The 71045-nt window shown below is 48.9% G+C and overlaps 4 protein-coding genes and 2 long non-coding RNA genes across 8 annotated transcripts; 1 reads left to right on the top strand and 5 right to left on the bottom strand.

Moving 5' to 3' along the window:
- Positions 1-6453: 6453 nt before the first annotated feature.
- LOC136471165 (uncharacterized) lies at positions 6454-7782 on the bottom strand. Its single transcript, XR_010761956.1, has 2 exons — positions 7466-7782; positions 6454-6928 (listed from the first exon to the last, which is right to left on the bottom strand). It is a non-coding gene; the product is annotated as an uncharacterized lncRNA (long non-coding RNA).
- A 13916-nt stretch (positions 7783-21698) lies between these two features.
- LOC136468597 (glutathione S-transferase T3-like) lies at positions 21699-25366 on the bottom strand. Its single transcript, XM_066467108.1, has 4 exons — positions 25032-25366; positions 24557-24830; positions 23749-24475; positions 21699-21764 (listed from the first exon to the last, which is right to left on the bottom strand). The coding sequence occupies exons 1-3, from the start codon at positions 25364-25366 to the stop codon at positions 23750-23752; spliced, it is 1335 nt and encodes a 444-aa protein (XP_066323205.1). The 3' UTR covers positions 21699-21764; position 23749.
- Positions 21874-23223, bottom strand: LOC136468598 (protein ALP1-like). Its single transcript, XM_066467109.1, has one exon. It carries the CDS (start codon positions 23221-23223, stop codon positions 21874-21876), a length of 1350 nt encoding a protein of 449 aa, XP_066323206.1.
- A 1266-nt stretch (positions 25367-26632) lies between the features above and the next one.
- Positions 26633-31257, top strand: LOC136475792 (uncharacterized). Of its 3 annotated transcripts, none has more exons than XR_010763284.1 (3): positions 26633-27322; positions 28061-31016; positions 31126-31257. It is a non-coding gene; the product is annotated as an uncharacterized lncRNA (long non-coding RNA). The 3 variants fall into 3 exon arrangements; XR_010763283.1 differs by having other exon boundaries at positions 28061-31042; positions 31126-31213; XR_010763285.1 differs by lacking the exon at positions 31126-31257 and having other exon boundaries at positions 26633-27161; positions 27247-27322; positions 28061-28557.
- A 12721-nt stretch (positions 31258-43978) lies between these two features.
- On the bottom strand, positions 43979-49462 carry LOC136475790 (uncharacterized). Its single transcript, XM_066473388.1, has 2 exons — positions 48951-49462; positions 43979-48484 (listed from the first exon to the last, which is right to left on the bottom strand). The coding sequence occupies exon 2, from the start codon at positions 47874-47876 to the stop codon at positions 47541-47543; it is 336 nt and encodes a 111-aa protein (XP_066329485.1). The 5' UTR covers positions 47877-48484; positions 48951-49462; the 3' UTR covers positions 43979-47540.
- A 6769-nt stretch (positions 49463-56231) lies between these two features.
- On the bottom strand, positions 56232-58022 carry LOC136471164 (uncharacterized). The gene has a single exon (XM_066468895.1). The coding sequence runs from the start codon at positions 57934-57936 to the stop codon at positions 56602-56604; it is 1335 nt and encodes a 444-aa protein (XP_066324992.1). The 5' UTR covers positions 57937-58022; the 3' UTR covers positions 56232-56601.
- Between the last annotated feature and the right edge of the window lie 13023 nt (positions 58023-71045).

Here is a 71045-nt window from a genome sequence, read left to right as displayed (position 1 = left end):
CATGACCTCACACAGGCAATCAATATAAAAACAAAAATGAGCTTCAGAACTTAGTTTAACAACCATGCTGCAAATTAAGGGCTTAATGACATTGTTCATCATCACAACCTCGCACATAAAAGACATAGTTCATATAGGACTAATGATCTGCACACACAAAAGACATAGTTCATCATGCCAACTACAATCACATATAGGTGAAATGCATGGATAGATGGTTCTAGTTTCCGACCCCAGCATAGTGCTTAATGACTTTAGGCCTTGCTTCCACAGGTGTTTCGAGGAAGACATTCCTGGCATCGTAATCTTTGCAGATATTGATCACACCAACCCATAGCCCGTGTATCTTGTGCGCCCCAACCTCTCTTGCTGTAGCCGCAACCAATTTATGTTCTTCTTTCTTGATGTTCTTCTCCTCATCAAGAGCCGCAACCTGTTGCTGCCTCTTCTTCCAGCAGTTTTGCATCATTGCGGTCCTGTTCTCATAACTGAAGTTGAACCTGCTCATGTTGGCATCCATGGACTGAACAGCTGCGCTCTTGGACTTCTTGCTGGGAGATGATGCATCACTGCGAGTGCTGCTGCTCCTCTTGCTTCTAGAGCTGACTGGGGTCGCACAACTCAGAGGGGTGACTGGTCATGATCTTCTTCTTCTTCGCCGCTGCTAACGTAGTGAAGGCGGTAGCTCACCCCAGGAACAAATGAGGTTTCTCCGTTCACGGCAACTCCAGCGAACATGCGGTCTAGTTCATCAATGTATTCTGGCCATCCATCTTTGAGTTCCATCCAGTCTTGCTTCCCCTGTAGTGCAAACAACAACCCACGTACTGTCAGAATCAACAATAGATGGGAACCACAGAGCAACAATAGATGAGTACAAAGCTCATGAACCTTGCAATGGTCTTCCCACCACTTGTCAGAAGCAACCACAGAGCTATCTTCTCTTCTTCCCAAGCCTGTGGCCTTGTGCCGAAGGTCCTCGATGAAAAGCCAAAGCTGTTTCAACTGTCTGTACTTATGCCCAAACTGCTCACTGTCATGAAGCTTACCAGTCGCAGCTCAAAACCTGTCCTGGACATCTTTCCACCCCATTTGGTCATGTTGCCATTCTTGCAGTTACCCAAATCAATTTGGGTGCAGTAAATCTCACAAAACTTCTTAGTATCATCTTTGTTCCACTTTGCCCTGGTTATCCCATTCTATGGACATTGTAATGGACAAGCAATGCATGAACAATACCTCGTATGAAACTAAGCATTACAAATCGAGCCATGGAACACGACAGGGAATAATGTAAACACAAAGGCAAAACTTCGATTCGAAACGTGCAAATGGGAAGCGAGATGTACCGAGACGGGAGGGTTGTTGTCGTCGGCCACTGCATGACCTGCGCCACGACGACGGGCACTGCGCGACCTAGATGCAGCTCGGCGCTGACGATGCACAGGAGCCGTGTGCACCCCACCGCTGCTGGCAGGCACGCGGACGGGAGGGGGGGCCCGGCTGCTGCCGATTCCGCCCGCTTGGTCGCCGGAGCGAAGGATGCCTTCGTAGGCGTTGATATTTGGCCAACCTTCGCTTGCGTTGACGTTGAGCCCAGACATACGTAGCTGACCTAGGGACGGGATGGTCGACGATGAGAGCGAATGCGGCACGGAGGTGTACGAGTTGTAGGCACCGGATTCGGAGCCCGGCGGCGCTAGGGAGAAGAGGTTCCTTGTGCGGCGGGCGTCGTAGTAGTCGAAGACGTTGTCGTATCCGGTGAGGTCGAACTCAGAGCCGTTGCCGGATGCGTCGACGTTGAACTCCGAGCCGTTCCCTTTGCCGTTGAAGCCGTCCATCGCTGACGACGGGGTCAAGCACGGTCGATCCGGTACCGGACGCGGTGGATCCGACCGATAATGGGGTGGATCTGGCGGTGGAACGGTGGATTCGAGCGGAGGCGGCGAGAGGAGCGGCGGGGGAGATGGAGAGCGGCGCTGCGGGAGAGGGAGCCGGCGCTAGGGTTTGGGAGTGTGGCTGAGGAGTGTGAATGAGCGAGAGAGGATGGGGGCGGTCGTCGGCGGGGGCATTACGTCCACGGCCGAATTTGGGCGGTCCAAAGTTTGTAGGCCTGTTTAGTTAAGAAGGCCGAAACACTGTGCAATTCTGGACTCCTCGCCCGAATTCGGGCGAACTAAACGGGCCCGAAAAAAGAAAACCTGAGCAGTAACGCATATATCCCATGGCTTATAATTCCAGTTTTAGTTTTGTCACGCGCGCGTTGAAAATATGGGGGCGTTTGTTGGCAGTGTCACAGTGACCTGTGAAGGAATGAGTTGTAATAAGCTTGCTTTACGGCGAAGAAAAGAACAATTTAAAACATAGTAGTACTGAGCATATATATAGGAGTACAAATTTTAAAAACATTAATAATATTAGAAATGCTGATAATATCTTTGTAAATTTAGTTACTTTTGGGAAAAAATGTATAGTTAATTTTAGAACGCCTTCCCATGGATTGAAGCGAAAGCGGAGTACCGGACACGGCACCAGGCCAACGGTCGCTGTGAATGGCCCCGTTCGCTTGGAGAAATTTTGGAAGAATCTAGAAGAATCTGAAGAAATTTGTGAGAGAAAAATACTATTTTGGATTTAAAAAACAGATTAAACCGAATTTAAGAACACGACAACGGGGGCCTATGTGTCGGTAGTTGCGTCATGCATCGTGCCTGCCTGCCTCTGGCCTCTGCGGCTCTGCCGTGTCCGGTTCCGGCGTCAGGTTCTGCAAGTGGATGTGGATCATCATCAGGTAATCTAGAAGCCGTACGACACGAGATGAGGCGTGGCGTCCAAGCCATCGAGCTACTACTGCTAGTAGGCCTCTCCATCTCCCTGTCACCGTGGTCTGTCGCGCACAAAACAGATTGAAGGCGGGAAAGCGGCCAAAACCCAAAAGCCCAATGTCAGAAGCTGCCGGGAAGCTTCCTTTCCTTGCAGTGCAACGACGCCAGTAGCCGGGCTGTCGGGTGGGCTGCCTCTCCATCGTCCGTCGCCCCGTCTGAACGGAAAATAAACGCGTGAGGGCCTGTTTAGTTCCTCTCCAAAACGTCAAATTTTTCAAGATTCTTTGTGACATCAAATCTTTGAACACATGCATGAAATATTAAATATAAATAAAAAATAAAACTAATTACACAGTTTAGACGAAATCCACGAGACGAATCTTTTAAGCCTAATTAGACTATAATTGGACACTAATTACTAAATAATAACGAAAACGCTATAGTAGCATTTTGCCAAAAATTTTGTCAACTAAACTGGGCCTGAGATTGTTCTTACCTGGACTTCAATCTAAATAAACTAGTACTAGCAAGCAAGTACTTTACTCCGTAGTCTGCTAGGTTTGTGAACCAAGCACCTATTAGCAGGTACTCGTCTGTCCACAAAAGAAGCCAACTCTTATTTTTAAAAAGTCAAACCATTTGAAATCTGACTAAAATTATATAAACAAAGTAAAATTATTAATGATACAGAATAAGTACTATTAGATTAGGTATAGAATATAATTTTATAATAATTTTTTTGGAGGCACAGATGTTAATGTTATTTAGTATAAACTTATCAAACACGGACCAGATTGACCGACAAAAGCAACATAGTTGTATTCTTTCAGTTTCATGGACAGAGCGAGTAGGATATTATCCATCCATTGCCGGCCTGAGCTTTTCATATCGCATCAGCTTAACGTACACCGTACCAGGGATTGCAGAAGCGAAGCTGTACACCAGCGCCCTTGGGTGATTTTCGTCTGCTTCAACAACGTTACTACTCGGATTGCACAGTACGTGCCTTCGGAAAAAAAAAAAAGAAAAAGAAAGATGGGCCATGCCGCGCCATCTTCAACAAATGTTGATTGCATTGCATGCCTGTCGAAATTCCAGGTGCACACACCATGACGTCAGGCCAGCAGTCAGCTCGATTGTGACCGAAGCAGATTAATCAAATGAATAAATACTAAAAAGAAAACAAAATGTAAACTTTGATTGCATTGCATGCCTGTCGAAATTCCAGGTGGTTAGTATGAATATCCCTCGTGCAATATTTTTCTCTCGCGTGCATTTCCTGTCTTCTTTTTTTCCCATTCGTCCTTCTCCCTGCGAGCTGTGCGCTGCATGTGCCCGTCGACCGCACGCAACTGTGCTTCTCGATCCCCCCGAACTACAGCTACAGCCGCGCGCACATCTTGGGTCGTTGGTCCCATCGCGTACGCGGCCCCGCCCGGCGACAACAGCCGGCTTTGAAAAAAAAAGTACTTTCTGTAATAAATTGAACCTAGCTACATCAATTTTAATTTGTGCTAAAGTCAACTTAGTAAGATAAACCTAGCTACATCAATTTTTATTTGTGCTAAAGTCCACTTAGTAAGATAAACCTAATACCTAGATAAATCACTAAACTATGGCAGAACGTAGTTCACATCCAGGCCCTATTCGCTGGTCTTAAACTTGACTGAAATTGACTAAAAAAACACTGTTCCAGCTGAATTGGTGTGAGAGAAAAACACTGTTTCGATAGAAAAAAGAAACCAAATAAACCAAATATAGCCATATTATGACATTCCTATGTACGACATGCTGGTAGCTTCTGCAAAAGGCCTTCTGTGTTGTCGTGTCCAACACAAACAAGACCAAGGCCTTATTTAGATTGCAAGTTTTTTCATTCTCTTTTCATCACATCAAATCTTTGGACAGATGCATGGAGTATTAAATGTAGATAAAAAAATAATTAATTACACAGTTTTATTGTAAATTACGAGACGAATCTTTTGAGCCTAGTTAGGCCATGATTAGACAATAATTATCAAATACAAACGAAAGTGCTACAGTGCCAAATACTGATTCCTAACCTCAATCTAAACAAGGCTCAAATGCTTGAACGTATTGTTTTTTCTCGTATTCTAAGCAACACCAGTACAGGCATGGAGCAGAGGGACCTATTCATGTTTTCTTAAGCGCCGTTTAGTTCCCACCCCAAAATCCAAAAAAGTGCTATAGTACTCATCACATCGAATCTTACGATACATGCATGGAGCATTAAATATAGACGAAAAAAAAACTAATTGCACAGTTTGGTTGGAAATTGCGAGACGAACGTTTTGAGCCTAATTAGTCCACGATTGAACACTATTTGCCAAATAAAAACGAAAATGCTACAGTAGCCAAAAAATCCCAAATTTGGGCAACTAAACACGGACTTACTACCACTAGGTGCTGTTTAGTTCCCTTCCATTTTGCAAAATTTTTCAAGATTCCCCATCACATCGAATCTTTGGACGCATACATGAAGCATTAAATTAAAATAAAAAATAAAACAAATTACACAGTTTAGACGAAATTCACGAGACGAATCTTTTAAGCCTAATTAGACTATGATTGGACAATAATTGCCAAATAACAACGAAATTGCTACAGTGTATATATAAAAGAAGAGTTGACTTTTATTGCCTATTGACGAGGAATCCTTGCTGCTCGCTTCAATTAAAAAAATCGACATTTTTTTAAGGACACAAGCAAAGGTCAACAAATATATGTTTTTTTTAAAGACAGTACACAGCTGGTTTGATTTCCATTTTAAACTAAATGCTTGAAAAGTTATTAATAATCAAAGTTTGACCAAACCCTTCTTCAAACACTAGAAGTATTCACAACCACCGGAGGGAGTGTTGACTTTACCTTCATTGATTGACTTTTATCACCTCATCCTACTGAGCAGACTCATCGAAAAAAGAAAACCTGAGCAGTAACGCATATATCCCACATGGCTTATAATTCCAATTTTAGTTTTGCCACGCGCGCGTTGAAAATGTGGGGGCGGTTGTTGGCACTGTCACAGTGACTTGTGAAGGAATGAGTTGTAATAAGCTTGCTTTCCGGCGAAGAAAAGAACATTTTGACGACAAATTCTCCTGTCAATAATCATCAGGTTTATGTACAGATTATCTCTGGCTCTAGTAGCATGCCCAGTAGGCACGCACCATGTGAACGTGCTACCACCTACTACCAAAGACCATGGCTTTGACACCCCATTATTAAATTAGTTAATGACAACGTTAAAGTGTTGACAACGACCACTGATCTATGTATCTCTCCTTTTTTTTTTGTTGAACAAAAAAGAAGCTCGTGTTTTTATTTTGCTCGACATGCAGTTTTCCTTGACTCTTCCGATGTGATGCACCGACCGATCCATCGATCGCATTGGACTATGGATCGATGATGCGGCCCACTTAATTTGTTCCGCTCCCGCTATACTTTATTATTTAATGGAAAATCAATAGTTGTTGCTGGTTCGTTAAAATGACAGGTATCCTCCAAACTGTCCTCCACTAGCTCTTCTAGCGACTGGCATGCAAGAATATTGTCAGGGACAGAAGTAAGTGGATGCATATATTTCTTTTTGAAAACTAATCGACCATTATTTCCAAACGAACTTTTATTATTGTATATATTCCACAACACATGAAGATGAATACAAAGTCTATCACAGCACTTTTTTCTTCTAAGCAAATGAACGATACAAACAAAGCAAATGGATGCATATGGATAATTTGTTTCCAGAGCTGGGACAAACAAAGCAGCAGCTACCTCCAGCTCCAGCTCCATCAGGACGACTCGACGATCCGACAACCAGTATGTTCGCTTATTGGTTTCGGTCAGGGCTTATCAGCCAGTTAATAGTGTTTTTCTCTCATAATAGTTAAGCTTAACAGCCCAGAAACCAACCAGCGAACAGGCCGAACAACTAAAGCACTACTATTCTCTGACGGCTGCCATACACCGTAACTACAGGTAATCATCGCTGGTGCAGTACGCCAGTACCTTGACTAGACCGAACCGAACTGAACTCGACTCCAGCTCCGGCGTGGAATCCGGCGCCCCACAGTCCTCACCTGCAGGGGAAGAGTTGTTAGCCATTTGATCGATCGAAAACACGGGCGGTGGGCAGATAGAGTTGGAGCGAAGACGATCGTGGACGATCTGTTCATGACAATCCCAGCCTCCGAGAAGGGGGCAGAGTACCACGCATGCAGCAACGTTAACGAGAGCCGTTTTAAATACCCTGGACAGCGATTGGCAGGCGCTAAGCAAACATGTCTACTACTCCAACCGTCGGATCCTCATCCGACGGTTTACGAATCGTCTTCAACCTCTAGCAGCCGCTCGCTCACCGCACCCGCACGGCCGCAGCAGGCAGCTTCCTCTCGCCCCCGCAACGTCGTTCCCACCACCCCACCGCCCGTCGCTCTCCGCTGCGCTAAGCGCACTCCGGTCCGCCAGCTTACGTCGTCCCATGCCAAGCCGGCGTACCCCGCTCCCCGGAGGCCGGAGCCTCTTGTAAGCCGGAAGCCATGACCCCCCGGACCCACCCAAATAGTTGTCGTGATTCGTGAAAAGCTAGAGAGCACTGGTGAAAGGAAAGCCCTTACGTGCGCAGTCGTCGCAGGGCTTGGGGGGCGCGGGGACGGCATGCAGCCGTCGCCCGCCGGAGCCGCGCGACTTCTTTCACTGCGCGCCGACGCGGCGGCGCGGGAGGCGCACGGCGACCGCCGTGGACGCGGCGACCCAGGCGCAGAAGGCGGCGAGAGCGACGGGCCATGGCGCGCGCTCTCCGGTGCCGACGACGGTGGCGTTGATACAGCTGGCGGCGGCGACGGCGAGGAGGAGCGGAAGGGCCCGGTCCATAGCTCGTGTCGTGATCAATACTACTCGTCTACTCCTAGATTTTTGCTCTTGGTCGAGAGGTGCGGGGGTGTACCTGCCTTCTTATTCGCTTGGTTGGTACCTTGGTTTGGCGGTATACCACGCGGCACGCCGCACGCACGTCGCCGTCGATGCTGACGTGGTGTCCCAGACGTCACGCTAGCGTCCTCACTGTTCTTTCTTTTCCGGATGGAACGAGCCGGTGAGGAGACGATCTGCCGACGCGGCGGCGCCTCACCAGGCCTGCAGCGAATTTTCCTCCGGCCATTTTGACAATTTTTTAATAGAACCATCTGACAATTTTTGCGTGGACTGACGAGTGGAGCTAGGGCAATCCGCAATCGGTCTCTTCAGAAGCTTCCCCGGAGATTGGATTTTGACGAGATAGGTGGACTTCCTAGAATGAGCGAGCTCCGTTAGGGCATGTTTAGATGGGAAATTTTTTTTTGCAAAAATGCACTGTAGCATTTTCGTTGTTATTTAGTAATTAGTGTCCAATCATAGTTTAATTAGGCTTAAAAGATTTGTCTCGTGAATTTCATCTAAACTGTGTAATTAGTTTTATTTTTTATTTATATTTAATGCTTCATGCATGCGTCCAAAGATTCGATGTGACGGGAAATCTTAAAAACTTTTGCAAAATTTTTTGTAACTAAACCAGACCTTAGTCAACATGCTACAGTACCCACGTCGTCACTCATCGTCATCGGTCGAGACTCGAGACACGAGAGTGGAGACTTTCCTGCCCGCTGCCCATCCCGAATTCCCGATGGATCGGAGTCGGAGGCCAACAAACAAATGATTCTCCGCGCCGCCACCAACAAACAAATCGGACACGCTGCGGGTCTGGCGGGCTGGGCTGCTGGAGTGAAAACTTTGGATTTGCACTTGTCAACGCAGGCGATGCTTCAGGCGTGTTTGGCTTCTCTCCTCAAGTTTAGTCTAGGTCATATCGGATATTTGACGTTAATTTATAGTATTAAATATAAACTAATTATATAGATAGAGATTAATTTATGAGACGAATCTATTAAGTCTAATTAGTTCATATTTTGACAATGTAGTGCTACAATAAATATTTACTAACGATGGATTAATTAGACTTAATAAATTCGTATCGCAAATTGATCTCCATCTAAATAATTAATTTTATAATTAACTCATATTTAATTTTCTTAATTAACATCTGAACGTCCGCGGTGACGAAGACTAAACTTACATTTTTAGCGCACCACATGGGTCAAAAGGTGCTACAGTAACAGGCCGAGGAAATGTCAAAAAGGCTACCGTGACAAGACATTGTTGGAGGATCACGAAAGCCATCAACAAGTTTACTAGAGAGTTCGTACATGGTTCTCTCTACTCGTAATTGGGGTGGGAAATTGAGAGTTCTATGAGCATTTTCGTCCGTTTTTTTTCTTGCATGCAAACGTCATTGTTGGATTTTTGTCCTATAATAAAATTTCTTGCGCACCGACCTTATCTGCATTACTAGTCCTTGTTGGATTTTTGTCCTATAATAAAATTTCTTTCATCCGAGATTGCTTGAATCTTTGGAGTTTTTCACTATCCTACTACTACAAAATGCAAATAGAAACAAATGCTTGTTTTCTAAGCCGTAGATATGAACCTCGACAGCTTAATAAAATCTTGCACAAATTATTTAACCATTTAATAATGCCACCGTACTGGTTAATGAAAAAGAATGTGTTTTTTTAACCAGCTGTACGAATAATGGTTATGTAGTAGTAACGATTTTCACTTTTGAGTCGCCTTGTGTCCTTCGGTTGATGAAGTGTAACACCCTAAAATTTGCCTATTTTGGAAAATATGTTTAAAATGATTTAATTCTGTATTTTGTGCTCATAAAATATAGAAAAAAAAATAATTTTCTCATGAATTTAAAATTTATTGTAAAGTATTAACATGTATGTGCATACATGCTGCTGCACTTTTATTTTTGTAATGAGTGGTTTTGATTTAAACTCAAAAGGATTCAAAAAAAAATATTATTTGAAAACGAATTTGAAAATTTGATTCAGAAAAATAAAAAGGAATTCATTTCCTCTCTCCTTCACTTTCTTTCAATTTGGCCTGCTGGTCATTCCTGCCCCGCCGGCCTGGCCTGGCCTGCTGGCCCATTTCTTTCCCCGCCAGGCCAGCTTCGCTCTCCCTTGCGCACCGCGCCAGCCCAGCAAGGCGCCGGCCTAGCTTGGGCCAGGCAACCACAGCCGCGCTGCCCGCCTCAACTGTCGTCGCGCCTCTGCCGCTGACAGCTCGGGGCCACGAGTCAGCAACATCCCCCACCTCTGCCCCACGCCCGGTCAAGCCAGTCATGGCCGCAACCGCTGCGCCCACGTCCCGCGGCGTGGGAGCGCACCTACCTCTACAAAAAAGGAAGCCCCGCCCGAGCCGCTTCCCCTGCTGCCTTCCCCGCTCCCTCTCGCGTTCCCCTGTGCACGAGGAAGCCGCACGCACATCACCGGGATCCGCCATCCGCCCCTCCGCGCGAACAGCCGTCCCCGAGCCGCCTCCGTCTCCATTTTTCCCGTGGTGAGATTCGTCGTGCCCTCCTCTCCTTCCCCGACCGTTTCCTTTGGCAATTGGTGCCTTGTATGGCCGTTTTCGGGTGCGCCGGCGAGCTCCTCCTTGCTGCCGGTCATGGCGGGCGCCGTGCGAGCCATCCTTCGCCCGTGTTTTGTCCTGGGGTGAACTTGCCATCTTCCCCACATCTTCCTCGTGGCCTCGGTTGAGCACACCGTGGCCCATAGGCCGAGTTTCCCGCACACCGGTGAGCTCCATGTCGCCGGCAATGGCAGCCCCGCCGCGGAAGCTACTGTTCTGGTCGTCATCTCCTTCTCTCTCATTTCCGTGATCTAATCTGAGCCGATCGTCCTTGATCCAACGGCTCTCAGTGGCCGATACGCCTTCACGGGTAAATTTGCTAAAGAGCCCCCCTGGTTTCGCCTTATTGAACCCGTCGTCCCTAGCGTAGTTTCCAGAGTACGCTTTCTCGTTTTGAAAACGTAAAGTATACTGTTTTAGTCCAAAATACGTTTTCAGTATTTACAGAAATGCCACTAGATATGTTTTGCTCATAAAAACTTCGTTTTAGCTCCGAATTGATTTGTTCAAATTGCGTTAGCTTCGTAATTTCATAATCTACGTGTTAGTACCACTGTTAATCAATTTTGCAATTTTTAAATTTCATGGTTAGGTTTAATTAAATAAAGAGCTATAGGAAACCCCGTTTAATTCATAACTTTCGCGTTTTAGCTCCGAATTTCGTGTACTTCGCGTTGACGTGATCGTAGCGAGACGTAGATTCTTTTCATAAACATTTTATCTTATTTTCTATATTGTTGGTGTACTATTCTAATTGTAGGATTATTTGCTTTGCATGAATGTTCCTAGAATGTTGTGTGTTGCTGTGTTGGTCGTGTTCAGACGATGAGGAGAACGTTGGAGATCAAGAGTTCTTCGACGACCAGCAGGACCAGTAGGAGTTTATGAACCAAGGCAAGTATAGCTTGGGCCTACCTTGGTGTCCTATTCACTTTAATCACTTACTCATGTGTATGTGTCTAACTTTGATAACCATAAGGATATTCTAGTCATTTGATGACTTGTTCCCTTGACTCCTATGGGTTAATTGCATATGGGTAGATTGCTAGTGCTCTAACTGAACATGATCTATATGATGGTTAATGGTTCTATGGAACTAAAAGTATAACGTGATTTATAACAACTGATCCATAGGGCGAAGGTGCAAATGACTTTTGATCATGTTGCTCCTGACCCTCCATAAGGACTTATCTGTCGGCAAAAGCTAGGACTGACAGTGCAACCGTGAGAGTCATATGGCTCTAACTTTAGCTCAGTAATAGGACCTTTTTTAGCTTGTTACAGGTTACCTTTATGGCGCAAGAGGGGCTTACCACGTTGGGTATAGGGCTACCTCTATTCCTATATGTATAGCCACGATGGATATGTGCCATAGAAAAAGGGGTTCCTACATCTACCTGCCGAGGAAACCTAGCGGCCCTAACTTGTTAGAGAAACCTATAAAATGGCTTTATAGTGTACCCTGCCCGCTCACCTTGGCAGTGACATGGGAGTAATTAACCCGGGCATATGAGAATCATGACTCGCGGTGAATGTGCACCACCTCTGCAGTGTGGTTCATTTATGATGGTATACGATGATAATATGATGCAAATGATTTTGATATCTGCTTATGAGGGTTTAAATGGGAGCTTAAGTATAACTTGAAAATAATTGGTAATAAAATCGTGACTTACTAAAAGTGCTAACTGCAGTAAATCAGTGTCGTCCTTTTTGAGCTACATAACCCCATGTTATCTTCTTAAGTACGGGAAGTACTTACGCTTGTTTATTTTCTTTATTTGGATAAAAATCCCGGATGGGTAACAGATGACAACGGGTATGAGGAATTTCCTGAAAATTATTAGGCTTGTGGTCAACCAGTTGACCTTCCCTATGATGGTGTTCCACGAGAGAGAGTTATCTTTTATTTTCCGTTGTAATGTATAAGACTAAGTTATGTTATTATCGTGATGTAAGATACACTGTGATGATACTCTTTTATAATTTGTCAGCTTGTGTGTGTGATTGATCTCTGGGCACACATGAGTTAGTGCATTCAATTTTATCCTTAAAATTGGGTGTGACATGAAGTATTGTGGTCAATAACATGCATGATATGATGGAAATCATGCAAAAGCAGTGATGCCAAAAAGATGCATATAGTTTGTGGCTTGTAGTAATATCTTTCCACTAAAGTTCACTTGGTGACCTACCGAGTCGGTAGAGCTTGTACATGGGCTGGAGTCCTTTTTTTTCCTCGAATACGCACAAGCAAACATATCATTATATTAAGGAGATAGATAGTTTAAATTACAAGGATTCCGATCTCCGGCCACGTTAATAGATTTGAAATCCTCGTTTGACTTTTTCAATGTAAAGAGGACCTAACCTTTGCAGTTGCAGGAGATAAGATAACTGGCATGAAGTACGTACATCTTGTTTAATCACTTGTAAAGTCGTAATCAAAAGCGATGGTCAACAGTGATAAATTTATTATCACACGCGCGCGCGCATATATATATATATATATATATATATATATAAATAATAGGACGTGAGAACAAATACAAGCTCTGTTGCTGAGCAAACACCAATACACAAGCAGCCTATGAAAAAAAATACCAATACAAACTTTTGTACGTAGATGGACTGTGGAGACGATGACTAGTTCTCTGCTACCTCTTGACGAAAGAACTTTTGAACCGGCCTGCTCTTGACCTGTCGTCTTGTTGGAAGAACTTTTAGTTGGTGCAAAAATGTGGCGATGTGATTAACACACAATAAGCCAGATGATCTGAATGGAATGAGATCGGAGATCTGTTCGGCTTCAACACATGACTAGTTGATTCTGAAAATCCAACGACGTGCCAGTCAATTTGATCTGCAATTGACAAGGAGAGAAAGTCTTATCAGTAGTTTAAGGCGGAACATGTCGGTGTCGCTACAGACAGTTCCAAATATACGGCTAAACACCTGATTCGATGGGCTATCGACTAAATAGTCGATATCCAACATATCAGTAAAACAAAGATCGCTGAATTGAAGATTATCGGCTAATATCAATGATGATGGTATGAATTCAAAATAACCGATACTCATGGGTCATAGCGATTTTATTATGATTGATTAATCCAGACAGAACAAGTACATTACATCCAAATATAAGTAATATAAAGAAACTTCATCATCTAGATGGATATAACCAATGTAAAGCATTGAGCCGATAAGTTTAGCGAGAAAAGATATAACATACGAACAAATTAACTGTCTAGTACAAATGAATCTACAAACGCTCTGAATCTAATTTATTACCATCAACAGTGAGGTTCGATCGGATCGATAATAATAACAAACTAAGCCAACGAATCTATAAAACTATCTATATGTCAACAGGCTTATGAAAAACATGCTATATGTGTGAAAGTACAGGCGAATCGGCTAAAATAGCCTATGCATGCATAGCAAACAAACAGAGTACATGTTTCGATCATGAACAAAACCACCAATCTATAATCTCTAATCCAAAGTCTTACCAGTGAGGTTTGACCGAATCGGTACAGCTATGATAGTATCATTAGATTATATCTTATTAACTAGTGAGTTTATTCAAGATTGGAACATGTCTTTGGATGCATACTATGTTTGATTGGAATATAGATAAAACGACCGATCTAGCGGAGTTAAGTCGTCAATTATAAGATTCAAAGTATGACCAGACTAGAAGACGACCAATTAAGATGATGTGATACCGATTCTATCTCTATCTCAATCAGGTGATTTGTTATAATTAATAAAATATTAATTATAACAAGATCGATAACTGATGAACCAACCAAAAACAGCAGAAAAAACCTTACTAATCTTAGCAGATTCAATAACTGGTGATATTGTATTAAACACCAAGTTATTTAACATAAGACCGATAACTTTGATCTATATTATGATTCGTAAGAGATCAATCAGCTGATGCAACCTTACAGACTACGAAATAGATCGATAACTAGGTTTTGGCTCATAAAAGATCAATCAACTGATGCAGGTTTACAAGCATAATACAAGTCGTGACGGTACTCACAGACAAGCCGGAGGTCGATCAGTCGATGCAGTCCTGCTTGTTGAAGAACTCGCCGAGTTTCTACAGTACCCCTACTCCTAAGGGTTGGCGTGAAGTCAGAAAAGTAATTGTATTGACTGATTGTTCGTCCTTTGTATAATAACCGGGGTCCAATATTTATACCCAGAACCTAAACATGAATCATACTCAAATACGTCTCATTACAATTCTTAAAATAAAAGAAAATATTCCTAACTTAAAAATAACTTGGACCCTAATCTTTTTCTTTTTGTAGAGTCCGACATATTTTTCTCCGACACCATCCGTATGTAGTTTATTGACGTTATCTGCTGATGTCATCAAAAAGAGCCGATCCCATCACCGCACTTGAATCTGCTAATATCGAACTTTACGCAATCAATTCCTTAATGACAAAATCTTGTAAGCTTCAAGTTTTCGCGTTGTCCTTCGTAAATTTAAATTTCTGTGTAAACACTTTTGAACCGGCCTGTCCTCCACCAGCTCGTGTAATAGTATTACTATTCACTGATTATGACTATCACTCACGCAGATTGGCATTCGGCAGCCAGGGTTGAGGAGTGGATAGAAGTTGCATTGGCAGTTAAAAAGTGAAGAGGAAGTGCTTGCTTGGCTGACTTCTAAAATTTACCGTGTTAAAGATTTGACAAGTAAAAAGTTAGATAAAAAAATAGATTTAGCAAGTCAAATGGAAGAGTTTAGTAAGTTTTGGTAGCCAGCCAAATGCTAACTAAAATCATGGCTTAACAAATATTTGACATGACAACCCGTAACGTGTGGAGTTGGTGTTGGTAACCAACATGCATCATGACGAGGGTACGGTACCGTAGTTTTGGTGAGACGGAGCGTGTGGATGGAAAAATCAACAGGGAGGCGACTCCTCCGGCATGCTTTCCTGCAACGGTACAACAGAAATGATTCGACATCATGTAAGGCCGCGTTTAGTTCGCCCGGCTCTGCGCCGCCTGAAACACTGTAGCGGCACTGTAGCTACAGTGTCGCTTTGTTTTTATTTGATAATAATTGTCCAAATGTTGACTAATTAGGCTCAAAACGTTCGTCTCGCAAAGTACAACAAAACTGTGCAATTAGTTTTTTATTTCGTCAATGTTTAGTACTCCATGCATGTACCGTAAATTTGATGTGACGAGGAATCTTCTTTTTGCATAGTGTTAAAATTTGGAATTGGGAGAAACTAAACATGGCCTAATTGTAATAAAAAAAGAAAGCTGCTACGAGTAGAGTGAGTATTCCATCCAAATCCAAAGGGGATCGGAGAAAAAAATAAGGCCTCGTTCGTTTGCTTGGTTCTGTTCCTAGCCCTGAAACTTTCCAGGGCTGGATACGGTGGATCCAGGTGTCTCTCATTCTAGACCCGGATACACAACCAGGAATTAATTATCACGGAGCTGATGCAACTGCCGTTCGTTTCAGCCAGGAATGATTACAGGGTTTCGTTCCTGTTTAGCTACCCTTTACAGCCACTGCCACTGCAGGCTGTGGCTATTTTTCTTCCCCATAGATTAAAAGCAGCATTGTGGTTGTAAAGAGTAGCTCAACAGGGTCAACAATTATAACTTGACATAACACTTGTTTGACAGCAACTTGACAGTATACATGAACAGCTTGTTTGACAACAACTTGACAGTAAACATTTATCTACATGTATGAAAAGCAAGGGACTGAAATGATGGAGAAGTAGCAGACAAGTAGCAAACAAAAATAGAGTCTTGATCAATAAGCATCATCCTTTCCGTCTTGATCAAGACAAAATAGAGTTTGAACTGACAGAAGCACATATCTCTCATAGAAGTTACAAGAACTCTAGGTTATCTAGTGATGTTGATATATGTGAAGACCATACACCTTAGACCTCCTGCACACTCAAGCCTGATAGACAAAAAGTTCAACATCAGTTCCAGTGGCATGACAATAGTATTTGGATTCATAATCAAGAACAGTGACAAATCAAATTAGCCCTAGCTCCTAACTGAAATTCTACTAGAGAACTGCAATTCCTCCAAAATATAAAATCCCAAGATGATTAGCCCTAGCTCCTAACCAAAATAGGATTAGTCCTGCTGATAATAGTATAGATTATACTATAAGATCTCGCAAAAAAAATCCAAAATATAGAACTGCAATTAAAATTGGTTGACATGCAGTAACAAGATCAGCATATTGCATATTGGTTGAGAAGTGAAAAAATGGCATATTGGTTGAGAAGTGAAAAAAATGAAATTTCTTGACAGTGAATGGAAATGTCACAGCTAAATTTTCTGCAATAGACAATTAAGATTCAGTAACAATACAAGATGGATTAGCGTAAGCGAATCCAATAATTTCTATATTCAGAGAAAATACTAAAATCCCAAGACAAGCTATAAAAGAGCATGAACAGAGCCTAAAATTGCTTCCATTATTCTGCTCTCCTATTTAGTGCTTCAGATTAGTCCTGACCAAACAAAGTATACTTTTTTTCTCAAACATATGTCAGCACACTACCCACACTACCAACAGGGACTCCATGAGTGAAGGGACCTTGTGCAGAGACAACCATTAATAGTGTGCTATTTCAAAAGTTCTTGCATCTGCAAAGTAGAGGAGGCAACAGGATAAGAGATAAAAATGCTGCAAAGCTTCTTGTGATTTTTGTTTTGGTTTCATCAGTACACTGCCCACTTTCCTTTCTCCTCCATCTTTCTATCTCTGTAATTGCTTTGCTTGTCTAGAAGAGAATAAAGCAAGCCCAGATCCCAAGAATCTCCTAACTGCGGTCTGTTTGTTTCGTCGTAAACGATCGTGGATTATTTAGTGCTGGCTGGTTTGGTGTGAGAGAAAAATACCGTTCTAGTTTATAATCCACGATTGTATATGATCGTATAAACCCAGCCGAACAGGCTGCTAGTCCACTCAACTACTCCCAAGTTACAAAGAAAAAGTAGTGATCAAAAGTGTATGCATAACACGAGGAATTTATACTAGTATAGCAGTAGATACATATGTACATGTATTTAAGTCTGAAAGTAGCAGGCATGTACTGTTATTTAGAACTAACAACTATAGTAGTACTCGATGCCAAATTGAAGAGCTCACTTGAGGAGCGACGGAAAGGAACTTAAACAGTTCCAGGCAGATAGGTGAAGTATAAATAATTACACTAGTACTAGTACTTGGGGTAATTACAGAGGAGAGAGGATACGTAGAAAACAAAGCAGATAGCCGTACGAGCATTCTCATGTCAAAGTGTCACCTAGGCAAGTGCCCACTTCTAAACCCTATGAACCGATCATCATCACCATCATACTACCTACTCTCGACTAGAATTAGAACTAGAGACAAGATCCAAGAACCCTAGAGGAGGAAGAGAAGACAAGGAGAGAGGACGAGGACAAAGGGGAGAGCGAGGGAATCACCGGCGAGAAAGACGAGGAAGGGGGAGGATGTAGGGTCGCGGTCAACTCGTGTCGCCCTGTGGTCGCCCCACGCCGCCCTGTAGTAACCTCTGCTGTGTCGTCGTGTGCTCACGTCGTGGAGACAGGGAGCCGGCGCCGATTCGGAGGGTAGGAGGTCCGTTTTCGTTCCGGGCCGTGGAGACAGAGAAAAGAGAAGGCAGTTTTGGTTCCAGTCCGACCCAAAACGAACGCACGTTCTAGTTCCATCCGAATTGGAAGCGGGCAGCAGCGATCCACACGAAACAGGCCCCGGAACGGACCAATCCGGAAAAAACGAAGGAGGCCTAAAAGGAATCTGGGATTGGTGGGTGGGTGGGTGGGTGAGGTAGCCCCGCGTATCCACCTGACGTACGGCAGCCCCGCCCGCCCCGAAGGCCGAAGCCTCGATGGATTTCACGTTCATGGCGGCCGGGCCGCAGGCGGCGGCGTCGACGACGGCGGCCTTCATAATTAACCAACTGGCGGTGGGGGCTGGACAAGCGACCGTCCGGTCGCGCAGCGGCGACCTGCGGGAGCAGAAGAAAAACTACGGCGAGCGAGGAGGAAAGCACTGACGGTGATCGATCGCGGGGCGGGGACGGGGACGTGGACGGCGGCCGGAGAAGACGGTGGTGTTGCGGATCACTCGGGGCGGTGGCGCGGGAGGAGCACACCCACACCCAGCGCGACGGCGGCGACGAGCCACAGCGAGTAGGCGGCCAGCGCCACGGCGGGCCATGGCGCTCCTCCGGCCACGCCGACGTTGACGCAGGACGCGCCCGCGAGGAGCACGAGGAGGAACAGCCGCTGGTCCATGACGCTCGCTCGCTCGATCGGTTATAGCGGGAGTTGGATGGAGGACGGCGGACCGCCCTGTTTCTTATACCCAAAGCTTCCGAAGCTTCGCGGAAGGAGATACCGAGATAGCCGCCTTGGTGGGCCAATTTTTCAGCCGTCCAAGCGGTGGTCGGTGCTGTGAACTGTGCAAAACAAAACCGTGATCAGTTCATCGGATAAGCTCTCTGCTGATTCATCAACATCACAAAAGTCGTGATGCTGAACCTTGAGATTCTGCATGTCGTCATATCCATCGTCCTGCCACATTTCATCTGACCTCTGGGTTGTAACGTAACCAATTCAATCAAGCACAGTATAAGCTATGACAGGTACGTGACAACATACAGAGCCGTCAGCGACAAAACAAAATATGCACTCCGGTTGTTGAGATCGGTGAACCGAACGACCGTGCGGCATGGATTTCGCCACGTCGCCACGCCGCAGCCCTTGCCTACACGGAACCGACACCATGGCGCCATGCCGTGTCTGAGAATGAAAGTCGTCGTCTACCCTGCCATGCATGACACGGCAGAAGGACGTACGTGCGCAGCTCCAACACAGCTGGCCGGGGAAGATGACCGACTGACCAAGAGTGCGTAGTTGACATGGCTCCCGCGCGTCTCCCGCGCCCATGCCAAATTTTGGCTGAGGATATATGCTTGTCCTCTTGTTTTAGATAATGATGATGAAGGCAATCTCATGTTAACATCATATCAGTAGTATCAGCATCTGAAGCCTGGTGCACCAACAATAATGCACATCCACCACCACCACAGAAAGATGTTAACATCAGTAGTATCAGCATCTGAACCCAGCCTGGTGCACCAACAATAAGGCACATCCACCACCACCACAGAAAGATTTTTTTTGTTTGTGTGGCCTGGTCCCAAACATATGCTAATTGATCCAACTAAGCTGAATCCTCATAACATAATAATATCCATTTTTTGAAAAAAGGGAAACGAATTCATGGACATTTTCATTTGCTGGACACATATCTTTTGACTACAGAACATGGATTTTTAGCTATATGAAAAATGGATATAGGGGGTTTAGATTTTCCTAATTAAAAACTACACTAGCATCTTCCATCTACATGATGGAATTGTAAACATTAACTATTTTTTTAAAAAGTAATTGGCAAAGAGAAGTGTAGTTCAGTCGGCTAGATTCCTTGGTGGGTTCAAATCATTGAATTGGCACCTGACCTTGCATTTTTTAGATTTAGTTATTCCAAAATTTAGTGTCGATATAATTTTGACAGCAAGATGCTGAGGTCCGTGGGTGTATATGAGTATCTTTGTCTATATTAAGGCCTTGTTCACTTTGCAAATTTTTTTGAACTCGATGAATAGTACCACTTTCGTCTTATTTGGCAAATATTGTCCAATCGTGGACCAACTAGGCTCAAAAGATTCATCTCGTGATTTCCAACTAAACTGTGTAATTAGTTATTTTTTTACCTACATTTAACACTCCATGCAAGCGGCTAAAAATTGATGTGATGGAGAGAGAGTGAAAAAACTTGAAATTTGGATGGCATCAAAACAAGGCGTAAGATTAACGAAAGAAAGAAGTACATACTTGACAAATGAGAAAAAAATTATTCTTAGACCTTCACAAAAAAATGAGAGGGGAAAGGAAGTTAAAGAAACTGACAGAAAGTTCAAGCCTGATTCAACTTTGCTACAGGGCCGCCCAGCTACAATTTCCTTCATTCCCATTTTATTAGGCCAGTCTCAATGGGGAGTTTCATTTCACTGTTTCCAAGATTGCCACGTCAGCTTTGTGGACTAGGACTAAGAAATGAAACTGGCTCTCTCAATGGAAGGTTTCATTTCACTGTTTCATAGACAACCTACATCATTTAATGTATGTATGGTGTTGTGATCAAATGTACCAATCAAATATGTAGTCATTTATCTAAACTGAACGTCGTCATTGTGGACAATAGATTTTGCACTGTTGTTGTTCAAAACAAAACAAGCTTTCAGATTACAGATCAAAAGCATCGGGTGCACACATGCAGTAGCTATGTAAAGTAAGAAAGAGAGGAGGAAACATGCACAGATTGCTACGGCAATTGTTGCCACCGCCGAACTGAACATAGGTTTACAAATGAGATAATACTCAAGTACAGATCAGATTTTAGGAACCGAGACAAATACAGATCAGGTTTCATGGCAAATACAGATGAAGGCATCAGGACAAATACAGATCAGTAATCAGGACAAATACAGTTCAGGTTTCAGGACAAGTTTCAGATAAGGACCATAACTAAGTTGCAGATGACAAGTTTCAGGTAACTAAGTTTCTAATAACAGAGAGGACACAATGCACTTCATAGATTTCAGTTAACTAAGTTTGTCATAACTAAGTTTCAGATCAGGACCTTCATAGGGTTCATCTCAGAAACCATACAAGCATCAGGTGCACACATGAGCTTTCGGTTCAGATAAGAGAAAAACCATACAAGTCTGGCATTGTATAACTCTGGGAGATTTCTGGACAGTCACATTCACACATGAGAAAATATAGATAACACTCAACTATATTTTCATTCACATAAAATGCAGATAGATTTTCATTTTAGAGATAAAAAATTCAGATAGCCTCTCTCTCTCAATTCACTTCTTAAACATTCAGGCCAATAGCAGCAACCATCACTGTAACAGAAGTTAACCATATGAGCTACAGAGCTAAGCTTCGAGCAACCTTAGTCAGCAAATAACTTTTCCACAAAAACTAAAATACGTGCACTACAAATACAGAACTTCAGTTTCAACCAACAGAACAGCAAGTACGAACTGCATAATTTAGATAACTGCATAAGTTCATATAACTTCAGAACTGCACTACAAACTGCAGTATGAACTGCATAAGTTCAGATAACTGGAACAACAAGATAACTAAGACGAATTGTAACAGCAAGATAACTGGAACAGCAAGTTTTCCAATGGCAAAAGATGACAGATAACTGGCGGTAAATTGATGATGACCATTCAACCAACAATGTCGAGATGCACCCCATAGATTCATATAGATGCTTTCACCCTGCACAAATAAACATAGTTCAGCATGAGATCTCAGATACAAATGCACTTGCACATATATATAAACAAACGTTACAGATATATAAAATTATTATTACATGTATTCTATCTCAAACTCCAGGTATATGTGTACGACCACCAAATTTACTCCAGATATGTTCCACCAAATCATTCTTAAGTCGGTGATGAGCCGATCGATCTCGAATATTAGTATCTTTTTCTAAAGCTCTCTCGAGCGGAACATACTGTTCTGGAGAGCTTTCCGGTTCTTGAACGGTTGCTGAACTAGGAGCCACATTTAGATCTAGATTTTCTTCAATGTCCTCTTCCTTTTTCTCATCTTCAACTATCATATTGTGAAGTATGATGCAAGCTAGGACAACATCACGGAGTACATCTCGGTCATATAGACGAGCTGGTCGTTTTAGGATGCACCATCGACGCTGCAATACACCAAAGGCTCTCTCAATATCCTTTCTTGCCCCTTCTTGTTCCTGTGCATACAACTTGTCCTTGTCGGTGATAGGGAGTCGTATTGACTTAACAAATACTGCCCACTCAGGGTATATTCCATCAGCAAGATAATACCCAGTGTTGTGTTGATTCCCATTGACCATGTACTGGACTCTAGGAGCTAGTCCTTTTAGCTCATTGATAAATAGAGTAGATTGGTTCAAAACATTAATATCATTGTTAGAACCCGCTACTCCAAAGAACGCATGCCAAATCCAAAGATCATGTGATGCCACGGCCTCAAGAATCAGCGTCGGCACTTTCTGATCACCACGAGTGAACTGACCCTTCCATGCATTTGGGCATCTTTCCCATTGCCAATGCATGCAGTCAATGCTGCCGAACATACCAGGAAAACCTCGTTTCTCACCAATTTTGAGTAGACGCTCAGTATCTTCCATATTGGGGCGCCTCAAATACTGTCCACCAAATACATCTCTAACACCTTTGACAAAATTCTTCATCGACTCCATTGCAGTAGTCTCTCCAATCTTCAAGTACTCATCTAGTTCATCTGCAGCACTACCACTAGCCAATTGGCGAATAGCTACAGTACACTTCTGTAGTGGACTGAGCCCTTGCCTATTAACGGCATCCACCCTTAGAGTAAAATAATCAGAATTTTGGCCTAAGGCCTCGACGATGCGTAGGAAAAGAGGCCTAGACATACGAAATCTTCGGCGAAAAATATTGGAAGGATAAAGAGGATTTTCTGAGAAATAATCATTCACTAGTTTTTGATGTGCTTCCTCTCGTGGTCTCTTGATGTGCTTCCTCGGATGCAGTCGATGGTCAGCTGCCTGTTTCTGCAGAGCTTCGACAGTAGACTGAATGACCACCATGGCTTCATTGATAACATCATCTAGGATCTCATCCTCAGCAATGAACTCATCCAACGAGTATAGAGGATTTTGACTTTCATCAGGATTGTCATGTTCCTCAGACATCTTTGCAGATGAGAAAAAGGAAAGGTGAGAGAGTACAGTAATAAGAAAAATAAGATAGAAAGTTTAAAGATATTAAGATCACCTCAAAACTGTAGAACAAGATGGAAGAAGAATGAGGAAGAGAGAAGACCTTCGTGTGTGTTAAGGAAAAGAGAGGATGGTGTATATATAGGTGCACAGGGCAGCCATAAAAGAGAGGATGGTGTATATATAGGTGCACACTGAGCAGTTTTCACACCTAATGTGAAATTGAGCAGTTTTCACACCTAAAGTGAAACTGCCATAGTAGATAATGCAACATTCACACTACAAACTGCCAAAGTATATAGTGCAGCATTTACACATGATATGAGCAGTTTTCACACCTAAAGTGAAACTGCCATAGTAGATAATGCAACATTCACACTACAAATTGCCATAGTATATAGTGCAGCATTTACACATGATATGAGTAGTTTTCACATCTAATTAATATAGTGCACATGATGCAGCATTTACACATGATGTGAGCAGTTCAGAACTAACCTTAGTTTGCAAACAACTTTTCTTCTATCTTGCGTATTGCCCTGTCTCGGCTAGCCTTTTGATCTTCAGACATGTGACTTATGTCTTGATTAAGCAGGGAATTATAGACCTCAAACATCTTTGCTTCTTTTTGCTCCTTTGCTGCCCTCAAATTTGCATTTGATATCTGAATCTGTGCTTCTGTGACCTTTTCCCGCTCCACCTTCCGATCTTGCTGCACCTTGATAATTTTCTCAATATTGTCCCCAAGGATGACAATTCCTTCCATAACATTGTCCTTCTTGCGCCTTCCACTACGCTCAGCCTTTGCTGCTTCTCTACCAATGGGACGTGATTGTTCATCTAGAACATCAACTATCTCACTCTTGTTTTTCTCTGTCTCCTCAATCAGTGCACACCATTTGGGCTCGTTTTTTAGTATCTTCCACCAATGCACCAACGAAAAAGGCTTTCCAAACCTGTTTGCATACATCTTTTGTGCCTCATCTTCCAGCATGTCGTTGGAGTATCCGCTTGTATGCATTTGAGTTACCTTACTCCAATAGTCATTGAAATCAGTGATCGATGACTTGAGGCGTGACCAGTGAACCTTCAGTTGGTTTATTTCCCTTCTACGCTTCCCATTCCCTTTCTTGTTAAAATCATCAGTGACTTCCTTCCAAAATGTGTCACCTCTCTTGTCATTTCCCTTAATTGGGTCTTTAGAAGCATTCAACCAAGCACTGGCCTACAAAATACAAAATATTGATATAAGATGAACAAATCAAGTATTATCGACAACACTGGCCTACAAAATTAAGTATTGTACCAGTCTCTCTTCCTCTTCATGACTCCAGTATCTCTTCTTTACTTGCCTATTTGCCTCATTGTTGTCATCTTCATCAATGTCAATGTTCACCGTCTCCTTTGTTGAAGTACCTTGTTTCACAGTTTGGGGTGCTCCACAGGCACTTGGTGGTGGTGATATCGGGTTGAAGCCCATAGGCTGTCCAACCAAATGAAAAATTTCACCTTGAATTTGTGGCTGCTGCGGATAGTGTGGTTGTTGAAGAAAATTCATAAAACCACCTGGTGGATAGACCCTGAAGTTTTCACACTATCATTAACACTATCCATAATAGAGCTGAACCTTTCTATGCTAAGATCAACTATAAAACCAACTGTATTAAACAATCTTCAATATCATTATGAACAATCTTGCAGGCTATCAACTTCCAACGAGTACAAATCAACTACTGGCAGCCATGAATTTGGGAATACACAGATCGAAATCAAGTGCTTACCATGAATTTGGGGATTGTTGGTTTCCAGGTTCAGAGGAAAAAATTGGGGGTACGGCCCCCCATCCTACTCGCGCTGGCTGCGACATCACAGACGAAGACAGGAGAGCAGGGGAAGAACTCAGCACAGCAGGGGAGGAAACCACAGTGGCCGGCGTGGGAACTGGTGGCGGCACCGGCACCTCGAGGGAAGGCAGCGGCGGCGGCGGTACCGGTGACGAAGTTGGAGGCCGCGACGGCGCAGTCGAGGACGACTTCTTCAGTCCCAGACGGCTACCCGCTCGCCCTTTCCCCCCACTCGTGGAGGTGCGCCGCCCGGATCTCTCCGCTGGTGCCATCGGAGCAGCGTTGCTCGTTGATTTGAAACCCTAGCGCAGGCGATGTGCGGGGGGCGAACCTATCCACGGAGGAGGAGGAGAGGGGCGGGAACAACTGGAGGGTGGCGGGAGGGGGCGGGAAGATTGGGGAAAGGGCGGAAGGGGGAGAGAAGGGCGTGCCGTCGGGAGCCCGGCCGCACGGGATGAGGATGAAACGCCGGACGCCCCTCAACGCGAGTTTCATTCAGTTACCGAGGACTTGGTAACGGTGCCTAAACGTGTCGTGGCCATGAAACGTATTCCCTCTCTCTCCTCCTAAAATCATGCAAAGATTCGTTTTCTTGCTGATGTGTCATCTAATTAATGTGCATGATACACCCACGAAACCCCCATTGAGACTGGCCTTAGGCCCATCCTGGCTTTCTCGGCACGGGTAACACGAGTCACCACTCACCAGGTGTGTGTTGCGCTACAGGATACAGCTCATCGGGCAGCCCTTGGGCGTCCAGCAGGGCGAGGACCGTGCCGGTCGATGCCACGAACAGCGCCGCCGCGGAAGCCATCAAGAGGACCCGCCGGCGCGCTGCGGAGACGACGACCGTGGTATGGAGAACGAGCACGAGGCCGGCGGCGGACAGGAGAGCCGCGAACGCGAACAGCACGGAGATTCCTCCGGTCCAGCCCCAGCGCCGCTGCCGCTCGGTGGCGGTGTCGGTGTCGCCGCGGAGGAGGAAAAACAGGTTGGTCAGATCGACGGCGGCTGTAGCGGCCACGGCCAGCGCCGTCTTCTCCGTGGAATCCCTCTGCATGGCTGCGGTGCTGCTGATCTGCAGCTGTGTGTGTGTGTGTGTGTGTGTGTGTGTGTGTGTGTGTGTGTGTGTGTATATATATATATATATATATATATATATATATATATATATATATAAAAAAAATAACCGGAGTCTGGCTACTAACTACTAAGCTACCTCATCGAAAGGCAACGAACGTGCAGGTGCAGCTTCACTAGTTTGCCTACCTCGAAGTCGACGGTGTCTGACGCCTGGCTCGTTTCTTCGACCACGACGACGACCTGCAACGTCGTCGCCATGGGAACGCCTCCACTGTCACTTCCTCGGAACTCCATGGCTTCCAGGTCATCAATGGCGCCCAAGAGTGGCATTGGGGGATCGAATCATCAGACTATTACAAGCTGAGGGACCGAGGAGGAGCGAGAAATGCAGGGCGTGCAGCTAATACTCCTAAAGGGCGTCCCAACGAAGACTCAAATCTCCTGCAGCTAAAAAAGAAAGTAAGAGCAGCCTTTGTTCCGCCCCTGCCCCTGCGATACCGCGTGTCGTAATCCTGTATCCTCTCCTACGACTACGACGGAAGCGTCTCCACGGTTCTCGCGACTCCTCTTTCTCCCTTCTGTATTCCACGCCACCAGCTCACGCCGCCGCCGCCCCCGCCCCTAATCGGAGAGGCGGAGATCGTCGTCGGCGCCGAGGGCGTCCCCATGTTGGCCGCCGGCGCCGCCGCTGACAAGGTCCCGCTCACCTCCCGCCACCCGCAGGCGCTTCTTCATCGCCGAAACCCTAGGTGCAGCAAAGCCGCATGATCCGCCTCGCCTTCGATCGTTGCCGCAGCCTCGCCGTCCGTGTCGGAGCAGCCAGTGCGGGTCGCCAGTATCTGTCGGCCGCGCCACGGCCCTTAGGGCGCTGCTGCGCCGCACCGCTGCGCCGCCGCCGAAGCGCGCCGGCCCGGCACCCCCGCCGGTCGCCGCACCTGCCTCCGCGCTGCCTCCGGTCGGCGGCGTACTGTTGCAGCCAGCAAGGTCGTCTCTCCTTCTCCCGCTCCCCTTCCCTGAAATCCCTCTCCTTACTGTGGGGATCCGCCCTCCTCCCTCCTCTTCCTTGCAGCGACGGAGGCCAGGCGACCACCACGAAGCAAGGGATGCTTCCCACATGGATGACGAACTGAGGAGACACTTCTCAGGTAACCCCCTCTCTCTGCCTCCTCCCTCTCTTACCGATAAGCAGGTGAATAAAAACTCATTGACAGTGCAGTTTTTCTGTCTACCAAATTAGTTTGGGAACTACCTCCAGATCTACTGTGTAGTATATAGATAAGAGTATGCTCTACTGAGTGGATGCATTGACAGGCTTATTTAAGGCACTCCTGGAATGGTAGGGATTCCTGATGTTTACATGGATTATAATATTACACCTGCTTCTCACTTAGGATGTCAATGTTAACACTTCAGTGACATGCTCCATCATGTTCATGGCTCAGCCTTATTTTCCCATACAGATTTGACCTACAAGTTGTTTATTTTGCCTAGGTTTCTTCAGTCAGTTCCATGTCAGTGTTAACAGCGTACCATTGTTCAACAAAAACTTATTAGGAAACGCCATAGCGTTACTGAATGGTGTTTTGAAATTAAATGGAAATTCTATGTCAGTCTCTCTGAAGTACAAATGCCTCTCCTGTTCAGTGTCTTTTCATTTCATTTCTGGTGTGTTTGCTATGGCTTAGTTTAGTTAAGCCTGAATTGAACCAACCTACAGTGATTGATACACCTCTCGCTCATGATACAAAAACAACTCTTACATCACAGGTGCAGTTCGTGGGTGATTGGAACACATATTAGAAACTTCCTTATCAGTGGAATTCTTTTGCCACCTGTTTCAAAGGTAAACCTATAGTAACTCCTATTTTTTTGTTCTTACTCAGGCTAATCGGATGCAAACTTCATTAATGACTACATGTGAGTGTATAACCCAACAGCCACAAGCATCACTATATGCTCTTCAATTGGGAAATAAATTTCTAGGTACCTACTGTTATTTTTTTTAATCTACTCCCGTTTCCATGTCAATGAAAGATGCAGATATCCAAAAATATTGTGCTCAAATATTGAGTGCCTTCCATATGTTAGTTGCAGGCACATGTGTTACCTTTCATTATCGTGGAATTAGCCCATTTAGATTCCACACAATTTTCGCATTACTTTGCTCCATATGCTTTCGATTTTTCTCAGGCTACCAAACTCATGTTGGAACTGCTACCGCTAATATTTGACAACAGTATGATCTGCTGGATAGATCTATTGAGAAGCTTAATAGCATATTATGGAATGTAAGGACTCCTCATATTTAAATCAATGTACTCCAGCTTCGTTGTTTTGTTTACTAATCGTAGTGAAATGCTCCATGATTTTCGTGCCTCCACCTTTTTGTACCATACAAATTCATGTTTAAATCAAGGAGTGGCTAGATCTAGGGTTAATACCAAGCCCACCGCAGTGCGTATGGGGGTGAGGGCACCATCGCCCAGACCACTCGACGGCGGCGCACTCAGCCTATGGCAAGCGCATGCGCCGGGTCGAGGGGACCGGCGGCGGCGCCGCTGCGTAGCAGAGTCCATGGGGTTCAAGTTCAATAATCACAAATGCAAGTTAAGCAGCAGAAGAAACAGTATCACAGTATTCGTGGCATGCGCATTCACAACACATTAGAACTGATCACAAGATTAAACAACGGGGCAGGTAGCTTACACAAAATCGACAGCAATTCCAGAGATTACAAATATAATGTTCTTAGTAGCATACACGTACACTACATGATACACACAACACTACACGACGTATACATATGCATACACGTACACAACACAAGTAATTAAGGCATTTCTCGAACAAGCACAACAAGCAGCGCGATGCGTGATCACTTTTTTTTTTGAACCAAGGGTGTTTCTCGGCTTGGGATTGTGCGGGTGCCCTCATCCTAGAAGTCGATCTGGATCATGCGCGCGAGAATGCCCTCGAGTCGAGCCGCCGCTGGCTCCATCCAGGGCATATCGTCCGCAGCCATGGACAACAGAAGCAGGCTCACGCCAGCCGTGACGAAGAGAATGTTTAACATGAGGTGGTCTGGGTTCACTGAGATGCTTGGCACGTTAGAGGACATGATGATCCCAGCGCCCCCCCAGAACACGTAGTACAAGGCGGTTCTGAACCGGCGGTTGCGGAGGTCGGGAAAGCCGCCGCGGCCGCCGCCACCGCCACCGCGACCAACGGCGGCCGCGCGGTAGCCGTCTGCGACGGCGACGCCGTCGACGGCGGCGGGGACGTCGTGGTTGCTCATAGCTGCGTTCGAAATTTCAGTTGATTAAGCTCGGGATCGATCGGTCCATAGGCGGGGAGGTACCGAGGTAGATCAGGTGAAGACTGGAGTGCGTGGGAGGGGGAGGAGATGGGGAGAGCATGTGGTGGTGCTGTGAACCAGAAGGTGGAAGAAGTGAAGGGTTCTTACCGGCGATGGGGATCGGAATACCGGCCGCGCCGCGTGTAGGGTTCTGAGTTTCTGGTCGCCGAGTTGGATCGGAAGCCTGTTAGCGCGGCCGATCCGGGATTTGGAAAGAGGAGGAGGCGCAGGAGGACGGCAGTGGTGGTGGAGGAGGAGGGGAGGAGGTTCGTGGTGCCAGGAAATGAGGAAAGCGAGAGGAAATGCAAGGAACGAGGGATCGAACGAGCTCACGAAAAAAGGCAAGAAACCCCGATTCCCAAACACAAGGAGAAGATTCGTCGGCCCATGGGAGATGCTGGGGAAATGACGTCTGGGCCCAAAGGAGCTTACGAGCAAATGCTTTCAAAATGGGCTAAGGGCCCAGATTTTCGTAATGGGCCAGGCCTGTGGGAAAAAAACCAGTGACCAATCTGCAGGTCAAGTGGTCAACCGGGCTTTTCCTCTCTTTGGGCAAGAAAAAAAAAAAAAAAAAAGGACTTAGAACATACGACTGGTTGCGCTGTTCCGAAACCGGTTTGGAGTCGGCTCGTTTAGGAGAACAACGCTTTCTTTTTTTGAAACAAAAAATAAATCATTCGAGTAATTAGAATTTGAATCCAAATTCGAGAATTCATGTCCCAAAGCAGGTCCGTCCCGACCACGACGGCAAGCTTGTTTTCGTTATGGAAGCTCGAGCTGAGGGACAGAAAATTACTACAGCACTTTAGAGAATCTTCTTGCGAGAAGAGAAGAACGTGCACAAATACAATAGCGTGAAGGTGAAAAACTTTTTGTACAAGAAAAGAAAGGAAAACTTGTCTTGGCAATCCATGGTCCAAAGATGAACCAGAGAGCTACTCTCTCCGTTTCCGATTTATAAGTCGTTTTGACCTTTCAGGATGTACTAAAAATGTCAAATCGACTTATAATTTGGAACGGAGGGAGTAACTCGCTAGATCTCATAAACCTTTTTTTTCATTTTTCGTACCCTAAACGACCTCACAAAGCAAGATTCAGAATATAGCTCGCAAAAATATCTATCACAGAAGAACGGCCGACAATCAAGAACACCGCCGAGAGATGAAGAGAGAGGTTTACCCGTCTACATAGACACTGGGCAAGCTTCCCATGCCATGGCCGCTTGGGCCAGAAGCCCTGATGAAGGCCGGAAGCATGCATGACAGCCGGTCTGCTCGTCGATATGATGAAAGGGCAAAAGGCAACGAGCCAACGGCGGCGACGCCGCCAGCTGGCCATCCGGATCCGGGGCTGCATCTCACCAGTCACCTCTCACCACTGCAGGCTGCAGCGCGATGAAGATGGAATGGAATGGAATGAAGAAGCACCGAGAGCTGCTACCCGAGAGACGACTATGCTTGCTTGGTCTCCAATGGCTTGTCTGGGTACCTACCGGCTACTGCTGAGCAATGTTAGCTGGCCTGTCTGTCTCTTTCTGTATTTAATCGTCAGAAATGACAACGAGGGGCTTGCTGGTCTTGTTGTTTGTTTCAGCATTGCTGTGCTTGGATTAGCTCAGGGAGACGTGACTCTCAGCCAATGGGAGAGGAGGGTCCAGCACTCCAGCTGGATTGACTTAGACAATAACGCAAGTTGCTGTTCGTCGTCTTCCATGCGGCACGCGGCGCGCAATGAAGAACCAAGAGCGAATTCTGAAATGGAAGAAACCGATTAAAATTCTACTCTAGCTTGCTTCAGTCGGTTTTGTGGCTGGGATTCGCACTTTTTTCCCTTCTCTGTTCATGTTGTGGGCCGAGTCATATATTGTCTGTGTATTTTCTCCACTTCGGACCACTAGTCTATCCCTGAATTAGGGATTAGTAGTCTGGCACTGGGCCATCTTTCAATTCAGTAACCCAAGGAGGACGTAAGGCGAAATGGAGCACATATAATTGAAGCCCACAACATAGCATTTCTCTTCTTCTTTTTTCTTTATTTAGGGGGGCTCTAGATATTTCCCAACTGATTATTTACCATGTTTTCATTCGCTCCTTTTTTATGGTTGTGATTGTATCAACGTTCATGCTATTTTCAAATTTCTAGTTGAATGTTGAACATGTGGGAAAATATGAGTGAATTTCTTGTTGTTTCCCTTCACCTTTTATTAGCATCAATATAAAGCTAAATTGCATGTTGGAGTTCCCCACGGCATAAGTCTCGTAGAGACGATCAGAATGTATATATGGATCGAGACACCCAGAACGGATATCTGGATCGCTTAATTCGTAGTCCTAATGAAGACGCTATGATGCTCGGAAGATCACATATATAGGCTGGTAAAACCGGACCATATTGTAGGTCATTTGATATGCATAGTTGCATATCTGGTCATTCGATTTTCCATTACCGGACCATCTGGTTTTGGCGAGTCCGAGAACAGGGTAATAGATATATTCGGAGTCAATTTTATTACGCGTTTTTAGGCAAAGATTTTGGACTTCCCACACGATAAGACCTCCCCACCCTATAAATATAAAGCAACAAAGCAAATTGAGGGATATATCTAATTGATAAAAAAGCCTACAAACCTTACTACTTTTATTCCTCCGAACTGAACACTTCTCCAATCCTAATTTTTGTCCTCTCTCCGTCTCCATGGTGACTTGAGGTGTTCGAAGTAGTCTTACAGACCTTTGAACAACCCTAGATGCTGCAACCCCAACGGGGTCCCTCCTATGCCGGTGTTCGCAGGTTTTCCACCAATTCTGGACGGTCTGGTATTACATACCGGGCGATCCAGTTTTCATGAGTTTGCAGCAAGTTCACATCTGTTGTCCACGCGTTCTAGCACTTTGGTGTGTGGTCATGTTTTGTACCGACAGATCTCGGTTCCCATTTCCCACGTGAGCTTTAAAACCTACAACACCCGCCATTGAAAGGGAAGGAAAAGAAAAGGTGCATGTTATAAGGTGTTGCACATGACACAATTTATATATGTAGCTTTCCTTTTAGGCCCCGTTCGCTTCGCTGAAAAAACAGCCGAAACACTGTTCCGATTGATTTGTTATGAGAAAAATACTGTTCCGACTGAAAAAAAAACAAACTGAAAAAGACGGATTATAAGATAAGCGAACAGGCCTTACTTGTCATTTTTTTTAACAATCTCTTCTAGGAGAATATAAATTAACTAGTATGAATTACTATAATCTCCCTTTCGATTCTAACATACTGGAATAGTTAACATGCACCTATTAATTCAACCTCTATCTAGAAATAAACTACACGATGCGTTCTTTGTGCCTGGTATTTGTTTTTCTGATATATGTATTGCATGGATGCAGCTTAAACATGTTGCAATCGCTTGTTTTTTTTTTTTCAAAAAGGTATACACACTTATCCCTGCCTAGTTAGTACTTATACTAGCTTTTGCTAGTATATTTTTCTTCTATTGATTCTTATTACTGACAAAAAATAAATAAACTAGATCTAAACTGTGAGAATGAATGCATTAATTCATCAAGCTATGCAAGTGCATCCAGAACCAAATAAAATGTGCATTTTTTTACTCACGTGTATCTATTGAAACTGATTTATACATGCACACATGCTAGTGCAACTGAATACCGAGCCATGCATGAAAACGACATGAGTTAGGGCAGATGTCAGATGTGCTGCCGATATCAAATGCACATGCTACTTGCTCGATATATATACAACCAATTGAAACCCTGCCCCAAGTTTTCTCTTCATGTCCATGTGATATGTGAAGTCAGCAATTGGATGTTCGGTACAAAATTTTCTATGTATACCTCCACAAGAAACTGAAACAAAAATTTAAAAGGAATTCAAGCAGAAGAATCTTGGGCGTTAAATGCACATATTAATTAAGCAAACAATATGCATAACTGTAGTATTCGGTACATAGTATCAGTACAACTGAAATAGATGAAATCGCATAGCTTGACTACATCCAAGTCCACAGGTAAAGGAACAGCTTGAGAAGAATACACAAACAGAAACGTGATTATCTAAATATGAAATGGTCATAGCATAATATGAAATGTTCATAGCATTAGCAGCAGCAGGGGTATCAATTGCAATAGATAAATGGTCATGTTCAAGTTCAAGATCAAGCAAGTAAGCAACTCATGCACGAGGTGTACAATAATCAAGCAAATCAACGGAATGAAAAGACGGATCGGGCGACGAGAAGCTGGGAAATTAAGTTGAATATAATGAAGCATGCATAGCACCGATCGCGCGTACGCTCTTCCCCTTCTAGGGCACGGCCATAATCAATCCCTCAAGACGAGCAGCCGCCCTCTCGGCGACGGGCAGGTCCGGGGCGGCGATGCTGAGAAGCAGGAGCAGGACCCCAGCCATGAGGAAGACGAAATAGAGCATGACGTGGTCGCGGTTCGCGGCGAGGCCTGGGACGGTGGTGTAGAGGAGCCCCGCCACGCCCCACGCCGCGAGGTAGACGGCCGCGTTGAAGCGGCGGCCGCGGAGGCGGAGCGGAGGGAGGAAGGCGCCGACCAGCTGGCGCTGGCGCTGGCGCGGCTCGCCGTCGCCGTCGAGGAGGGCAGGCTCGTCGTAGACGTTCTCCATGACCTCCTCGCGCGCCTTTGACCAGCTAGAGTAGGGGAGAGGGCGCGGGCGGTGGGGATCGGAGACAGGAAGAGGCTGGGATCGGAGTTGGGGGAAGAAGAAGAAAACAGCACTAAGAAACCTCGAATGGACTATAGGCCCGGTTCGCGGGTCTTTAAACCTGGCTATCTGTTTATTTTTTTTTATTTGAAATAGTGTTTTTCTCTCATAAATTTTTTTAGTTTCATCTAAATTTCTTTAAGCGAACGGGGTCATAGAGTGGGATGGAAGTGATTCTGTATCAGTACCGGCCCTTGGGTAGGGCACGAGGTGCGACGACCGAGCACCCAAATGAAGGAGGGGCCGCCTAGATATACAAATCCTCATGTGCTTTAGTTCATTAGATATTAGTAAATTAATGAGAAGAGAGACATAGAACTAGTCACGTGGCCCAAAAAGACAACATTGGTATTTCTTTTCTAGTTTTATTTTCTTACGACCCTCGGGTAGAGAGGAGGCGAGGAGTCACGCTGTACATAGCACATTCTGATCGTGAGTTCGCGACGTGCGCCTTACACACGCGGAGCTGACGAGCCGCGTCGCCGCGAGGAGCTAGACTACCGGAGACACGGACACGGCGCACGAGGATGGCGACCAGGCAGGGCTCCACGATGATGACATCTTGATTCTTGGCTTCTTATAAATTGCGATCACCGATCAGTTGTTTAGACCCAAGATATTTTTTTTTTATTTTTAATCCAAATTAATTATTTGTATAGTATTCTAGACTTATAGTGCTTTGAACCTATATAGTCATTTTTTTTTCTAATTTAGGTGTTAGAATTTTAGAATGTTACCTAAGAAACATTTGTCATAGGTGAGAAAAGAAAATGAATATATTACTTTTTTTAATCTACATTGATACTCGATAATTATCATATATCTACAAATATATTGCTTAATCTACATTGTTCCTCGATAATTATCAGACATGATAAATTAAAAATATGTTATTAAATTTATTTTCATTTTGCAAGTAAAATTAACACCTATATATTATAAAATTTTATATATGATCAAGAGGGGCCGATGCAATAAGATCATGGCCCTTGGAATCCTAGGACCGGCACTGTCTATATCAGTAGTGACCCCCGGTGAGGCTAACCAGTGTGTGGCATACCATTTCGAACAAAAAGCGATTTACTTTTCCAATATTCTCGTTGTTTTTTAATCTCCAAGCCGGTGAGCAGCAGCAATACAACAACAACAAAGCATTTAAGTCTCAAATAAATTAGGGTAGGCTAAAATTAAAAACCCAGCAGAAGCAATCGAGGTCCAGACACGTGGATAGCTGTCTTCTAAGCACTCCTATCTAAAACTAAGTCTTTAGATATATTCCATCATTTTCAAGTCTCCTTTTATTGCCTCTACCCAAGTCAACTTCGGTCTTAATATGCCTCTCTTCACGTTACTATCCTGGCTTAGGATTCCATTACGCACCGGTGCCTCTGTAGGTCTTCGTTGGACATGTCCAAATCATCTAAACCGGTGTTGGACAATCTTTTCTACAATTGGTGCTACCCCTAATCTATCATGTATATTATCGTTCTGAACTCGATCTCTTCTTGTATGACCGCAAATTCAACACAACATACGCATTTTCGCGACACTTATCTGTTGAACATATCGTCTTTTCGTAGGTCAATATTCTGCACCATACAACATATCAGATCTAATCGCCATCCTATAAAACTTGCCTTTTAGCTTTTGTGGTACCCTTTTGTCACATAGGACACCAGATACTTGTCGCCACTTCATCCACCATGTTTTGATTCTATGACTAACGTCTTCGTCAATATCCTCGTCTATGTAGCATTGATTCTAAATAGACGATAATTATGGCCGACGACAATTATGATGGGGAAAGAGCAAAGAGGCCGCCAAGATGATGAGGTTTGGGCTTTGGGCCGAGAGCTAATGATAAAGCCATCTACACTTGCTCCAGAATGGGCCAACTGTTTCATACAAAATGAGCCTGGTCAAGTTGCAGCCTATGCACGCGGTTTGCAGGTCAAACGGGCCTTCTTCTATTCTACGTACGTATCTGCGTAGAAAAGGTCACACCGGCTTCTGCATCTCTTCCTCTTCTTCGTTCCTGCCACAACCACCAAACACAAACTATAGTCTCGATTTTCTGCTATAGAAAGAGAGACGTGTCTATGACAAGTAAAGAAAGAAAAAACTAGCTACAAGATTTTCAAAACCAAATTTGAGCCCCACTTAAAAAGATGTACAAAACAAAATGATGTGAAAAGCATATACCGGTTATGAATCCTCGCACTAAGAAAATTTAGTACCTAGAGACACCTAAGCATATATAGATCTAGTTATAGAAATATGGAACTTGTAATCGTGTATGGTAAACTAAAGATAATAACTTTGGCTAATAAAAGAAAGCAGAGTTATTAGATCTCACAAAGCCAGATTGAAATAACATCGTCCAAGTCTTGCTCCAAAAAAAAACACATCGTCCAAGTCCAAGAACAAGAGGAAGACAGAGACACAGAGAAGACGCGCGCGAGCGAGGTGTACTTACTTTTACGGTCCTTGTTAAGCTTCGCGGCCGGCCAGGAGAGAGCTGCCACACTGCCTACTAGACGAGCATGCCATGCGGAACTCTCTTATCGGAGGCAGAGCAGTGCGGCAATCAAGCCGCGCGCGGCGGCGGCGTACGGCCGCCGGTGTGCCGGCACACAGGACTAGCCGTAAAGACGACATTACCAGAAGTAGCAGAACCTCTACCGTTAACCGAAGCCGCGATTTGTGAAGCGAAAAAGAGCTAGCTTGGTGCTTGGAGAGGGTTGGAGCCTGGAGATGCTGTGCTGATAAGCAAGCCGATCCAATGCCAGCGCCCAGCGGCCAGACGACTGATCGACAAGCAACTCTAGAATGGCTGGCTGGGGTATCGTGTATCCATGTTTTGTGAGTCTGGTAGCGTAGTAATCAACGATGGCAAGCGAGGTGGCTGCTAGATAGAAATAAGCAGTAGTCTTGACTGGTTCTCCAATCCGATCCAATGGATGCCGCAGCACGACGTGTCACGGCCAATACAAGAACCGGGCCAGGAGCAATTGGGCAAGTAATTAAGATCGTCAGGCCAGGGCTAACTCCGTCCACGTACGACAAAGCTTTCAATTGCGTAATAGCCACTGGCTCCTGCAACTGCAAGCGACGGGAAAGAAATACAGCCACTTGCGATAAGAAATATGTGGGGTGAAGACGACGACTTTGGACGTTTGGGATGGCAATCACATCGAAAAGTCGTTTGTTTGGTATTGGTCTGGATGAGCCTCCACGGGCTTCACCATTTCCTAGTATCATGTAATTCATGTAAAGTTGTAAACTATAGTGCTATCATAAATAATTTCAACCTCTGTTATTAACTCATAACCCTTACTTCACACCTTCACCTATAAAACAACATATTGTGTCCCTTGAAGTATTAAGATCGTCTAGATAACCCCTGAGATGGTCTGAAGGTTGTTTTGCTTACAATATTACATATACTATAGTCCTTATTAAAACATCTAATAATATTCAAATACATGACCTCCTCATTTTGTAGGGTTATTTTGACACTGTATCGTGTCATACTGAGCTGAGTATTCATGCTTACATGCAGGCTCATTTGTTCCATCCCTCTCCCTATTTTTTCTAGGTTCACCCACTACCACATGAGCAGCACACGAGCTTGTTTCACCTGTTGCCCCCACACCGTGTGAAAAGAGATCCTCGTGGTATCCGCCCCAAACTCACGGATCACGACACCTCAACAGGACCTTGATCATCCTTCAAGAGTACACTTTGCAGGTTTTGGTCACGGTGATCAGGGGCGGAACTAGCATAAAATTTCAGTGACGGTCTGTTACTGATAGAACCTCTGTGGCTACACGAAAGAGGTATATTTTTTTTAGAAACCCACAATTTGAGTGTGCCCCCACTCCTTGTGTATTGGGTTCAACCTTGACGGTGACATCGTAACATAAGTGCAAGTGGTCATGACATTTTTCACCTAGACACGTAGGTCTCTGGTCCCAAGTTGATAGTCATTAGAGTCATAGACTCCTTTCTTTTATATTGGTTGCGTGGTTCTATAGAAAGATTGGAAGTGGCTCCATAATTATTACTATTATATCAATTATTGCTTAGGAAAAAAGTTTACAACGAACACTAAACTAGAGCCATATTGGACGGTCAACTTTAAGGAGGTATTTTTTTTTAAAAAAATGAAGCCGACAGGAGAGTTGTATGTTATATTAACAAGAAGGAACTTTGCAGAGGATTTGAAAGCGCAATATGGGTGCTATAATGTAACAGGTTAAGTTTACTGTTGTCGGTGTTTCGAGTAAACACCAACGAGTAAATTTATATTTGTTGCGCGTTGGGTCTAGATGGTGTGCTAAAAGACACAAAGTTTATACTGGTTCGAGCAGAATATCCCTACGTCCAGTTTACGGCTGCTGCTCGTGTTATTAGCACTGAAAGGTTCGTAGTAGGGGTACAAACAGACGAGAGAGTGACATGTCCCAAGTCTCTGATGGAAAGGTTGAAAGGACATTGAGAGCTTGGTTGCTGCTCAGCTATGTGTTATGTGATGTGTGGTGTGTTGAATTCGATCCGTCCCTTTAGTGGGGTGCCCTGCCTTCCCTTTTATAGATCAAGGGGGAGCAGGGGTTACAGATAGGAGAAAGAAGAAAAACCATAAGTCAGGAAGGTCCTTCGAAGGTGCCAGGTCTTCCTTTTCCTCCAAGCCAGTCCCACTGATACGGCGGACGGTGCCAGGGATAGCACGTTCGCTAATCCTGATAGGGCCGTGCTCTGGCTTCGTTCAGCAAGTGGTCATGTCCCATCCTGCCCTGGCGGGCTGCGCGACGCACCAGGGTGCCGAGCCATGACCCTACGGAGAGCAGACAGCGTAGAGGCCCCTCGTTTGTTATTGTAGATGACATGAGTTTCCTCCTAGACCGTAGTGGTTGTCGTATGTTTCCGTCAGGATTCGTGTCCGAGGGCAAATTTCGACGCCCATAACATTGTAGGACAAATATCGGCACCAACAACACTGTTTGGGCTCTGACATGACTGGAAGAGCTTAAAGCGTTCGTCTGGTCATATCCTGATGGTACTTTCCTATAGGCGTGTAGGGTATGGTCCTTGGTATTGCGGTTGACTTGAGTGCCCCGCCTTATCTGCTCATGTAGTTGTGAAGGAGCAGCGCAAAGACGTCAGGCGAGGCGGAGCCAGCCCTCGGACGTCGGGCGAGGCGGAATCCGTCCTCAGATGTCGGGCGAGGCAGAGACTGCTCCCAGACGTTGGGGGAGGCAGAGTCTGCCCCTAGATGTCAGGCGAGGCGGAGTCTGCCCCTAGACGTCGGGCGAGGCGGAGTCTGCTCCTAGACGTCGAGCAAGGCAGAGCCAGCCCCCATGGGTCGGGCGAGGCGGAGTCTACTCCCAGACGTCGGGCGAGGCGGAGTCTACCCTTAGACATCGGACGAGGTGGAGCCAGCCCCTGGGGTCGGGCGAGGCAGAGTCTGCTCCCAGACGTCGGGTGAGGCGGAGTCTTCCCCCAGACGTCGGGCGAGGCGGAGTCTTCCCCCGGACGTCGGGCGAGGCAGAGCCTACCCCTGGTCATTAGGAAAATAGGTGTAGTAGCGCTCTTGTCTGTTCGGAAGCGTCAATGTTTGATGGTTATTAGCTCTTCCTCTTTGGGTACCCCAATATTTGGTCCCCGATAGTAGCCCCCGAGCCCCCGGGTGATTTGGATAGAATCGCTCAAGGGTTGATTTGACCTGCCTGAGGGTGCCTGCGAGCGCACCTGACGGGTGTAGCCTCGAGCCGCTGGGTGATTCAGATAGAATCGCTCGGGGATTGATTTGACTTGCCAGAGGGTACGTGCGAGCGCACCCATCGGGTGTGCCCCCAGGTGATTCGGACCCGTCGTGGGTATGGCTGTGAGATTCAGTGGTTGTTTAGCTGGATAGCCCAATTTGGGTCCTGGTATCCCGTCCGTGGGGATCCGTCCAAGGTTAGCCCGGCTGAGACTCGATCGTGGACCGAGACTCTCGTGAGACTTGTGCGTTTGAGTTTTGGGTGATCACGGGCTCATCCTTTGTCGTAAGGGTGCCTTGGGACAGTTCGTCGAAATTGTTGATGGGCCAGCCCTCAAACTCTTGGGCCCAGCCGGGCCTAGAGGAATGCTTTTTGACCTATATCATTTTGCTGGTAAAGAGTCCAGGTCTGCCCGAGAAGGCGAAATGTCCGGCGCATCTTCGAAGGGAAAGGATAGGGATTGCAGGCGCATATCCCGCATGGTGACGTGGTGGTGAATCGTGGCAGGCACGAAGATCCAGGCGGACGGTTGTCTTCCTCACATCCGTCGCCCCTATAAAACCAAAGGGTTCGCCCCTATAAAACCAAAGGGTTCGCCCCTAGGGTTTCGTACATTGGCTCCTTGCCTTTGCATCTACAACCTCCATCGCCAATCGCCTAACCCTCCCGCATCTACATCTCAACCACTGTCAAGTTTGCATCCATCCACCCTAATCGTTTAATGGAGCCGTGGTGTAGATCCAATGTCACCTGCTAGTGCCTAGAGGGCCTTGTCCGCCACGGCCTTCTTTACGCGTGGACCGCCGCTGAGGAGTGGCGGCTGCTCAGCAATGAGGACACGCCATCGCTGTCCGAAGGCTACGTTGTGTCCTTCGCTCACTTCCATGAGCGGGGATTCATCACCCCCACCCACAAGTTCCTTCAGGGGTTGTTGCATTACAAGGTGGAGCTGTAGCACCTTACTCCTAATGGGATCCAGCACATTGCGACGTTCGTCGCCCTGTGTGAGGGGTTCTTGGGGATTAGTCCCCACTTTGACCTATGGCGGTATTTCTTCGCCGTCACCCTCCTGAAGAAGCAGGAGAAGAGGCAAGAGCTGAACGTGCCGATGGGATGTGCCGACATCTAGCTCCGCAACAATCGGGTCAACGAGTACCTGCCAATGCGTCTATCAACCTCCAACAAGGGGTGGCATTCGCATTGGTTCTACGTGAGGAACGACGTAGCTGCTCCCTTGCCAGAGTTACCGGGCGCCTCATCGAAGAGGTTCCAGACTCGGGGAGGAAGTGGGGGGTGCCAGAGAACGATAAGAAGAGGATCTAGGACCACCTCGCTGCCCTTCGCATCCTAAAGGTGAGGGGCGTGAAGGGGTCGGGGATCATCGGCATCTACCACATGTGGAGAGTGGCACCACCGATGAGGCACGCGCTTCCCCTGCACATGATGGTGTCCGGGGTGGCGCTTGACAAGACGACGCTCACCGAAGGAGCGCTCTCCCCCTCCGAAGTGGTGTAGTGGATCAAGGAGGCGATGGAGCCTTCACGGGACAACACCGATGCCGTTCTTGATTTTGTGTATCCGGTGCTGGGGCATCCCCCAATGCGACTGGGACCAGGGTACATTGACTTCTTAAGTTCTCTTTCCCCGTGTCTCCTTTTTAATTGAACTCCTAATCCCTTGATGTTGATATTGAGATAGGGGGACCAGCCGAAGAGAAGGAAAGCGAAGGAGGATAAGAGTGGTAGAGGAAAGCAAAGGAGGATAAAAGGAAAAAGAAGAAGTAGAGAATACGTGCACGGGAGCGAGGGGATGAGACCGATAGTGATGATGACGACGACGACGACATGGTAGCTGTCGATACTAAGCAGGATGACTAGGAGAGCGAGGATACACTGACAGGTATCCCCTCATCCATGCAAGGACCCTTCCCATTTCATGCAGGAGGGAGTGAGTCCATGAGGACAGCGGAGGCGGGCCGAACCGTCGGCCCGTCCTCAGAACAAGTAGGGGCGGGTGGCTCTGCTGTCGTGCCCGGGGTGCCAGTAGAGGGGCCAGCCTTGCTGCCACACCTCAGGGACCAGCGGGGGTGCGCGGATCTGCTGTCGTGCCCCAAGAGCCAGCTGGGGCGAACGGATCTGTCACCGTGCCTGAGGTGTCGTGAAAGGGGAGTGGCTCCACCGCTCGCCCCCGGATGCCAAGGAGGCGAGCCCCTCGGCCCGAGAGCAGGGGCGGGCGCAAAATAGCCCTGTCCTGAGGAGGCAGAGCAGGGACCTAGGGGTTCATCCCCAAAACGCCTCCACCGCCCAACAGCACCGAAGTAAGTCACCAACTCCTCTATTTTCTCTGTTTTGCTCTGTTTTGCAGTGTGACTTATGCCTTTCAATTTTTGCAGAGTCTTGAGACGGGGCACCTCCTTGGCGCTGGCACCCAAGAAGAGTGTTGCCCTTCAGGTGAGACAGGGGCCATCGATTACTGCCCCATCGGCTGGTCTAGCGCCACCCGTGGTGGTGCCCGTGCCCTCGGTGGGTCAAGCGGACGCTAGGGCTGAAGGAGCGCTCTCGGAGGTCACCGAGCAACCAGCGTTGGAGGCGATTCCACTGTCAATGTCGAAGCGGGCGGAGCTACCGCTCGCGCTTGTGGCACCATCTATGGTGGGCGCGGCACCACCGGTCGAGGCCCCGCCGATGCAAATGGAGGTGGTCGCGATCATGACAAGCCAGGCGTAGCCAGACGCAGTCGCTGTGGTGCTCGAGGATATGGCACGATCTGCCTCACCGATGGCCTAGGTGACGGTGCCCGACGTCGGTCGGACGAAGGGGGACACGACCGAAGGGTCCCCGGGTGTTGTGGCGGTGGTGGAGAGGATCAGCGGGGGGTCGCCCTTAGCCCTAACATCGGGGGGTGGCCGCTCGCCCATGTGGGGTGAGTCGCTGCTCTAGTGGATTGATCCACAAGACCCATCGTCGATACTCTTCTCACTCGACGATGCTACCGAGAGCCTAAAGCGGGAGAGTCTCAACGAAGGGATCTCGGCCATGATGAAAGTCCTAAACTAGGCCAGGGGCGTCGTGCGCGAAGTCATCGTTCCTACTAGCCGGGTATTTACTTGATCTCCCTTCTCGCTTTCTTCATGTACTTTTGTGTTTTGACATTGATCTTCTTTTCAGTCTCTTATCGTTCGTACCCAGGAGAAATCATGGTTCCTCCGCGAGCCGAAGGTGGAATGGGACTGCCTCGTCGAAGAGACCCGGCTGCGCGGAGATGTGAGCGCCCAGCTTGCTGTCGCCCAATAGCGGGTGGCCGAGCTGACTCCCCTGGCCAAGGAGGCAGCCGGGCTCCGGCAGTGAGAGGCTAAGGCCCATCGGGACGCGGAGGATGCCGAGAAGTCTTTTGATGAACTCTCGGAAAGGGCACGGCGGGATGAGGAGGAGGCCGCCAGAGTCTGGAAGGAGCAGGATGAGCTGCTCTAGAGGGACACCGAGGCTCGCCAGCGGGTCCTCGACCTCCTGGCCGAGGTGGAGATGGAGCGGGAGCTCAAGCTAGGAGCTGAGGAGAGGTCCACGGCCCTACAGCAGAGGGCGAGCCTAGATGCCGAGGCAATAGCCCGGCTGCGCAAGGAGCAGGACGAGCTATGCCAGACTACGGAGAGACTCCACTCGGAGTGCGACATGGCCCGTGAGGAGCGTGACTAGGCCGTCTAAGAGCGCGACGAGGTGCATCAGGGGGTCAGCTCCCTCCGAGCCGATCTTGGAACCACGATAGCTCAAAGGCTGGAGGCCGAGAGCGTCTCCGGTGGGCTGGTCACGGAGCTTGCCGAGACGCGGGGGATCCTTTAGGCACTTTGCATTAGGAACCGTGAACTATTTTTAAATCAATCTAGTTCTTTTCTATTTTTCTTTCTCTCTAGTACTTTTTCAATTGGAACCCTCCCTTCTTATCTATTGTTGCCAGCAGCTCCTTTCTCAGTTGATGTACAGACACAGACACAGACACAGACGCAGACACAGCACAACACGGCGCAGCTGCGCAGGCGACACTGAAGTTCAGCTCGGAGTGTGGCCTCTCGGCTTTCGTCTTCAACTCCTGTAGCGGATTCTATCGTGCAGCGGACAACACGGACTCTTCAACTCCATCGTGCAGTACTCATCATGACCGATCCTTCTACGGCGTAGACGGGGACTCTACGCGGACTCCGCAGCGGACAACACGGACTCTAAGCGAACTCGATCGGCAGCGGGGCAGGAGCGAGGCGATGAGGCGAGGCATCCGACGAAGACATTATATATGTTATATAGGTGTATAAGAGAAGAGAAGAGATGTATTCAATCTGCTAAAACACACAAATGACAAAGCAATGGTGACTACGGCGGTAGCAAACAAGTGCCAAAAATGATCCACACATGTTCTACCAAGCTAGCCAGTCCTGATGATGACTGACATATTAGGAATGCTGCTACATGGATTACTGTTCATCATTCTTGTGAAGGCTAGCCAATTCACAGTTCTGCTTCATGTATTACTGTTCATCATTGGTACTGCGAATGCATGCAGGCAAAAACTTGAATTAAACACACAATAAGTGGCTGCACAACTCTGAAGTCTGAACATGGTTAGACAGTGTTGGTGAAAATTTCAGTGTCCCATTAGAATCCAGGAAATATAATTACTTCCAATACATTCAAATTCCTGTCCCTGCTTCCCACTCCACATTTTGTTCAAGGGTTAGCTCGGTGAGAGTGACAAAATTATACTCCAAAACCTGCATGTATTCATAGCTTGATACTGAACTGATGAAACCGTCAGAAATAGAAGTTCAGTGTACCATGAGCTGTATACCAGCATTTTGAATTCTAAAATTTCAATTGTGGCTACCTAGACTTTGATAATGAGAAAGTCAGGTACGATGAACATGCAGGAGAACTTAATTCCTAATACTTTCTTGAAAGTAAATAAAAAGATATCTGAATTTTATTATTTAAGATGGAAGAGGGAACTACTAAAGTTACAAAGACTACTTCAAAACTACAAATTTTCCAGCATAATGGAATAGAATGCTCATATCCTAGTATGTATACAACGAATATTTACTCCATTTTTGTTCTAAATTATAAATTATTTTTGGCTTTGCTATGGTATGTATACAACTTACAATTTAGAACAGAGGGAACTAAATTACGGTGCATACTGCTTCCTAATCACATTTTATTTCAGAGTGGTAGGAAGCCAACTAGCTAAATGATGTATGTGGGTTAGTATGCATGCAAAGGTTGTTTAAAATCCGATCGGCATGATCAAACACATACTTTTCTAATAGAGTATATTACATGGATATGGATATCCCTCGCCAAAAAAATATGGATATGGATATCATATTATGATGCATGCATGTGCTTATATATATGGTGATGTATTCACCTGCCGCCAACATGCATGCTTGCATAGTACCTACTAGAAATTAAGAAAACCCTGAGGAGCTTAACTGTAAGGACACGTTACAATTATCCATGCTACTATATATATGGGAAGTTAAAAGCATGCATGGGAAAAGATAGGGGAAGAGCTAGCAAAAGCATGCGAAATGTGGGTGCAAAAACAACTCAACGAGCAATCAATGTAAACTTCAAAAAACTAACCTTTTACTAACCATCCTTGAGACCATTTAGCTATATATGGGATCATGTTGCATAGATATAGATCCTTTGCTGCACCATAAACCAAGAGCTATGCTAATTGCAAAACAAAATACAAATATGCAATAATCCAAGCATGCTGGTTAGGTAAAGAATAAACTCATGCAAAATGCATGTGTCAAACAAACTCAATGATAGAAAGGAATAAATGTTAAATAAGAGTCATCAGACTTTTACTCAGCTCACCAGTCTGACTTAAGATCGGTTGTTAGCTATTAACACTAGTGCTGCAAAGTTCAGTATAGATAGTTTGGTAATTGAGGAAAAATGTTTTTGTATCACACTTCGACTTCATGTAGTATACTATTAATAGAGTTATCATTCATGTATATGCTGGAAATGTATCGTTAGTTGTATATATATAGAGGACCTTTTTCTAAAAGGAAATAAGTTTGGTAAACATGAAGAAATAGAATTCTAAGGCCCTGTTTGATAGGGCTCCTCCCTAGCTCCGGCTCCTGCAAAGGAGCACTAGCAAACGGTTTAGGAGGATCTGTTTTGGAGCTGTTTTTTATGAAGAAAAAGGAGTAAGAGCTGTTTTGGAGAAGCCACACTATCAGCAATGCAAGCGTGGCTAGGCGCTTTGGTAATTATTGTCTTGTATGAGCAGATGCAGGAGACCTTTTCTAAGACTACTTCTGAATTACGATAATATATTTAATGCTATCTGAGCTGTATTTTGTTTTAGAGCTAACCTAGTAATATAATGCTTGTAGATTTGTAGTGCAAAGTAGTGTAATGGTTATTTAACATTTGATTAGCAATAAATGAGAATACGCAGTTTTGAATTCTTACTTTACCTAATATATATCAATATTTGAATTCTGATACATTGTACTGTGTGCATGGCAATACTAATGCATGAAGCATGATTATTGAATGTCTACTACATACATTCTATTATACTGGTGCCAGCATTAACATCCATGTTCCCATCTTGTTTCAAAAATGAAACAAAGAAATTAACATTATTTCACATTCATGCATGCAGTTCTCCATGCATGCATGGTATAGCTAGCAGCTAGCTAGGACTAGGAAGATGAAGCATGCAAAATGTGGGTTCTAGAAAGACTAAACAACTCGAGCAATAATCAATCAAAAGTCAAAACTAAATGGGCATACTTTTTTACTAACCTGCTTCGTTTGAGACAAAACAAAAGCGTCATATGATCTTGCAGATGGTGCTGCACATATAGATATATAGCTATATATGTCCTAAAGATATTGTGCATGCATGTGCTATTGCACCAGTATATGGCTAGTATATATCACTTATACCAATGGCCACACTATATTCATGTCGAAATACCAGCCTCTGGACTGTTTTAACCCTATTGTATTATTGTACCATTCATTTCCAAGCAAGAAACACCAACAGATTAACCAAGATTAGCAGAGTCCATGGGGTTCAAGTTCAACAATCACAAATGCAAGTTAAGCAGCAGAAGAAACAGTATCACAGTATTCGTGGCATGCGCATTCACAACACAATAGAACTGATCACAAGATTAAACAACAGGGCAGGTAGCTTACACAAAATCGACAGCAATTCCAGAGATTACAAATATAATGTTCTTAGTAGCATACACGTACACTACATGATACACACAACACAACACTACAATGTTCTTATAGGAGCAAATCAAACAATTCATGGTACACACAGCACAACACTACGTATAATAATCAAGCAAATCAACGGAATGAAAAGACGGATCGGGCGACGAGAAGCTGGGAAATTAAGTTGAATATAATGAAACATGCATAGCAAGGACTGGTCACCGATCGCGCGTACGCTCTTCCCCTTCTAGGGCACGGCCATAATCAATCCCTCAAGACGGGCAGCCGCCCTCTCGGCGACGGGCAGGTCCGGGGCGGCGATGCTGAGAAGCAGGAGCAGGACCCCAGCCATGAGGAAGACGAAATAGAGCATGACGTGGTCGCGGTTCGCGGCGAGGCCTGGGACGGTGGTGGAGAGGAGCCCCGCCACGCCCCACGCCGCGACGTAGACGGCCGCGTTGAAGCGGCGGCCGCGGAGGCGGAGCGGAGGGAGGAAGGCGCCGACCAGCTGGCGCTGGCGCTGGCGCTGGCGCGGCTCGCCGTCGCCGTCGAGGAGGGCAGGCTCGTCGTAGACGTTCTCCATGGCCTCCTCGCGCGCCTTTGACCAGCTAGAGTGGGGGAGAGGGGGCGGGCGGTGGGGATCGGAGACAGGAAGAGGCTGGGATCGGAGTTGGGGGAAGAAGAAGAAAACGGCACTAAGAAACCTCGAATGGACTATAGAGTGGGACGGAAGTGATTCTGTATCAGTATTCAGTAGTGACCCCCGGTGAGGCTAACCAGTGTGGCATACCATTTTGGACAAAAAGCGATTTACTTTTCCAATATTCCCGTTGTGTTTATTCTCCGACTGTCTGTTAACGATGTTCTCCGGTGACCGCCGGTGAGCAGCAGCAATGTCTGCTTTTTCTCGTTTCATCAATGGTCGACGACAAGATGACGAGACGAGACGGGGAAAGAGCAAAGAGGCCGCCAAGATGATGTGGTTTGGGCTTTGGGCTTTGGGCCGAGAGCAAATGATAAAGCCATCTACACTTGCTCCAGAATGGGCCAACTGTTTCATACAAAATGAGCCTGGTCAAGTTGCAGCCTATGCACGCGGTTTGCAGGTCAAACGGGCCTTCTTCTATTCTACGTACGTATCTGCGTAGAAAAGGTCACACCGGCTTCTGCATCTCTTCCTCTTCTTCGTTCCTGCCACAACCACCAAACACAAACTATAGTCTCGATTTTCTGCTATAGAAAGAGAGACGTGTCTATGACAAGTAAAGAAAGAAAAAACTAGCTACAAGATTTTCAAAACCAAATTTGAGCCCCACTTAAAAAGATGTACAAAACAAAATGATGTGAAAAGCATATACCGGTTATGAATCCTCGCACTAAGAAAATTTAGTACCTAGAGACACCTAAGCATATATAGATCTAGTTATAGAAATATGGAACTTATAATCGTGTATGGTAAACTAAAGATAATAACTTCGGCTAATAAAAGAAAGCAGAGTTATTGCTTTAAAAAAGGCAGAGTTATTAGATCTCACAAAGCCAGATTGAAATAACATCGTCCAAGTCTTGCTCCAAAAAAAAAAACACATCGTCCAAGTCCAAGAACAAGAGGAAGACAGAGACACAGAGAAGACGCGCGCGAGCGAGGTGTACTTACTTTTACGGTCCTTGTTAAGCTTCGCGGCCGGCCAGGAGAGAGCTGCCACACTGCCTACTAGACGAGCATGCCATGCGGAACTCTCTTATCGGAGGCAGAGCAGTGCAGCAATCAAGCCGCGCGCGGCGGCGGCGTACGGCCGCCGGTGTGCCGGCACACAGGACTAGCCGTAAAGACGACATTACCAGAAGTAGCAGAACTTCTACCGTTAACCGAAGCCGCGATTTGTGAAGCGAAAAAGAACTAGCTTGGTGCTTGGAGAGGGTTGGAGCCTGGAGATGCTGTGCTGATAAGCAAGCGGATCCAATGCCAGCGCCCAGCGGCCAGACGACTGATCGACAAGCAACTCTAGAATGGCTGGCTGGGGTATCGTGTATCCATGTGATGTGAGTCTGGTAGCGTAGTAATCAACGATGGCAAGCGAGGTGGCTGCTAGATAGAAATAAGCAGTAGTCTTGACTGGTTCTCCAATCCGATCCAATGGATGCCGCAGCACGACGTGTCACGGCCAATACAAGAACCGGGCCAGGAGCAATTGGGCAAGTAATTAAGATCGTCAGGCCAGGGCTAACTCCGTCCACGTACGACAAGGCTTTCAATTGCGTAATAGCCACTGGCTCCTGCAACTGCAAGCGACGGGGAAGAAATACAGCCACTTGCGATAAGAAATATGTGGGGTGAGGACGACGACTTTGGACGTTTGGGATGGCAATCACATCGAAAAGTCGTTTGTTTGGTATTGGTCTCGATGAGCCTCCACGGGCTTCACCATTTCCTAGTATCATGTAATTCATGTAAAGTTGTAAACTATAGTGCTATCATAAATAATTTCAACCTCTGTTATTAACTCATAACCCTTACTTCACACCTTCACCTATAAAACAACATATTGTGTCCCTTGAAGTATTAAGATCGTCTACATAACCCCTGAGATGGTCTGAAGGTTCTTTTGCTTACAATATTACATATACTATAGTCCTTATTAAGACATCTAATAATATTCAAATAAATGACCTCCTCATTTTGTAGGGTTATTTTGACACTGTATCGTGTCATACTGAGCTGAGCATTCATGCTTACATGCAGGCTCATTTGTTCCATCCCTCTCCCTATTTTTTCTAGGCTCACCCACTACCACATGAGCAGCACACGAGCTTGTTTTACCTGTTGCCCCCACACCGTGTGAAAAGAGATCCTCGTGGTATCCGCCCCAAACTCACGGATCACGACACCTCAACAGGACCCTGATCATCCTTCAAGAGTACACTTTGCAGGTTTTGGTCACGGTGATCAGGGGCGGAACTAGCATAAAATTTGAGTGACGGTCTGTTACTGATAGAACCTCTATAGCTACACGAAAGAGGTATATTTTTTTTGAAACCCACAATTTGAGTGTGCCCCCACTCCTTGTGTATTGGGTTCAACCCTGACGGTGACATCGTAACATAAGTGCAAGTGGTCATGACATTTTTCACCTAGACACGTAGGTCATCTAGTCCCAAGTTGATAGTCATTAGAGTCATAGACTCCTTTCTTTTATATTGGTTGCGTGGTTTTATAGAAAGATTGGAAGTGGCTCCATAATTATTACTATTATATCAATTATTGCTTAGGAAAAAAGTTTACAACGAACTCTAAACTAGAGCCATATTGGACGGCCAACTTTAAGGAGGTATTTTTTTTAAAAAAAAATGAAACCGACAGGAGAGTTGTATGTTATATTAACAAGAAGGAACTTTGCAGAGGATTTGAAAGCGCAATATGGGTGCTATAATGTAATAGGTTAAGTTTACTATTGTCGGTGTTTCGAGTAAACACCAACGAGTAAATTTGTATTTGTTGCGCGTTGGGTCCAGATTATGTGCTAAAAGACACAAAGTTTATACTGGTTCGGGCAGAATGTTCCAACGTCCAGTTTACGGCTGCTGCTCGTGTTATTAGCACTGAAAGATTCGTAGTAGGGGTACAAACGGACGAGAGAGGGACATGTCCCAAGTCTCTGATGGAAAGGTTGAAAGGACGTTGAGAGCTTGGTTGCTGCTCAGCTATGTGTTATGTGATGTGTGGTGTGTTGAATTCGATCCGTCCCTTTAGTGGGGTACCCTGCCTTCCCTTTTATAGATCAAGGGGGAGCAGGGGTTACAGATAGGAGAAAGAAGAAAAACCATAAGTCAGGAAGGTCCTTCGAAGGTGCCAGGTCTTCCTTTTCCTCCAAGCCAGTCCCACTGATACGGCGGATCGTGCCAGGGATAGCACGTTCGCTAATCCTGATAGGGCCATGCTCTGGCTTCGTTCAGCAAGTGGCCATGTCCCATCCTGCCCTGGCGGGCTGCGCGACGCACCAGGGTGCCGAGCCGTGACCCTACGGAGAGCAGACAGCGTAGAGGCCCCTCGTTTGTTATTGTAGATGACATGAGTTTCCTCCTAGACCGTAGTGGTTGTCGTATGTTTCCGTAAGGATTCGTGTCCGAGGGCAAATGTCGGTGCCCATAACATTGTAGGACAAATGTCGGCACCAACAACACTGTTTGGGCTCTGACATGACTGGAAGAGCTTAAAGCGTTTGTCTGGTCATATCCTGATGGTACTTTCCTGTAGGCATGTAGGGTATGGTCCTTGGTATTGTTGTTGACTTGAGTGCCCCGCCTTATCTGCTCATGTAGTTGTGAAGGAGCAGCGCAAAGACGTCAGGCGAGGCGGAGCCAGCCCTCGGACGTCGGGCGAGGCAGAATCTGTCCTCAGACGTCGGGCGAGGCGGAGACTACTCCCAGACGTCGGGCGAGGCAGAGTCTGCCCCCGGGGGTTGGGCAAGGTGGAGTCTGCCCCTAGATGTCAGGCGAGGCGGAGTCTGCCCCCAGACGTCGGGCGAGGCAGAGTCTGCTCCTAGACGTCGGGCAAGGCGGAGCCAGCCCCCATGGGTCGGGCGAGGCGGAGTCTGTTCCCAGACGTCGGGCGAGGCAGAGTCTACCCTCAGACATCGGGCGAGGTGGAGCCAGCCCCTAGGGTCGGGCGAGGCAGAGTCTGCTCCTAGACGTCGGGTGAGGCAGAGTCTACTCCCAGACGTCGGGTGAGGCGGAGTCTTCCCCCAGACGTCGGGCGAGGCGGAGTCTTCCCCCGGACGTCGAGCGAGGCAGAGCCTGCCCCTAGTCATTAGGAAAATAGGTGTAGTAGCGCTCTTGTCTGTTCGGAAGCGTCAATGTTTGATGGTTATTAGCTCTTCCTCTTTGGGTACCCCAGTATTTGGTCCCCGATAGTAGCTCTGACATGCCTGGAAGGGCTTAAAGCGTCCGTCTGGTCATATCTTGATGGTACTTTCCTACAGACGTGCAGGGTATGGTCTTTGGTATTGCGGTTGACTTGAGTGCCCCGCCTTATCTGCTCACGTAGTTATGAAGGAGCAGCGCACAGACGTCGGGCGAGGCGAAGCCAGCCCCCGGACGTCGGGCGAGGCGGAATCTGTCCCCGGGGGTCAGGCGAGGCAGAGTCTGCTCCCAGACATCGGGCGAGGCGGAGTCTACCCCCAGACGTCGGGCGAGGCGGAGTCTGCTCCCAGACGTCGGACGAGGCGTAACCTGCCCCCGGGGGTCGAGCGAGATGGAGTCTGCTCCCAGACGTCGGGCGAGGCGGTGTCTACTCCCAGACGTAGGGCAAGGCGGAGTCTGCGCCCAGTCGTCCGGCGAGGCGGAGTCTGCCCCCAGACGTCGGGCGAGGCGAAGTCTGCTCCTAGACGTAGGGCGAGGCGGAGCCTGCCCTGGGTCGTTAGGCAATAGGTGTAGTCACATTCTTGTCTGTTCGGAAGCGTCAACGTTTGATGGTTATTAGCTCCTGCTCTTTGGGTACCCCAGTATTTGATCCCCGACAACTGTAATTCTTAATCTATTAGAATTTGCTAAAGTTTAAAAGTTTGGACAGCAAAATCCTAAAACGAGTATGCATTTTGAATCAGCCGTGGGTACCTAGCAAGGAAAGATGCGGCCTGGCCCACCATGGCCATGGCGGCCCCGTTGATCCATCACAGCAGCTATTAACCAGCCGAGGTTCCGGCGCCAGATAGATATCCATCTGCCATTTGACCTGGGCTAGCACAGAAGTAGTCCATACATACGTTTCACGGCCCAATTTTGCTTCCCAGCACCGTGTGGAAAAGAAATCATCGGCTCCTCGCGGCTATCCGTGAAACTGACGACGGATCGCAAGAAGCGTAATGAGCTGATTGAGCTCGACCTCGTCAAGACAAAGGATAGCTGCACGTACTACTTCTGCAAAGCCTGCGTAACCCAGGGGCGTCTCGCATTTGGCGCAGCAGCTCACCTGTGACATGCCTAGCGTACACAGTGGAGTGGACTGTTCCAATCTGTCAGCGACCTGGTCTTCATGCACATGATAGATAGGCTAGTTAGTTCACGAGCCACCGGCTCCTAACTGTAATTCCTATTTTTCTGTACACGACTCCTAGCATAGCATGTAGGCGTGAGGGATGACCACGATCTCTGGATCGGCCTCCAGTGCTTCGGCACCTCTATATGTAACAGCATACGGTGATGAATGGAACTCGAGCATTCTCCCCAATTTCCCACTCTTACATCTCTTACATGGTATCAGCTTCTTGATCCACCTCCCCTCTTCCGCTGCTTCCGGCCATGGCGAGCCCGACTGGTTCGATCTCCTCCGCTGCCACCAATCCGTTCGCCTCGGCCGCTGATCCCGCTCCACCCACAGCCTCCGCCCTTGTTCTCCTCAACATCCATAGCCACGTTCCTGTCAAACTGTCTACGGATGAAGGAAACTTCCGTCAATGGCATTCCTTCTTTGAACTCACGTTCAAGAAGTTCGGGCTTGTCAATCATACCGACGGTACAGTCGACGCCGCCGCCATGATCGATGACCCGGAGTGGCTGCAAATTGATTCTTGCATCGTCTCCTGGCTCTACTACACCATCTCCAAGGAACTCTGGAACGATGTCAACAAGCCGCGCACCTCCGCGCACCTTGCGTGGACGGCCATCACCGGCCTCTTCCTCGACAACAGCCTGCAACGTGCTGTCTATGCGCAGCAGGAGTTCCATAGCCTCTTCCAAGGCGACATGTCCGTGAGCAAGTACTGCGGCCGCCTCAAGCGCCTCGCCGACACGCTCTACGACTGCGGCGCCGCCGTCTCCTATCCGGCGCTCGTCATCAACACCCTGCGTGGCCTGAATAACAAATTCAGTCAGGCCATCGCAGTCCTCTCCACCATGACGCCACCGCCGACGTTCCTCTACACGTGCTCCTATCCGGTGCAGGAGGAGAACCGCATCCGCCACTCCCTCCAGATGGAAGCGCAGACGGCGCTCCTGGCGGCGAGTACTGTCTCTACACCGCCGAGGCCGACAGCTTCCAACCCTCCCCAACAACCGCCCCCACTCTTACATCTCTTACACAATCCAACTCCGCGAGTTCACGGCGAAACGTTTGATGAGCCGCCAGATCTCTCCGCCGATATAGCACAACGAAAGTACGAGACGCTACAAAAGGTTGTGTAGCTCGGTCAGTGCTCCGCCAACAAATTGCAGTAGACTACGGCGCCGGCGGCTTGGCGCCGTTGCTGCAAACGCAAACGCGAAGGAGGAGCGTGGTAGAGGGAGTATTTTATGGCAGGGGCGCAGGGGCGCTGCCTCCCGGGCGAGGGGCAGGAATTCGCGGTGGCCGGGGGCGGGCCGCGGGCGGCAGAGCCCGACGCTCCCACCAGCCGTCGGATCCCCGCCCGCGCCATCGGCCATCCCATCGCATCATGGCTCGCCCTGCGCGCTGCGCTCCCTACACGTCTGCCCGGCGCGCGCACCGATCAACAAGACACTCATCACGCGCGCCAGAGACCATCAGGGCAAAGGCTGCGCCGGCTGGGCTGGTGGTTGGTGCCGTCCTCCGTCCGTCCCTCGGCGCCACCACCATTGCTGCCCAGCTCGCTGCTTGCCACTAACTTTCGGCTTTTCAGAGCCCAGTTTCACTCACTGACGCTGACAACGCTTTCTTTCTTACGTAAAAAAAACAGCGCTTTCTTTCCAGCTGTTCAAGTTAAGTGTATAATCCACCGGGTGTTAATAAATTATCTCGCCGGGAGTGGAGTCACTAGAGTGTCAGTGAACACTGACTGGAGTAGTGGACCGTGGTCAAATCTTGCCACAAGAACCTCGGTCAAGACCGCACTTCACGAGGCGCGGTGCTTCTGCTGTGGCGCCTGCCCATGCCATGCTCAATGCCATGCTGCGTCCTGCCCGTCGTATAGGAGTATACAAAAACTGGGGCTACGTGCATGTATCGCTGCCACAGTGCGGTGCCTACGCTACTCTATTCTATCCGCGTATCCACACCACTGGATCGAAAATTGAATACTCGGACTAGGAGCCCAGCCATAGCAATAGCATCGATGGAGCACAACGGACAAACACACTTGCGCAGGTGCCCCTGCTCGCCGGTGCAGTGCAGCGGTGCAGCTCGCAGGATTGAACAGCGTTCATCAGCAGCCAAAGGCTGGCACCAGTCAAAAGACGCAGCGGAAACGAAGGCCCATGGACAACACTGTCAAAACACAGCAGGATACACTATCCATGAATCCATGATACGTACATACGGTACTGTTCGAAAAAAGACAACGGAAAAGGAGATTCAGCGAAAGGGCAAAGTGGCGCGTAGTTTACGAGCGAGCGCCAGGACGCATGGCAATGGCATCGGCATCGGCATCGGACTCGGCGGCCACAGCCCACATGGGCGCAGGGCGCGGCACGGCGTACGGATCGGCCGCCCGGGTAGCCCAAGGGACCACGGCCACGGCGGCCACGTTGCCGGAACGGCGGTGGCCGCCCGAGGGAAAGGGCGCCGAATTTTTTACTGCTTTTCCGCTAGTCTTTCTAACGCGGGGCGGGCGCCATGGATAGCTGCACATGGCGCACAGTGCCCGATCAGCGGCACACATGGAGGCGCTCAAGGCTCCGGCTCCCCTGTTCGGACCGGCATCTCCATCAATTAACAGCAGCAGGAGCACAGAGAGCGAGCGACGAACGGGCCGATGCGTGCAGGCGAGGTAGAAAGTGAAACCGGAACCGAACAAAAAATTACCGCTGCCCAAGTGCGTGCACGGGCTAGATGGCCGAGTCGCTCAAGTGAAGATGTGCTTTTAACAGGGACACATGACAACATGATTAACACCAACTGCTTTTTTCTTCACTTTTCAATTCTCACTCACGGGACAGGTAATCGCAGAGCATCCATCTGCCACGGCAAAGAACAAACCAAGCATGCACAAAAGCTTTTTCCTTTTTTTTCTCACTCGGGAGCTGGGAGATCAAGAAATGTGCTAGTACAGTGGTTTACAAAGGATCAAACTGGAAGGGCAAACAAAAAACCACGGAGCAGATAGAATTTACAGGAGCAAAACGGAAGGGTATCAATTGCTCGCAAAACTCTAGCCTCACAAAGCTATCCTCCCAATCGTGTCTCTCTTCTCCACTCCAGATGAGATCCCAAACCCTCTCTCTTCAACACCAAACCCAAACTTCTCAAACTCTTTTTTGATCTATTTTCTTGTCGGACGGAAGAACCACTAGCTAATGTGGTCTACTACTAGCTAGTACTAATGATACTACTAGCGCTTAGTCAACCAAAACGAACGGTGTCAGTTACCACTGCCAAGATCTCTGCCGCTCACTCCACCGGCTGCGGCGGCCGGGGTGGTGCTGCCTGCGGTCGTCCTACGGCCCAGCGCCGACCGCGCCCGCACGGAGGCTGCGTCCTTGGCCGCGGCGTCCTTCTTGTCCTTGAAGAAGCCGAACACCGGCCGTGAGCACACTGGCACGTTGAGCACGACCGGCGTGGCGCGGACGCCCGCGGAGTAGGATCGGTCCATGACGCGGGACCGTGACCGCATGTATGAGTGCACGCTGCCGGCGGGGGAGCTGCAGCTACGTTCCAGGCCCTGGAACACGATCTTGCCTGACGCGTTCATGCGTGGGGAGTCCACGGAGACCACGCTTGGCGGCGGCGGGGGCGACGGAGACGGGCGGCGGCGAGCGGGACTATGCGCGGCGCGGGCGGGAGCCGAGGCGGATGCAGCGACGTGTGGGTGTGGTTGCGGCTGCGGCGCGTGCGGGTGGGAACGGACTAGGCGGATGCGGGGACGTGGGGTGGGGTCGATGGCGTCGAGGGAGTGGCGCGGGAAGTCGTCGTGGTCGTGGCAGGACGAGGACGACGACGACGAGAGCGAGAAGCGGGAGGAGGCGAGGGAGAGGGACGTCTCCGAGTCGGAGCTGTCGCGGAGGAGAGGCGCCGCGGAGAGGTCCGACGCGGCGGCGCACGACGCGCGGCCGCCGTTCCGCTGGAGGAGCAGCAGCTTCAGCGACCTGGCCGCCGAGGAGTTGGACGCCCTGGACGGGGTCGACGCCGTCGCCGCGGGGGACGCCGACGGCGACGCGGACGCGGACGGGGACGGCTTCTGCGGCGTCTGGACCTTCCTGAGCCGGAGCAGCTCCCGCCACCGGCTGGAGCACGTGGGCGCCTTGGGCGAGAACACGTACGGGTCGAGCGCCGCCTCCGCCGCCGCGGGGTGCATCGCCCTGACCGGCTCCGGCGAGGGCGTGACCTCCGCGACCAGCGCGTTGTCCCGCCGCACCAGCTCCCGCTCGGCCTCCGTGGCCGCCGCCATCTTCCCGGCGGCACCTTGCGGGCGGAGCGGGAGCAGCTTCCCGTCGGCGAAGAGCTCGTCCGCGGGGAGCATGGTGGCGGACCCGCCGAGGCTGAACTCGAAGTCGATGAAGTCCTTGGAGATCGCCGCCGGTTCCGCATTGGACGACGCCGCCGTGGAGGCGTGCTCCTCCACCCCCGCTGGCACCGCCGCAGCGGCGGCGGCGTCGCGGGCGCCGAAGGACAGGCGCGGCGGGCCGAGCCAGCCGAAGGACATGGGCCCTGCGGCGGCGGGTACCGCGTGCACGTTGCTAGCGACGGCGGAGGCCATGGCCGGCGGCGAGGTGCATCCAAGGGCGGAGGCAGACAGCGTGCAGTCGAGTACTGTACTTGGCTGTGGTGGACGCGAGGCGATGAAACGTGAGGAGGCGACAGGGACAGGAGTATAGCCCGGTAAAGGGCAGCGCATTATATAGCCGGGCACGGTAAATTTCCTGACGCGCGGGCCCGGTCCTACCCAGCCAGCCATTGGCAGACGGCCACGTGGCTGTCTAGCGGGGGTTGAGACGGGGGGTTAATCCGTGGTTAATATTTTTGACAGGAGGTTGGTGGTGTGTAATGGTACTGCTGTACAGGGGCAACCTCCCTCTCTATTTCAGAGATTTTGGCGTGGCCTGTGCCTTGGCTATTTCCCTCTAAACACTAGCCTTGCAGGCAAATGCTGCCGCTGCCCTGTGGTAATTAACAATGGCGGATTCACGCTGACACTGCAGTTGCGCAGTTGTAATGTTGCCCCAGCTTTACTCGTGCCACGACAAGCAGGATCAGTGTCCAGTGACCAGTAGTACCACCGTGTTGTGAAAATTGTGATGGAATAGGGAAGTAGCTGATTGCGGACTAAACAACAACCTCGCAACCGCCGTACGCGCAGCTGCCGCGATACTTTCGTGCGCTAATTTGGACGAATCTTTCGCAATTCGCTTTGAATCCGCAACCTGCTGCAGCATGCAGATGATGGAAACATTTTGCTGTAACTGGGCATAAGTCATCAGCATGTTCGCTGGGTCGTATTTGACTTATAAGTCATAGCTTATCAGGCAACGAACAGTATTTTTCTCTCACACTAAATCAGTCAACGGTACTTTCAACCATGACTTATAAGTCAAATCAGTCCAATGGCGCATGATCGGAGATTTTTTCCCCCGTCCCGTCCATGTCCATGGACCATGGTGGCCATGCCGCCGTTGGAACCCTGCGGCGTGGGCGCTGGGCAGACAGGCGTCCCGCTCCAAGTCTCGTCGGCGGTCACCTCTTGGAGCTGGTTGGCCCCCAACAGGCAGGGCGGGCTCCAATCGCCACGATGCCTGCCGACCCAAAACAGTGCCGACACGGGACTCACGGCGATGTAAGGTGTGATCCGTGACTGAATGCATCGTTTGGCCGCGACCGACGGACGGACGGGTCCGCGGCAGCGGCATCCCGGCAAGTACAGCACCGACGTGACGGGCGGCGCGCCGGCGCCGTGTTACCGAGCGACGGTGAGACCGCTTTACGCTAGGCCACAATGCATTCATGCCTAGTGGCAGTAGCTTCGTAGTAGTATTATCTTCGACACAGCGAAGAAGATTAAATTATCTGCTTAGGTCTTGAAATGGCTCCAAAGTCACCCCTTAATTACTGTTACTGTGTCTGTGTGTGTTTTTTTCCAATGTGGGTTTCAGCAGCGGTAACGGCTATCCTATCTTATCTCTCGGGCTAAAGAATTTACTTGATCCGCTCCCCCGCACCTGCTGCAGTGGCGCCGTCCGACGCCCTACGTTGACCGCGCCGAGACACGAGTCGAGGGGCCAAGGGCCAAGGCACAGTTGGGGAGGGGGCACTTGGGGGCCCACCTCTCACGTGACGCGCCACTAGCACACACCACCCGGCTCTTCACTCCATGGTCCATGCTACAGTACGCGCAGCAGGCTCAGCAGCCCAAAAGAGAAGTCGCTGGGCGTAGCGTAGCCGTTTCGGGGAGGGCGGATCTGGTCCGTCGCACGCATCGGACGGCTGGGGGCCACCCGGCGCAGCGCGGCACGTGACGGCCAGCTGTCTGGCCCCGCCCGACGGGCCGCCACGTTGCGGCCGGAGTTAACTCCGACAGGCCCGGGCCGCGAGGTGCTGCCGCCCCTCGTGGAAGTGAGGGAGGCTTTTACGGTTCTGCCCTTTTGCCTTTGCCGCGCCAGCGCCAGCGCCACCGAGGTGAAACCTGTGCAAATCCCGTCTACACTCGGCGAAAGTTGGTCACGAAAGGCTCGCTTTGCATTTGCCGTTCACGTGCGACGTGGAAGACTGCGGTGATAGTCGCTTTCTTCTTTTGTTTCCTCTATTACCACAAGCAGCCTCCTCTCTCAAGTCTCGACTCTTGTGTTTGGGACTTTGCTCCCTCCCTTCAAAACAAAAATTTCAAATTCTAGATCTAAAATGTTTGTCTCTAAACAGATTTATTATAGATTCCTGAAAATATATATCTATTCAAAAAATAGATTTATAGTTAAGCTCGTAGTCCCTCCATTTCAAAGTACAAGACGTTTTTGTTTTAGATACATTTAGACATACATTATGTCTAAAAAAGTATAGTAAAAGCAATGTACCTAGAAAACCATAACATCTTATAAATTTAGAATTAAGGAAATGATATTTTATATTTAGCATCTGCAATGTTAATCATTTTATGTATTTAGTTGGATTTAAATGTGTTTGATTGCTCGAGAAGTTAAAATTGTAGTTTTTTTTAGATGGAGGGGGTTGGTGCAATTTACTGCAACACCTTTGTTCCTGAAACAACCTAAGGTGCTGAACTACAGAATATATACAAACAGAACCGGTCTCTAAGGGCCTGTTTAGATGGCGAAATTTTTTGCAAAATGTCACTGTAGCACTTTTCGTTGTTATTTGGCAATTAGTATCCAATCATAGTCTAATTAGGCTTAAAAGATTCGTCTCGTGAATTTCGTCTAAACTGTGTAATTAGTTTTATTTTTTATTTATATTTAATGCTTCATGCATGCGTCCAAAGATTCGATGTGATGGGGAATCTTGAAAAATTTTGCAAAATTTTCTGAAACTAAGGCCTCGTTTAGATGCTGAAAAAATTTCAAATCGATGAATAGTACCACTTTCGTCTTATTTAACAAATATTATCCAATCGTGGACCAACTAGGCTCAAAAGATTCATCTCGTGATTTCCAACTAAACTGTGTAATTAGTTATTTTTTTTACCTACATTTAATACTCCATGCAAGCGGCTAAAAATTGATGTGATGGAGAGAGAATGAAAAAACTTGAATTTTGGTGTCATCTAAACAAGGCGTAAACTGGACCTAAGTAACACACGAATTTGTACACGTTGTCGCATCATTACACGGAAATGAACGAGTACAAAGAAGTAAATCCATGTTGGAACATATATATAAAGTACAAGTACGATTTCCATAAGACCTGCCATAAATTGGCCACGGCCGGTCGTGCCACTAATTAATGAGGCAAAGCAACCAAACGAGCAGGCAGCTCGAGCTCCGTTCAGGAAGGGCCAAGAGGTGCGTATAACCTGCCAAAACCACGGAGGCGGCCAGGACCAGGAAGGAGGGGGGAAATCCCTCGTCCCTCCTCTGATCTCTCCCGCCAAGAATTTTGGCTCCCCAGCCCCCAGGCGACCGGATGGCCGTAGCGCGATGCGATCGGACGGCCAAGCGTCCGTTCCGTCCGTGATTTGCCCCGGACCAGGAAAAGACCGCGGTGTCCTCGCGCGGCGCGCACGTGGCCACCGTGGCGGTCGAGGCGGCCTGGTTCCTGGGGCCCTCCCGCCCGGCTGTGGCCTGTGGGCGGTCTGGGTAAAATGGAGTCGCGGTCGCCGGTGGTACACGATGGAGAGTGGACGTGGATGCAGCCGTGGCCGTGCTGTACGTACGGTAAAGGACGGGGACGGGGACGGGCATGTTTGCGATGTGATGAGACGTGCACGTGCCTCGCGGTGCTGTTTGGTGTTGGAGTATACGGCGCGGGAGTACTCCGTATTTATTATTTGTGCTCCGACGCAGCTCTTGGCCTCTGTCGTCTAGCGACTCGGATAAGAAACACAAACAGTACTCCAGATGAGACAACGCAGCGCACGGCCCCCAGACCCTGTAAGCAACCGGGATGAAAACGGATCCAGGATGGATATCACTCTCAGTCTGGGCATTCCGTTAACTAAAATCGATCGGTTCGGTTCTTCGGTTCTTCAGTTAATTTGGTTATCTAAGAAGAATGGATCGATCGGTTACTTTGAAAATGCGGAACTGAGAAATTTTGATTTCGGTAATTCAGTTAAGTTTCTATTCTAACCGATTGAACCGATTTTTTCAAGAACCAAAAACAACTCATTCAATTGCAAATTTCGGTAGCATTTTGTCTGATTTTCATACGGTCAAAAGGGATAATTTAAACAGCAATGCAGCATAAAACAACAGTACAACACATATATGTTATTGTTCTCTCAAATATTCAAGCATAAAGCAATATTCAAGCCTGCATTCTAGGGGCCTTTATATAGTCGGTTATTTCAGGTCAATTCGGTTAACCGAGTGCTGGAACCGAATTAACCGTAATAATTCTGTCGGTGTTTCGGACCGGGGGGTCCTCAACCAACCAGTAAATGCGAACTGCGTGCCCCTAATCCCGGATGGTGATGCAAAGAGACACAAGGTTTATACTGGTTCAGGCAATCGATGCCCTACGTCCAGTCTGAGGGATCGATCTTGTATTCCTTGCACCGAAGTGCTTTTAGTAGGGGGTTACAAGCTAGGTGAGAGAGGGAGCTGATCCCAGGTCTCGGCGAGGTGTTGAGTGGGCTGCTTGAGACGTTGCTCTCAGGTGGCTGGGATGTGTGCGCGTGTATGTTACCAGGTGTTCTCCTCCGTCTGTCTAAGTGGCACAAGTCCTCTCCTTTTATAGTTGAAGGGAGTACAAGGACAGTACATGTGCTGACTATACGGCGTCGTGCCAACAGGGGCGGTGTGTCCGAGCCCTGTGGCCTGTTCCTGTGGCGGCATGGTCGTCGGAGTGGTCCGTCCTTGGAGCACTGGGGCGACGTGCTGGTCATGTCCGACCCTGTGCGTCATGGGAGCTCCTGAGCTGCCTCGGAGGAAGCGCGGCGGCCAGGACGCGGATCGCTGTGGATTGGCGATGCGTGAGGCCGAGGCTCGGTCAGTGCCGAGGCTATACCGCAGTGGGGGGTCTCGGTAGACACGAATCTCAAGGTAGCCGAGGCCCTAGTGCATAGTGCTGAGGCCCGGAGAGAGCGGTTGATCCGGGGTGCTAGCTTGGAGGCGGTGATGAACCGGGCCAGGCCGTCTATGTCGCGTTGTTTTCGAGGCGGGGATTGCGGGGCACAGTGCAGTGTGGGCGTTGATCGTGGGCACAGCGTCAGGATATAGTGACCGGTAATCCCCGCTGTGCCTTGTCTCAACCGATATGGGGCCGATGCGACCACATGTCCCGTCGGCCATTCTGTGGTGTCGAGCCATCGTCCGGCTGAGATTGCGGGAGTGGTTGAAGTATTAATGGGACATGACGTGCTGTCAGGAAGACCGGCCGAGGCGGGGGCGATGGACTATGGATAAGCTGGCCTCACGCGATATGGAGAATGAGGCCTCGCGTGAGACGGAGAGCGGAGCCTCGCGCGAGACGGAGATCGGACTCCTTGCCGAGGCCTTCCGTGAGAGGCCTCGCGCGATACGGAGAATGCACCCCCTACCGAGGCCTTTCATGGAGAGCCTCGCACGAGGCGAAGATTGCGTCAGGACGCCGAGACCTCCTGCGCGAGGCTCGAGGCGAGGCGGAGAGCCTGGCGGGCTCGGACGTGGCGGGTGAGGGGCCAACGGCTTACCTTCTAGCTTTGTTTTTTGATAGGACTTAAGTGACCCCTTTGATGTTCGCTCGGGGTACCCCGTTCTAAGGTACCCGATAGTAGCCCCCGAGCCTCCGGGGGAGTGCGTGCACTCTCCCTGAGGGTTTGTCGAGGCTTGGTTTATACCTGCTCCCGTAGGAATTGGGTTTTGTTTCTTGAGGTTCCGGTGGATGCGCGCGAGCGCACCCGCCGGGTGTAGCTCCCGAGGCCCTAGAGGAGTGGAGTTACTCCTCCAGGGGCTTTTTTCGTTTTCGTGTTTGAGCGAGTAGTTTTTTTTTCGCATTTGCCGAGCCCATAAGCGCAAGTTCGGGTTGCGGGGGTCTCGGTGAGGCTGCAGGAAAAGCCCTCTAGCCTCTGCACGGAGTGAGAGGTCCATCAGGGGTCCCCTGACTTTGGGTATGACCCTCACGCTTCCTTTTCGCTTGGAAGGAGGGGTGGAATATGCCAGGCTACCCTCGATGGGCACGAACATGAGCACTTCCGGTGAGCTGTTATCGGGAGAGTCCGAGTGGAGGCCCATACCTCGTTCGCTAGGGGACGGCTAGTGGTCTGGAGACGCACTCCAAGAGTACCGGAGGGTTTCTCTAGTGGGTGCCGACGCCGTTCGCTGGGCCTCGGTGGCTCGGTGCCTCCCTACGGTGGGATCCCATTCGGAGACTTCCCTGCCGGTCTCGGACATGACTTAGGACGCCCCGAGCGATTATTCGCTTGGGCCTCAGCCATTCGTAGGCTCACCCTAAGGTTGTCCCTGACTCTGTTGCCCTGGGGCGGCTGTCAAAACCTCTGGAGGCCCAGCCTTCGAACCCCTGGATCATAACGGGCTCGGTGCCCTTTATCGTATTTGTAACGAAACTTCCAGCGTGGACTTAGACCGTTAGTCTTTGTCTTGGGTGCAGGAGGAGCCCCCGAGCCTCCGCCAGGAGCAGGAGGGCGGTCAGGGGGCCCTGGCTTTTTCATCAGACCCCCACATATCCTTTTTGTTCAGACGGAGAGTTTGTTTGTCGAGCCCATTCTGGTGCGAGCCGAAGCCGCTGGTCTTGGCAAGGTTGTAGGAAGAGCCCCTAGCCTCTGTGCAGAGCGAGAGGGACGTCGGGAGTTCCCCTAGCTTTTTATACGCCCCTCACGCATGAGGGTTTGTTTGTCGAGGCCCCTTTGGGCGCAAGCCCGGGTTGTGGGGTCTCGGCATATCTGCAGGAAGAGCCCCCTAGCCTCTGCATAGGGCGAGAGGGCTGTCAGGAGCTCCTCTGTCTTTTTGTATGACCCTCACGCTTCCTTTTCGCTCGAAAGGAGGGTTTGTTTTGCCGAGCCCCTTCGAGTGCGAGCTGGGGTCGCTGGGTCTCGGCAAGGTTGCAGGAAGAGCCCCTTAGCCTCTGCATAGAGCGAGAAGGCCGTCAGGGGTTCCCCTGACTTTTTGTACGACCCTCATGCTTCCTTTTCGCTTGGAAGGAGGGGTGGAATGTGCCTCGCTACCCTCGGTGGGCACGAGCGGTGGCACTTCCGGTGAGCTGTTATCGGGTAGCCCGAGTGGAGGCCCGAACCCCGTTCGCTAGGGGATGGCTAGCGGTCCAGAGACACACTCCAAGAGTACTAGAGGACTTCTCTAATGGGCGCCGAGGCCGTTCGCTAGGCCTCGGTGGCTCGGTGCCTCCCTACAGTGGGATCCCATTCGGATACCTTCCTGCCGGTCTCGGACACGACTTTGGGCGTCCCAAGCATTTCGCTTGCTTAGGCCTCGGCCCCGTATAGGCTCACCCACGGTCGTCCCAGAGTCTGTTATCCTGGGGCGGCTGTCGAAACCTCTTGAGGCCTAGCCTTCAAACCCCTGGACCATAATAGGCTCAGAGCCTGGTTCCTTCATATGAAAGGAATAGGCCGTGGGGAATATCTTCCCTATTGGCTCGGGAACGGGTGGTGCGCCTTTTGAGGCGGTTTCCTGGGGAGGCGAAACGACGCCTGCTGCCGTAGTGGCCGAGCATCACGTGGTGGATGGGATGTAACTGTTCTCGCATTTAATGAGGAAGACATGGGCGCGTGGGCCGGCGAAATCGGCTCGTGGTTAACTACGCCGGATTGGGGGGGAAACTTCCCCGATTTCATCGCCCGTTTGTTTCGCCTCCTCCCTGCATAAATACCTAAGGAGTCTCACCCCTCCTTGTCTTACCTTGCCTACATTAGCACTGCCTCCGTCGAGCCGTCGCTAGAGCAGCGGGTGCCGAGAAGAAGAGGGGAGAAGAGCGAGCCTAGGGAGAAAGCGAGAAAAAAGCGAGAGCGTGGGAGAGAGAGAAAAACTCACCGCCGCACCCGATTCCTCCATCGCACCCATGGCCGGCGACATCGTCGTTGTCGAGGCGGACCCCTAGGATCCGTCGGACATCACCGAGGAGATGCTTCAGTCACTTGTCGATGGTGGACTCCTTCGCCCGGTGATAGACCCCACCAGGCCAGAGTGGATTGCTCCATACGGCGAGCCAGAGCCGAGGCCACGCAATGGCTACGTCGTGAGCTTCGTCTCCTTTCACGAGCGCGGCCTCAGCATCCCAGTGGATCGGTTCATGCGGGCGCTCCCGCACTACTACGGTGTGGAGCTCCACAATTTAAGTGTATTTTTGGTAGGGTCATAGTGCCTTCCGTTCGCCTTTTTGTCTCGCGCTGACCCTGTAGGTTATTTTTCCTTAGTCAGAAGCGGCCTACGGACGAGCTTCCCTTGGCGCCCCTTAAGGCGCTCAAGGCGAGCCCCGACTCCTCCGCCCACTGGGTGGCGGAGGCACAAGCCGCTATCCAACGCGGCGCGGCGTCGGCGAGGGCCGACCCAAAGGAGCCGGCCACCCAAGGAGGGGCTGCCGAAGCGACCCCTACACAGACAAGGGAGGGAGTGCTTCCACCCCACGAGGGCGAGGCTCACGAGTCAGACGGGGCCAGCGTGCCCTTGGTTGCCGAGGCCCTCGGGGTCTCCGACGCTGAGGCGACGGAGGCCAAGGCGCCCAAGACCACCGAGACCGCGGTGGCCGCGGTCGGTGTTTCTGCATCCACCGAGGCCACGATGGCGGAGGCCGGAGCCCCCGAGACCGTTGAGGCCATAATCTCGGAGGCCAGAGCCCCCGAGATCACCAAGGCCGTTGTGATGGCGGCAAGGCCGTCTGTCCAGGAGGCGGAAATGAAGGCGGCGGAGGCCTCGGTGGCGCCCTTGGTTCAGGGGCCGCTGTTGTTGCGAGAGTGCGCCCGGGAGGCGGAGGTCTATCCAATCTCCTTCGACGATACTTCCTGGGCACGGGAGGTGGTCGACGCCAAGGATGCCGGTGTCGTGGAACATCTGGCGCCGATCTTGGATGAGGGAAGCTTGGCCCTCGTGCGGGCGCGACCCGAGCCTCGCGGGTGGGATCACCCGCGGGTACTATGGCGGAGCCAGGACGACCATGAGGGGGAGCCTCTTTTCGCCCTCGAGGACGCAGCCGAGGGCGGATGCTGGGGCACCTTCAAGCAATACCACCAGCTGGTGGAGTGGTTGCTACGGATGGCCCTGTCCGTGGTGGTCGACGAACTGCCCGGAGTCGCCTAGGTTTGCGTTTTCCTTTCTCACGCGACGTTGTCCTTTTCTAGTTTTGTTGTAATCAATGACCCCTGTTCTGCTTCCCTAGGAGCTCGAGACCCGGTCCCTTGGGAAGTCGGTCTTTCTCTAGTGGGAGAGGGGTGTCTGGGACCAGCTTCAGTGGTAGAAGGGCCTTCTTGCCGGCGCCAACGAGCTCCTATCGGCACGGAGCACGGAGGTAGAGGACCTCCGCCTTCGTTGTGCCAACACGAAGGTCGAGGCGGCCACGGCCCAGACGCAACTCACCCCTCTGGCGGCGCGGGTCAAGGAGTTGGAAGAGGAGCTCACCTGCGCGGTCAGCGATCGGGATGCCTTCAGGGGCCGAGCCGTTGAAGCTATGGCCTCAGCCGCGGCTCACGCGGGGCAGCTGGGGGTGGAACAGAGGGCGCACCAGCTGACGAAAGGTGCCTTGGATGAGGCCCTTGCTACAGCTGAGGCCTCATGAACCGAGGATGTGGTTTGGAGGGGGATGGTCGAGGGTGAGTTTTAGTCCCCTAATTTTGTTTTCTTTTCCTTATGTTCGGTCCCTAACTCCCTTGTGTGACGCAGAGCTGGGGAGTGAAGCTTCCAGGGCGGCCGAGGCTTCTCGGGTCAAGGCCTAGCACTTGAAGGGGGAGGCCAAGGCTTCCAGGGCTGAGGCCCTATGCTGGAGGGAGAAAGCCGAGGCCTATCAGGTCGAGACCCGACACTGGGAGCTGAAAGCCAAGGGTGAGTTCCGTGGGCTTCCTCTCCTAATTTAGGTCGTTTTTTCCCACGCTCAACCTTACTCTGTTCTCCATGGTGTAGAGTCAGAGGCGGAGGTTACTCGGGCAGCCGAGGCTTCCAGCACGGTGTAGACGGTGCTCGAGACCGAGATCGGAGAGCATGAGGTGCTGAAACGTGCTGCCCTTTCCACCTACAAAGCCTTGGAGGTTGAAGGGGTTCAGTCAGGCAGCTCCCTAGGGAGCCGTTTGATCGCGCTGAGCAACCAGATGCGCGAGCGGCTCCGAGGAGCGCTGCACACAGGTGTCAAGCGCACGCGCTGGCTGTCATCTCTTCTCACTACGTCGGCGTCGACCTCCTGGCCATCAGTGATGGGTATGTCCTGCCTGATGATGACAAGGAGGCTGACGCGGCGGTCACAAAGCTGATGGAGGCGGCGGAAGGCCCTGGCACGGCGTTGGCGACGCTCTTCAAAGAGGAGGTGGTTCCTTCCCAACCATCTGCCAGTGCTGAAGGCCCTGAGCCCTGATCTGGGCCCCGGGGCCTATGTAAAAATAGAGTAGGAGTTATTTTTGTATCGTAACGCTCGTGGCCGTCGAGGCCTTTATTTTTGAAGTATTTGTGTTTCTTAGTTGTTTTTCTCATGTTTCCGAGCCTCTGCCCTCTGTTGCTCCTGATCAGATTTTGTTTGCAAAACACCCCCTTGGGGCCTAAGCCGTCCCTTGGGCGAGAGGTAGTGGTGAGGGAGTGCCATAGCCCGGAGGCGTAGGCCATCTCGCGACTCTACCGACCTCTTGCTTAGGAAACAGACCTTGGTCCGAGGGGTTTTTACAACAGATTCGTCAGAGCATGCTAGAGTCTTGGCGTAGGAATTTTTGCGAAAAACGACTGAAGAATGGTGCGTGGGACCTAGGGAGAGTCCCCCATCTAGCCCCCGAGGGAGGCTTGGTTCTGCCGAGGCAGAGCCGAGTCTCCCTTATCGTGTTACTGTATTGCCGAGACCTACGATGGGCTCGGGGGGTTTCTCGAAAAATTAGACCAACTAAAGAACGCTTTTTAATTGTATTTCGAGAAACAACATATACAATGCTTGGAAATTTAGGGGTAAAAGCGACGTAGCTGTTCTATGTTTCAAGCGTTGGTGAAGACTTCGCCCTTCTCGTTGGCTAGCTTGTAGGTCCTAGGCTTCAGTACTTGGGCGATGATGTACGGTCCTTCCCATGGCGGGGTCAGCTTGTGGCGGCCCTTGTTGCTCTGTGCTAGCCTCAACACCAGGTCGCCTACCTTCAAGTCTTGGCCTCGGACGCGTCGGGCCTGATAGCGCCGTAGGCTCTGCTCGTATTTGGCCGAGTGTAGTAGCGTGACGTCTCGGGCTTTCTCCAGTTGATCAAGGGCGTCCTCTCGGGTGGTGCAGTTACTTTGTTCGTTATAGGCTTGTAGCATCGGGGAACCATATTCTAAGTCAGTGGGGAGGATGGCCTCGGCCCCATAGACCAGGAAGAAAGACGTGAACCCCGTGGCTCAGCTTGGAGTGTTCCTCAGGCTCTAGATGACCGATGGGAGTTTGGCGAGCCATTTCTTGCCAAACTTTTTCAACCGGTTGTGAATCCTTGGCTTGAGGCCTTGTAGGATCATGCCGTTGGCACGCTCTACTTGGCCATTGGTCCTTGGGTGTCCTACGGCCGACTAGGCCACATGGATGTGGTGGTTGTCGCAAAACATCAGGAACTTTTTATCGGTGAACTGTGTCCCGTTGTCGGTGATGATGGTGTTGGGGACCCTAAATCTATGGATAATGTCAGTGAAGAACAGCACTGCCTACTCGGATTTGATTCAATTGATCGGACGAGCCTCGATCCATTTGGAGAACTTGTCAATTGATACCAGTAGATGGGTGTAGCCCCCAGGGGCCTTTTGCAGAGGCCCGACCATGTCGAGCCCCCACACGGTGAATGGCCACGTGATGGGGATGGTTTGTAGGGCTAGGGCCGGGAGATGTGTCTACCGAGCATAGTACTTACATCCTTTACAGGAGCGCACTAGCTTGGTGGCGTCGGCGACCGCCGTCGGCTAGTAGAACCCTTGGCAGAAAGCGTTCCCCACAAGCGTCTGAGGTGCCGCATGGTGCCCGCAGGCGCCTGTGTGCAAGTCCCAAAGCAAGGCTTGGCCCGCCTCGGTAGTGATACATCGTTGGAGGACACCTGAGGGACTTCGCCTGTATAATTCATCATTGTAGAGGACGTAGGTCTTAGCTCGGCGCGCAAGCCATCATGCTTCGGTCTTGTCGCCAGGAAGCTCCCCCTGATCGAGCCAATCAAGGAATGGGATTCACCAATCCGTGTCCTGATCAGTCTGCGGAGGCTCGATGTTGACTTCCATGACCTCGGGCTCGGTCGAGGGGGTCTCAGCAGTAGAGGGGGCGTCGAGCTTTGCCATGGGTCCCACAGGTGGGCCCTCCTCTATCGTCGAGGTGTAGTCAATGGAAGGTTTGTGGAGATCTCTGGCGAAGACATTCGGGGGGGGCTAGTGCCCGTGCCAGGGCCATCTTTGCCAGCTCATCGGTGGCCTCGTTGTACTTTCGCGCGATGTGGTTTAGTTTGAGACCGTCGAACTTATCTTCTAGGCGTCGTACCAACTTGCAGTAAGCCTCCATTTTGGGGTCGAGGCAATTTGACTCCTTTATCACTCGATCTACGATGAGCTGCGAGTCACCTCGAACATTGAGGCGCCGTGCCCCAAGTTCGATGGCGACTTGCAAGCCGTTGATGAGGGCCTTGTACTCGGCCACGTTGTTGGAGGCGGCGAAGTGGAGCCACACCATGTAGCGCATGTGTACTCCGAGTGGCGAGATGAAGAGCAGACCCGCGCCAGCCCCGGTCTTCATCAGGGATCCGTCGAAGTACAGGGTCCAGCACTCCGTCTGAATTTGAGCAGGTGGCAGTTGGGTGTCTATCCACTTAGCCACGAAATCAGCCAAGACCTGAGACTTGATCGCTTTTCAAGGCGCAAAAGTCAAGGTTTCCCCCATAAGCTCGATGGCCCACTTGGCTATCCTGCCTGAGGCCTCCCGGTTATGAACTATCTCCCCCAGGGAGAAAGATGATACCACAGTCACTGGGTGAGACTCAAAGTAGTGACGCAATTTGCGCCGGGCCAGGACCACGGCGTAGACCAGCTTCTGAATGTGGGGGTAGTGTGCTTTGGTCTCGGAGAGCACATC

This window comes from Miscanthus floridulus, chromosome 8, assembly GCF_019320115.1.
Source record: "Miscanthus floridulus cultivar M001 chromosome 8, ASM1932011v1, whole genome shotgun sequence".
Lineage (NCBI taxonomy): Eukaryota > Viridiplantae > Streptophyta > Magnoliopsida > Poales > Poaceae > Miscanthus > Miscanthus floridulus.
The sequence above is the reverse complement of the archived record's forward strand: the minus strand, read 5'-3'. Positions and strand labels throughout refer to the sequence as shown.

Excerpts from the sequence above, each read along its gene's own strand:
- LOC136468598 (XM_066467109.1), bottom strand. The coding sequence starts at position 23,223 with ATGTCTGAGGAACATGACAATCCTGATGAAAGTCAAAATCCTCTATAC.
- LOC136468597 (XM_066467108.1), bottom strand. The coding sequence starts at position 25,366 with ATGGCACCAGCGGAGAGATCCGGGCGGCGCACCTCCACGAGTGGGGGG. Across the intron at positions 24,831-25,031 it reads CAACAATCCCCAAATTCATG|GGTCTATCCACCAGGTGGTT; the intron begins GTAAGCACTTGA and ends TGAAAACTTCAG. Across the intron at positions 24,476-24,556 it reads ATGAAGAGGAAGAGAGACTG|GCCAGTGCTTGGTTGAATGC; the intron begins GTACAATACTTA and ends TGTATTTTGTAG.
- LOC136475790 (XM_066473388.1), bottom strand. The coding sequence starts at position 47,876 with ATGGAGAACGTCTACGACGAGCCTGCCCTCCTCGACGGCGACGGCGAG.
- LOC136471164 (XM_066468895.1), bottom strand. The coding sequence starts at position 57,936 with ATGGCCTCCGCCGTCGCTAGCAACGTGCACGCGGTACCCGCCGCCGCA.